The sequence below is a fragment of the Quercus lobata genome, chromosome 9 (genome assembly GCF_001633185.2).
Source record: "Quercus lobata isolate SW786 chromosome 9, ValleyOak3.0 Primary Assembly, whole genome shotgun sequence".
NCBI lineage: Eukaryota > Viridiplantae > Streptophyta > Magnoliopsida > Fagales > Fagaceae > Quercus > Quercus lobata.
In genome coordinates this window covers 24,029,175-24,100,377 of record NC_044912.1, presented here as the reverse complement: position 1 = coordinate 24,100,377, position 71,203 = coordinate 24,029,175, and the positions used below count along the sequence as shown (strand labels likewise).

At 35.1% G+C, this 71,203-nt stretch overlaps 5 protein-coding genes across 13 annotated transcripts; 3 read left to right on the top strand and 2 right to left on the bottom strand.

The window, feature by feature from the left end:
- Positions 1-28,746: 28,746 nt before the first annotated feature.
- LOC115961441 (uncharacterized mitochondrial protein AtMg00310-like) lies at positions 28,747-29,427 on the top strand. Its single transcript, XM_031080426.1, has one exon. The coding sequence runs from the start codon at positions 28,747-28,749 to the stop codon at positions 29,425-29,427; it is 681 nt and encodes a 226-aa protein (XP_030936286.1).
- A 797-nt stretch (positions 29,428-30,224) lies between these two features.
- On the bottom strand, positions 30,225-36,091 carry LOC115961006 (protein SMG9-like). 5 transcript variants are annotated; one of them, XM_031080058.1, is made up of 8 exons: positions 35,819-36,091; positions 35,605-35,713; positions 35,370-35,485; positions 33,472-33,591; positions 33,166-33,255; positions 31,435-31,583; positions 30,782-31,049; positions 30,225-30,627 (listed from the first exon to the last, which is right to left on the bottom strand). In XM_031080058.1, exons 1-8 carry the CDS (start codon positions 36,032-36,034, stop codon positions 30,475-30,477), a joined length of 1,221 nt encoding a protein of 406 aa, XP_030935918.1. In that variant the 5' UTR covers positions 36,035-36,091; the 3' UTR covers positions 30,225-30,474. The 5 variants fall into 5 exon arrangements, with proteins under 5 accessions (XP_030935918.1, XP_030935917.1, XP_030935920.1 ...); XM_031080057.1 differs by having other exon boundaries at positions 30,234-30,643; positions 30,747-31,049; positions 35,819-36,084; XM_031080060.1 differs by having other exon boundaries at positions 30,234-30,643; positions 30,747-31,049; positions 35,605-35,703; positions 35,819-35,939.
- A 991-nt stretch (positions 36,092-37,082) lies between these two features.
- LOC115960350 (transcription factor-like protein DPB) lies at positions 37,083-48,663 on the bottom strand. 4 transcript variants are annotated; one of them, XM_031079202.1, is made up of 11 exons: positions 48,346-48,662; positions 48,186-48,231; positions 47,846-48,099; positions 47,341-47,420; positions 46,035-46,078; positions 42,962-43,024; positions 42,688-42,834; positions 42,505-42,573; positions 42,220-42,318; positions 38,014-38,084; positions 37,083-37,687 (listed from the first exon to the last, which is right to left on the bottom strand). In XM_031079202.1, the coding sequence occupies exons 3-11, from the start codon at positions 48,070-48,072 to the stop codon at positions 37,450-37,452; spliced, it is 1,038 nt and encodes a 345-aa protein (XP_030935062.1). In that variant the 5' UTR covers positions 48,073-48,099; positions 48,186-48,231; positions 48,346-48,662; the 3' UTR covers positions 37,083-37,449. The 4 variants fall into 4 exon arrangements, with proteins under 4 accessions (XP_030935062.1, XP_030935063.1, XP_030935064.1 ...); XM_031079203.1 differs by having other exon boundaries at positions 37,097-37,687; positions 47,846-48,096; positions 48,346-48,663; XM_031079204.1 differs by lacking the exon at positions 48,186-48,231 and having other exon boundaries at positions 37,097-37,687; positions 48,346-48,663.
- A 10,119-nt stretch (positions 48,664-58,782) lies between these two features.
- LOC115959426 (pentatricopeptide repeat-containing protein At5g27270) lies at positions 58,783-66,563 on the top strand. Of its 2 annotated transcripts, none has more exons than XM_031077806.1 (8): positions 58,783-59,476; positions 60,600-62,004; positions 62,140-62,451; positions 63,075-63,179; positions 63,259-63,346; positions 63,475-63,596; positions 64,015-64,079; positions 64,339-66,563. In XM_031077806.1, the coding sequence occupies exons 1-8, from the start codon at positions 58,907-58,909 to the stop codon at positions 64,894-64,896; spliced, it is 3,225 nt and encodes a 1,074-aa protein (XP_030933666.1). In that variant the 5' UTR covers positions 58,783-58,906; the 3' UTR covers positions 64,897-66,563. The 2 variants fall into 2 exon arrangements, with proteins under 2 accessions (XP_030933666.1, XP_030933667.1); XM_031077807.1 differs by having other exon boundaries at positions 59,210-59,476; positions 60,584-62,004.
- An 853-nt stretch (positions 66,564-67,416) lies between these two features.
- On the top strand, positions 67,417-69,438 carry LOC115959251 (NADH dehydrogenase [ubiquinone] iron-sulfur protein 6, mitochondrial). The gene is made up of 3 exons (XM_031077590.1): positions 67,417-67,602; positions 68,902-68,986; positions 69,132-69,438. The coding sequence occupies exons 1-3, from the start codon at positions 67,489-67,491 to the stop codon at positions 69,239-69,241; spliced, it is 309 nt and encodes a 102-aa protein (XP_030933450.1). The 5' UTR covers positions 67,417-67,488; the 3' UTR covers positions 69,242-69,438.
- Positions 69,439-71,203: the final 1,765 nt, after the last annotated feature.

Sequence of the window (71,203 nt, the reverse complement as noted above, 5' to 3'; positions counted from 1 at the left end):
AAACAAGGTTTCAAGTTCAAGTGTTAAAACCATGCAAGTCTGTTCAAGAATCAAGTGAGAAAGTGCAAGATTTTAAAACTCGACAGCTAGCATTTATCGAGATTTAAAAGCTGCTAAAACCCATGGTTCGATAGCTAGCTCGATAGATGGCTATCTATCGAGGTTTATGAAGTTCATTTTTTCAAGCTAATTTCTATCCAATCCGTGAATGTTTGTTTAGGATTTCTTTCTCAAAACCCTAAACATATATAAGGTTTATTTTAAGGGCCGTAAAAGGTTACCGAAGTTGCATAAGAGCACAATTCCTTAGTGTGAAGAAGAGTATGACCAGAAACCTAGTTTTGCCCTAGTTCTTCTTTCTCTTGAAGAAGCTGCTGTGTTTTGTACACCGTAGGATTTTGTGACCAAGCAACTTCATGATCTTCATCATGTGATGAACTAAAGAACTTTGCAATCAACATCCTTCTCAAGTTGGTGATCAAGTTGCGTACTAGGATCCGTGCAATTGGTTAGTGACTTATTGGGAGCCGTACATTGAAAAAGAAAGATTGTTACTACTGAACAAATCCAATTGGGTATTGGAGTAAGGGTTCAACTGTAGGTTGGTATAAGGTACTAGGATTCCTTTACTTATAACCGCTTGTTATGATAATAGTGGATTCTCAAGAGAGGTGACCTTAAAATCACCCGGTGGGTTTTTTGCCATGTAAGTTTTCCCCATTCATAAACAAATCACCGTGTAAATTTTATTTTCCGCTACATACTTTAGTTTATTAGTGATTTGTTTGTGCTACCATGAATAATTGCATGTTAATTTGATTAATTAATAAACTTGGCTAATTAATCAATTAATTCATTGCAAGGGGTCAATACATTTTTGGCCTATCAAGTGGTATCAGAGCAGACACACTCTGATTAGGGTTAATCTTTGCTGTGTGATCCATTGACTCTTGTTTGTCATGGATAGAGGACAGTCTCTTATTATACTTCCTTCATTTGATGACACTAACTATGCATACTAGAAAGTACGCACGAGAGCTTTCTTGCAGTCTTTAGATGAAAAAGTATGGCAAGTTGTGGAGATAGGCTGGACCAAGCCTATAGAAGCGCCGGCCGACTGGGACGATGCTAAGGTCAAGGTGACAAACTTCAACAGCAAGACATTGAATGCTCTATTTAGTGCCGTCACGAATGAGGAGTTCAAGAAGATATCCTCCACTGAAACTACAAAGGAAGCATGGACCATCCTCCAAACAACCTATAAGGGAACCAAGGCTGTCAAGAATTCAAAGTTTCAGAGGCTCACTACAAGCTTTGAAGAGATCAAGATGGAGGAGGATGAGTCGTTTGATGAATTCTATGCCAAGCTCAAGGACATAGTGAACTTAGCTTTTAATCTTAGGGAAATCATTCCTGAACCCAAGATTATGAGAAAGGTGCTCAAATCTCTACCCGAGAGATTCCATGCCAAGATCACTGACATTGAGAAATCAAAGGACATTGACAAAATTCCTTTGACTGAGCTGGTTGGAAATCTGCAAACCTATAAGTTGGGTTTGATGAGGATAGGGAAATCAAGCAAGAGCAAGAGCATGGCTTTGAAAGCCAAAAGCAGTGATACTGATGAGTCTTCTGATGATGAAGATTCTAAGATGAAGTCCTACATCACCAGGCAATTCAAGAAGTTTATGAAGAATGCCAATGCAAAGGGCTCCGACAAGGACCGTAGACAGTCGAGTTCTTTTCAGTCTAAGAATCAAGACAAAGGGAAGAAGGATGCTAGGGATGGCGGTCAGTACACTATTGCTACCTTGAGCGACACTAGGCCTGAGGATGACTTCGATAATGAGGATGACGGAATCCTAAATGCCTTCACTACCACCGTAAATCCTACTGAAGGGATTGTTGAAGATGTGGATGAAGAGGAAGAATTGGTGAAGTCTAAGTTTGAGAAGATGGATGAACAAGATGATATCTACACAGCCTATGCAAAGTTATACAAGGTATCAAAAAAGCATGAGAAGTTGTATAGGTTAGCCACCAAGAAGCTTAGTAATGTGGAGCTTGAGCGAGAAGAAATCTCTACAAAGTTTGATGAAGCCAATCAGACTATTGGAGCACTGAGATTTGAGAATAATTTCTTGGCTACGAAGACCAAGAAGCTTGAGACAAAACTGTTCCAAGTCAAAGCTCAGTTGGAAAGGACTTCAAGTGCTAAGCTCAATGAGATACTCAGTCTTCAAAAATCAGCTTTCGATCAAACCGGTTTAGGGTATGATTTCTCTTCTCCTAGTATAGCTTCTACTAGTACCACTATTTTTGTTCCTCCTACTAATAATATTGAAACTGAGAATAATGAAGTTAAAAATGAATTAGCTAGTGAGAACATAGACAAGGGTAAATCTATCTTAGGAGCACCCCCTAAGCTTAATAAGAAAGAGATTAAAAACCCTAGGGCTAAGAAGGGAAACTCTCAAAAGCCTAAATAGAAAAAGCAGCATTTCTGTCATCACTGTGGCGTAGCTAGACATACTCGACCTAATTCCTACAAGTGGTTAGCCACTCAAAAGAACAACAACATGATCGCGTCGGGAGACCAAAGTCAATTTCCATCCTCTTTTGCTCCTCTTGGAGATCTTCTCAAAGCCCTCATGTTCCTTTCAAACTTGAACAGTTTTAACTCTTCCCCCTCACCACCAGATCAAAGGTTCGCTAAACGGAAAGGTTTTTCCAAGGTGTGGAAGGAAAAGGGCTCCAAGTGATTCCATCACTTATTCTCTCTCCCCTTCGTACTTTTGTTTTGCACTACTTGTGTGTTTTGCTTTATTTTTTTAAGTCAATCTAGTTTTATGCATTGCTTTGTTTTGTTTGTTTCCTTTCTAGTTTTGGTTTATTTTGTTTTTCATATAAAAATTTTTTTTATGAAAAATCAGAAAAATACAAAAATAGTATGTATTTGTGTACTTTGGTACTTGTATACCTTGGATGGCCATTGAAACAAAATTTTCTAAACCTTGTATCTTTTGTAATTTAAATGAACATCTCTACACACAACTAAGCAAGTGAGCTTTGTGGCTCGTGTTTGTGATAAGTTTAAGTGATCTCTTATACTTAACCATTTCACCACTGTTGCCTGCCAATCATGAAATGACATTTGTATGCTTTAGCCTAGCAAAAGTGGAATGTCAAATGCTTAACATAATTGGGTATTCCTTTTCTCTCTCTTATATGCCAGTGCATGGTTTGCTTAAAAAGAAAAATAAAAGCAAAAAGATCAAAATGCTTTATATATGATTGCAAGCGTGTATTCTAAGAGATGTGGGAGTTATAAGATGTACCTCGAAGGTGATAGTCCCCATCAAGCAATTATGATTGTGTATGAGTTAAAGTGATTTTCTCATATCTCAAATCGTCATAACATGTAGACACTTATGCAATCTTGCGATGTTTTTCACACACAACACGCAATATTATTTGCTACTCTTGATACATGTGCAGATACAATGTGATTTGGTCATCACAAGAGGAATACTTAGTTAAACTTGTTTAGTGTGTGTGTGTGTATTTTGGATCTAAAATGCCCATCATTTTTATTGTTGAGAGATGATTTTGAGAGCTTAAAAATGTTGTTTGGATTTTTGTTTAAGTAGCATGCTTGATTGCATTCATATCTATGTTTTTCTCTTCTTTGAAAAACTATTTTTAAGCAATCTCGATAGCTCTCGACAGATAAGCTATCTATTAAGACCTTTTAGCTTCTTTTTATCGCATTCTCGATAGCTAGTTCGATCAATTACGAAACTTTCTGTCTCCTCAATAGCTACCTCGATCCATCAAGCCTCTTTGTATTGAAACCCTCCTTTTTGATCCTTGATAGATCCTTGATAGCATGTTCGACAGGTGGAACACGCGTTTTAAACTTCGATAGCTTCTCGACGGCTCTCGATCGATCGAGATTTATGAGATTTCTATATAAGGAGCCATCGCGATTTCAGATCTCACACCCTTGATCTCTCTTGACAGTTTTCAAGCTTTTTACCTTCCAAACTCACTTTTCTCTCTCTAAACCTTCACTCCATGTGATTTTCAGCCTGTTCTTGCTTCCAATCACTTGGTATGACCTTTCTACCTCTCATTTTTCATGCATTACATGCATTTAGATCTAGGTTTTGGGTCGTTTGAAAATTTTTGGGGTTTTTCAAAATTGATGAAGGTTTTGTGAAATTTTTGAGATGGATGTTACTTAAATGAGTTTAAAACCTCATGCATTACATCATACTTGCATTGTGACAATGTTTCATGCATTTAGATGTGTGTTTACTTTGCTGCTATGCTTTGTGCTAGTAGGTTTGGATTGGGCTGAGCCCATGATGCATTTAAATTTGCATGTCACATATTCATGCATTTTCATGCATACGTACCTTCCTGTTTTTATAATTTGATATTACAACTGCTTGGTACTCTTCTGATTGTTTCCTTCTCTTTCTTTCTTTCTCTCCCTCTTATGTTAGTTGCGTCATGGCACCTAAGCATAAGTCTATTTCGTCTCGGAACCCTCTTTGTTCCAAGGCATCTTCTTCTTCTTCTCCTTCTGACCCTACTCCCTCTCACATCTATTTCCGTGATGAGAAGGCCAAATCGAACTTCTTTGAGAACTTTTTACGATGCGGCATTCATTTGGAACACCAAGTCGTTCTGTCAAACTTCTCTAACACTGACCTACCCACTGTCATCTACAATAGGGGTTGGAAGTCCTTATGTGGCGCCTCGATCACGTGCCCTTCTGTGATCATACAAGAGTTCTACTCCAATATGCATGAATTTGATTACTCTATACCCCAGTTTTCTACTCGTGTTCGGGGTATACACATGGTAGTTACTCTGGAGAATGTCTCCGAGGTACTACATGTGCATAAGGTATTGCATCCTGACAACCCTGTCTGTCAACATCTGAGGACAGTGTCCAAGGACGAATTCTCATCTCTATTTTCTGAGACACCTTCTTCATGGGGTGACCGTTAAAACACCTCATGCTCGGCCTTTGCTAAAGGTTCGAGATTCCTAAACATATATTAGGAACATATGTCACTATTTTATGTAATTGGCTAATCTTTTGACAAAACGCACTTTACTTGTAATTGGGTAGATCTAGGATGTGTTTAATGCTTCAAGAAACAAGGTTTCAAATTCAAGTGTTAAACCCATGCAAGTCTGTCCAAGAATCAAGTGAGGAGGTGCAGGATTTCATAAACCTCGATAGATAGCCATCTATCGAGATTTAAAAGTTGCTGAAGCTCGTGGCTCAACAGCTAGCTCGATAGATGGCTATCTATCGAGGTTTATGAAATTCAGTTTTTCAAGTTGATTTTCATCCAATCCATGAATGTATGTTTGGGTTTTCTTTCTCACAACCCTAAACATATATAAGGATTATTTTAAGGGTCGTAAAAGGTTACCGAAGTTGCACAAGAGCACAATTCCATAGTGTGAAGAAGAGTGTGACCAGAAACCTAATTTTGTCTTAGTTCTTCTTTCTCCTAAAGAAGCTGCTGTGTTTTGTACACCGTAGGATTTTGTGACCAAGCAACTTCATGATCTTCATCATGTGATGAACTGAAGAACTTTACAGCCAACATCCTTCTCAAGTTGGTGATCAAGTCATGTACTGGGATCCTGCAATTGGTTAGTGACGTATTGGGAGCCGTGCATTGAAAAAGAGAGATTGTCACTACAAAACAAGTCCAATTGAGTATTGGGGTAAGGGTTCAACTGTAGGTTGGTATAAGGTACTGGGATTCCTTTACTTGTAACCGCTTGTTATGATAATAGTGGATTCTCGGTAGTGGTTACCTTAAAATCACCCGATAGAGTTTTTGCCGTGTAGGTTTTCTCCATTCTTAAACAAATCACCATGTCAATTATTTTCCACTGCATAATTTAGTTTATTGGTGATTTGTTTGTGCTACCACATACAATTGCATGTTAATTTGATTAATTAATAAACTTGACTAATTAATCAATTAATTCATCATAAGGGGTCAATATGTTTTTGGCCTATCACATAGAGAGAGCATGAAGAAAGCTAAGAGAATCAACTGAGATTCCTACGACTACCCATAGTTTCAGGCCGAAGATTATGGTTGATTTTGAGAGTTTTGTGCCCACAAATGCCGTGTTGTATATTGACATTTTCTTTGTTTCTGTTTGTGTCTTTATGCATGCATGAATGAATCTGAGAGAAAAGAAGCAAATAATGGTATGGTATGGAAGTGATATTAGTGAACAAATTAAAGCCTAGTGAGCAAATACGATGATCCATTTAAGCTGATACAAAGATTTAAGATTTTTTATCCCAAATAGACACTTTCAAGTCACCAAATCTATTGGGATGCCTTCTAAATTCTAATATATTATCTAGATCGCAATAGCTAAAAGTTACTCACTTTCGCTTACTTCTTATTGTTGTTGTTGTTTTTTTTTTTTTTTTTTTAATTTAAGATTATACTAAAATTTTATTCTGCAGTTGATGTGGCAATAATTTAAAAAAAAATTATTTAGCTTTTTTTATCAAAAAAATAATGGCATGAACTAAATTGACACGTTATTGAAAAGTTAAAGACCAAATTAGCACAATTAAAATGTTAGGAACTAAATTAGAATATGGTGCAAAGGATATGGACCAAATATATAGTTTACCTATTTATTTTTTTTCATTTTATGGCTGTTGATGCTCATTTTGGAAGCCCAATAGTAGGAAGAAGCTCAACAATATGAGCAGAGAAGAGTTAGTGGATTGATAGAAGAACCATTAAGCCCGAATGACATGAACAATGGGTCATAGGCCCATAAAGTAAATAAATGGGCCTTGAGGAAAGCAAATGGACCTAAAGGAGCCCAGAGAGAGAAGTGGTAAACTCATGGGCATTATGTGATGTAGAAAAGTAAGAATGGGCTGTAGTAAGCCCGAAGTAATGAAGTAAGAAAGTAAGGAGTTGATGGAAAGCCCGTGAGACCCAAGGATGAAGAATAAGGTACTTGGGCCGGGGAAGCCCAAAAGAGTTAGTAAAAGCCTATAGGAATGTAGAATTAGAAAATGGGCCAAGGATGCCCAAGGAAAGCAAATGGGTCAAGGATGCCCAAAGAGGGAAGAAATGAGACAAAGGAGCCCACAAGCAATGTAATGGGTCAAGAAAGCCCAAAGTAGCATGAGTATAAATCCAATGACCATACTGGGTCATTATAGCCAATTAAGAAAGAAATACGCAACAGGCCTGAAAGAGGCCCAACGAGCTGGGGTCTAATAACACCATAGTAGGAATAGCAAAGCAGCATGACAGGAATGGTAACAAGACTACGGAAGGAGCAAAAGAGTAAGCTGAAGAAAGAAAAGCCCACAATCAAACGAGGCCCAGCCCTTAAGAGAAGCAAGTCGTAAGGAGTGAGAAATCAAAAAGCAGTCCACGCCATCAAGGATGAGCGACAGAATGCATAGACGAGCCTCCAGACCACGGCAAACGCATGAGCAGTGGACAAGCTTTGGATGTACGTAGAACTAGAGCAAGCGCAGGGCCCAGACGCCACCAGCCTTTACCCAGCCAATACAGGAATGGAAGGTCATGGGTCCGAGGTAAAAGAGGGTATGGTCTGGCAGTGGGGAGAAGGGAAAGCCTATTCTGGGGTTCCTGTTCAGATTCTTTTGGGAGTAATGTCCTACTGGAATGACTTACCACCCAAAAGAAGTAAGGATGAGTTGGAACCACTAGGTGCATACTATGAGGGATAGAAAGAGAACACCCATGCTATGGTAGATAAGAATGTCACGGTAAGCAAGCAAACAAAATAATCTTCTTTGTCTAGTGATGGGGAGTGACGCAACCAGCATAAATAAGTGGTGGTAGCTGGACAGCTGACAAACCAATAGTGGTCGACAAGGACACCCAGACTAAACAAAAGTAGTTAAAGGCTAAAATGGTAAAAGCCAGTCATGGCAGGCAGTATATAAAAGACCATTGCCGTGCACAGTAAAGGGAGGACAGCAATAGTAATCACTAGAAAAGAATCACATCATCACTACATAGGTAAACACTGAGAAAGAAAGAAAAAAAAAAGAAAGAATCAAAAATAACAAAAATTGAGAAGGAAGAAGGAATTAGGAAGAAAAAACAAAGAGGGTAGAATAGTAGGCATGCACCAATAGGCTAATCCCTTCTCTCCCTCTAAAAGTCTACCATCTGTTAAGGATAAAGGATTTATTTAGGGCACAAGTCATTCAAGTCCGTTCCCTCAAAGTGGATAATTTCTGCAATAGACGAGGTTATCCACGTTGAGGGAGTGATCCCTTCCTTGACCTTAGTCCTGTAACACAATTGAACATGGCAGACTAACCTTTTCCTTTTGATTTCTCCGTTTATCAAGATTATTTCCTTTCTCGCCTTTGTAATCTCATTTATATCGTGTCTCTTATACTGTTCTTTTTCCTACTTTGCTTAAGGATTCCTCATTTATTCTGTTTAACGGGAAGCATATTGCCTTTATTGTCATATTGTACGTGTTTGTCGTAACCCTCTTGTAACAGCTTCGCCTGCCATGGGTATGTGACCAAAGTTTCGGCAAACGGGGCATAACTTGTGCACATGTCAGACCAAGGTAAATAGTAATTGGATCGGTCCCAAGTCTCTTATCTAGAACACTTGGGCCTCAATACAGCAGGAGACAGTCTAGCCCAAAATCACAAAAGGCCCACCACAATGGCTAACATCAATTGGTTGATAGTATTTTTTTTTTTTCTCTTTTTTTTTAAAAAAAATTAATTTTTATGGTTAAAATCAGTCACTTTACAGTATTAGTTTAATATGTTATCATCCCCGAAGTATAGGGTTTAAAGTGGAAAATTCTCTTTAATTTTAAATCCGCAAGGTAATATAATTGACCAAATTCTCTCTTTTGTTAAACTTTTATCAATTGTGAGTGAAGGGTCGACCTTGTTTTTGGGTTGTTTGGATTGCCATCACCTTAGACCAATTATGGTCAGTGTAGGGGAAGCCTTAGAGCATTCATATTGGAAATGACATATGCCATATGTAGAGAAAATTTAGCATAAAAGCCCAAAACCCTCCACATATCCGGACTTGTAAAAACCAACTATTGCAAAAAAAAATTTGCAATAGTGCTACAGTGCAATTCTAAAGGTAGAATTGCACTGTAGCTCAATTCTTAAATTTCAAAAAATAATAATAATAATTATAATATTTTATTCACTTACTTTATCAATTCCTCTCTCTCTCTCGCCGGTTTTTGGGTTTTTGTTTTTATTTGGGTTTTGGGATATATTATTTTATTGTGTAGAAATATTATTTTAATGTGTTGTATTATAAAGTAAAAGTTGGGATGCTGAGAGTATTGTAAAATGGTATAGTATAATTGATAAAGTAGCTTTTTGAGATGGTAAAATAGGATATAATAGAATTTTAGGATGTGAATGCTTTTATACTCATAATTTTTTCGCAAACAAATTATTTTGTTTTAGCTTAATTCAATAGTCAAGTCTAAATTTGGACTTGTTTGCTAAGTAAACGAGCATAAACTTTTTGTCTAGTTGAACATGAGAAGTAAAGTTATTCAGAAACTGATTGATTTATTTACAAGTCTACGATTAGAGATGTTCATATTATTTCTTACAACTTAATTATTGGTTAGTTTCATGTTATCTTGCTTTTGCCCAACTATAGGTTGATATTTTCATATTGTCGGGCTCATGAAAACCTTTTTTTTTTTTTTTTTTTCTCTAGCTTTGTTTACAAAAAGTAGTTTATTGTTTAACTTTTAAAATTTTAAAAAAGAAAGGGGAAAAAATCATACGACTCTAATATTTGAGCCTTATTTGATAATAGTATGATGTGGGACAATAAACTCTACGAAGGGGGACTTGTGTTTCGGAAATAAAAAGATAAAGAAAGCAAAATGGATCGTATCTAAAGGAGTTGTTTGGAATCAAAATTAACTGGTGAAATTAGAATCTAGAATCAGCATATAGAATTATAGATTGCTTGGACTCAGCAACAAGCATGAGATGGTAATAACAACCTAAGAATCAATACCACAAATCTTAAATAATTTACGTTATTTGTTAAATTCACATTTTGTCTGACACCAATCTTAGAAAGCTAGCCAAATATCTTAAAATCCATTTTATCCAGAATCAGCATATAGGTTACTTGGACTCCAACTTGACCGTGCTGGGACTCCATTTAGCACTTTTTAATTATTCTTCTTTTCATATGTGTTCTTAATATAAATAAAATCTCATATTGATTTTTTTTTAATAAAAACTTTAATTGGGTACAAATATTGTTTTTAACAACCATTAAGTAGGAATTTTGGATGAGAATTATTAATCTTGGGAATTTGTGGAAGTTTGATCTTTCACTTGACCAAATCTTTTTGATTTTTAATTCTATTGATGACAAAGGGCCCAACAGCAGAAGAAGCCCAACAATAAAGGAGATGAGAAGAAAACAAGGGGCAAAACGGTAAAGAAAAAAAAAGCCCAATGGGTTGAAGTGGCAAGATTGACAACCAGCAAGTCCATAAAAATAACAAGAGGTACAAAAGAAATAAATGGGACAAGGATGCCCAATGAATGAAGTAGGAAGGCCATGAGAATAATAAAAGGTAATAAAATGGGTCTGGTTTTAGCCGCGTTTTCTTGAGCTGCGGACCTTAGGCCGCGTTTATAAACGCGGCCATAGGAAACGCGGCTAAAAACCTATAGCCGTGTTTTTGGGGTCTAAAGTTGCGTTTGAAAAACGCAGCTTTAGACCCATTTTTTTGTAGTGTAAAGAAGAAGTAAGTAGATCAAAGAAGCCCAGGAAATAAATTAGTAAACTCAATGGGCTGACATGGCAGGAATGATGGCCAATAAGCTCATAAGAGTAATAAGAGGTAAAGATGTAGCCGAGGAAGCCCAAGGAATTTAGCAATAAGCCACCATAGGAGTAAAAAGAGGTAAAGAAGAAGTAAATGGGCCAAGAAAGCCCAAGGAATAAAGTGATAAAATAGGCTAACATGGTAGGAACGATGGCCAATAAGCCTATAAGAGGTAAAGATATGGTAAGTGGGCCAAGGAAGCCCTAAGCAAGGGATTAATGGATCAATGAGCTAGTACGGCAGGAACATCAACTTGCAAGTCCATGGGGTAATAAGAAGTAAAAGGAAAGACAAAACTGTAGCAGACACAATGAAGTAGCAATATGGCAGGATTAATCGCCAAAAGGCCCACGACCCTAAAGAATAAAGCATGGGCTTAGCAAGCTATAAAGATGAAGGGATGAAAGGAAGAAAATATGAGCCCAAAAGCTCACGCATCCTTCACACCACAAAGGATAAAGATCAACTAGTACAGCAAAACCATACAATGCAAGGGCAGTAGAAATGGTGTGAAGGCTAGAAAGAAACAAATTCAAACGGAGTGGAGCATGCGCAAAGGGCCAGGGCACCACCTACTTGTACCTAGCCAATACACGAGAGGTGGGCTACAGGTCAAGGTATTCAAAGGGTGTGGTTTAGTGGTGCGGAGAAAAGGGGGGGTCTATTTTGGGGTTCTTGCTCAAACTTCTTTGGAGGAAATGTCTTGTTGGGATGACATTTCATCCAAAAAAGGTAAATATGGGCTGGGACCACTTGATGCATGCCATAAAGGTAGGTGATGAAGTAACTTAATCCTTATCCGTATGTAAAACAAGAATAAAGAAAGGTAAGAAACAAAACAAGTAATTTTGTCTTAAAATGGAGAGTGGTGCAACCAACACACTTAGGGAAGAGGTAATGGTTGGACCGTCGGCAGACTAGTGGGTAGTCCTAAAGGGATGCCCATAAGGAGCCAAAAATAGTTAAGGGACAAAAGTGGTAAATCCCACAATGGTAGACGGTATAAAAGGGGTAGCCATGAATAGTAAAAAGAAGGAGGGAGGAAGAACGCAAGAGAAAGAAAAAAAAAGAATACACGGAGAGATAAAAGAAAAGAAATAAATATTAGAAAGAAAACAAGAGAGAAAGCAATAGTAGGAATAAAGACATGCATCAATAGACCACATTTTCTCTCTCTCTTGACAGACCCACTCTCTAAAGATTGAGAGTCGAAATTCAAACCATTTAGGCCCTTTCTCCAAAGCATGTAATTCTATGGCAGGAGCCTTTTCTTAAGGTTACCTACGTTGGAGATTGGCTCCCTTCTTAGGTTCGCTTCTGCTGAAAAACTCAGCCTATCATCTCGTAGACAAATTGTTTCATTGGTCATGTTTGTTAGATAATATTCCTACTGTTTGGCTAGAAGTTATTAAGTTATTTTCTTTTTTCTGTTGTAGTGTTATTTCTACTTGCTGTATTATTCTACCATAACTTTGTTAACTTTCTTCATGGTGTTAGTCTTATTTATTACGTTTATTATCATAGTTATACTACTGTACTGTATACTTGCTACAACACTTGTAATAATTATTCTTGTTGTGACCACATCGTTCGTTTAGCCCACAGTACTCATATCAGGACGTGTTTATATTAAGTTAGCTTGACTTGTGCACAAGTTGGCCTGAATCACAATGGCCCCCACAAATTCTAATGAGGATTTTAATTTTTGTGAAATGCGAAAATTTCACTCATATTTTAAATTAAAAGGTTGATTCTCCAGTTCTCACGTGTATTGCTTTACTAAAAGCTGCTAGTATAACATTTAAATTCAGCTTTTGAAAAAAACTACATGAAGATAATATTATAATGCGAAAATTTCACTCATATTTTAAATTAAAAGGTTGATTCTTGGTTTTCACATGTATTGCTTTAATAAAAGCTGCTAGTATAACATTTACATTCAGCTTTAAAAAAAAAAGAGCTACATGAAGATAATATTAAAGATAATGTTTTTATTTTATTTTATATATATAATTTAATTTCAACTTATAAAGCTCTATTATGATGGTTCATTATCATCTAGCGCAAGACATCAATTGGTCTTTAGTGTAAGTTGAGATAGGGGAAGATCCCCTAACTTGAACCCTGTACCCCCTAAACCCCAAGAACTTTGTGCATGAAAAATGCTAATTCAACTACAAGGTCCTTGACAAATACAAATTCTAAGTATATCAAAATAATAATAATGTTTTCTCACAAGGATTATATTCTATGAATTTAAAATTTCAAGAATTAGTAGCTCTTTGAGTTAGACCTCTTTAGTTTTAGATTTCTCTTTAACCGCAGTGAAATTTGGAGTGCGGTTATTAGTTAGAATTTAAGATAAGATTTCAAAACTTGCTAGGAAAGGAGAAAGAAAGAAAGGAGAAATTGATTGAAAGATTACTCTATGAGTGCCTCACAAGGAAGGAGAAATTGATCGAAAACTTATTCTAAGAGTGCCCCACAAGGAAAGGAGAAATGGAATGAAACATTATTCCATGCATGCCCCACAATATCAGGTAATGAAAATATCGTTACCAAAAAATATATATATTTTATAAGTTTAGGTGAGGGGAGGCTACCCCATACCAAGGCTAGGGCAAGTTGCAGACCTCAAAGAGGACTTACTAGCAGTGGGACTCGAACCTGGGCCTTTTGGGTGAAGCATTCGAAACTTATCAACTGAACCAACCCCCGTTAGCACAAAACATGAGAATCGAAGCATTGGATTTCCTTTTTCCCATCTCAGGGAAAGTGCTCTTGAACTAGGACATAGATTCTAGAAATTAAAAAGATATTTATATTGCCTCATGAAATGAGATTCATTTTAGGATGTTATGGTAATGACATTTTTTATGATGCTCTATGTTTATTTCAAATCCTACCTCCCTTTTCCTATCATCTATCTGTCTAAAAAAAAATTCTTCTTTAAATAAAATAAAACTGAATTTCTTTCAAAATTCCTAACTATGTTTTATATATATATATATATATATATATATATTAATTATCAAAATTGTTAAGATTGTGTTTAAACCATTGTGTAAAAAAAAAAAGTGATTGAAACAAATGTAATAATAATAATAATAATAATAATTTTCAAGATTGCATTTACACTAGAAATGTAAGCTAAAACCTATATACCTAAGCAAATAAACTAAAAGACTAAACGGAAAAGGGGAAAAAAAAAAATTTATCCCATTGTAGTCTAGTAACAAAAACAAATGTAAAAACAAATAAATAAATAAAATTATATTGTCCCAATCATGAGCTATATTTTAAATAACAATATACATTGGTGTTTGGATTGATTATGAACATTAATTAGTGATCTTTGCTCTGTTTGGATTGAGGAAAAGTAGAGGGGAAGGAGGGAGAATGATTTAATTTACCTTACTTGGATGTTTTTTAAGGGAGAAGGGAGAGAGATTTGGAGGGGCTTAGAGGGATTCTAAGAACTTCTAACCCCTTATTTTTAATTCCTCCAAATTGAATAGATTTGGAGGGGGAGCTAAGAAAAGTGATTGTAGAGCTAATTAACATTTTGAATTACCTATTTTACCCTTCACCATTTATAGCAATTACAAAAGGAATGGCTAATTATTTTATTCCCCTTCCCCCCTACTTAATTTTAAAAACATCCAAACAAGATAAAGGGTAATCATTCTCCTCTACTCCTCTATACTCTCCTCTCCTTCCAAACCTCCAAATATAGCATTAAGGAGACAATGCACACACCTATGTTTGTATTTTGCACTTGTTTCAAGACTTGTAAGAGATTTTTTTTTTTTTTTTTTTTTGAGGGGTGGGGTGGGTTGGGGGGGTGTGGAGTGGATGTTTAGTATTACTATGGAAGAGATTCAAATTATATTAGGATAGTCATTATATTCTGCATCCAGATGGTGTAGTCCTATACTAAGCAATGACTTTATATTTCTGATACTATTGAATACAAAATATACTAAGACGTTGCCTAAGTAAGAGCATCTCCAATAGACTAGTGAAAGTCATTTTTTGGAGAGCAAACCCAAAAAATCAAGTCCAAAGTCATTCTTCAAGAGAGCTACTGTAGCATCTCTAAACTTTTCCAAAAAAAATTTTAGAGTTGCTACTATAGCTCTCTTGAAGAAGAGAGCACTGTAGCAACTCCAAAACAATTTTCTCACTTAAAATAACCCACACTTGAATAGATCTGAATAAAAAATTTAGCATAGTAAATTAAAACTTCAGCATTTATCTCAACCTCAATGGCTACAAAGACACCAAAACCAACAACAAAAAAAATACAAAACACAATCAAAACAAAATACAAAATGCAATCTAATCACTGAACATAGTCTTTCTCATAAAAGTAATGAAATTAGAACAAATTTAAAAATAAAAAATAAAAAATCTGACCCACAATATATGGAGATAAAGGACAGAGGACGGCGCGAACACTATTTCTCTCTCCCTTGGTGGAGCACAGTGGTGATTTTCCCTCTATGTGATGAGAGATGAATGACATGTTTTAGTGTTTTAGTCCAAATGAAAGAGAGAGACATCTGGTAATAGAGGTAGACCAAGAGGTAGAAAATGAAAAGCAATAAATAAGGATAAAGAGGAGAAGTGGAGATAGAGGTAAAAAATGAAAAGCAAAAATGAAAATAAAGAGGGGAAGTGGGGATACGTGTGTGGAGGAGAAAAAAGAAAAGAAGAAATGTATCGATGGAAAAAAAAAATGAAGAGAGAAGGAAAAATAAGATAAAGAAATAAGAAATTAAAATTGAGAAATGCTACCACAATGTTTTCATAATTCTTTCACAAATAAATCTTAAGTAGTGAGTTGTTATTGGCTATTATTGTTAAGAAAAAAATAATTTTAGTAGTGGGTTCAAATTAGAACCAATAACAACTTATCACAGAGGATTTGTTATGATAATGTTATAAACCCAACACTTCTCATTAAAATTAGATTTCCTAAAAACAATATCACCAAAAAATTTAAATATTAAAGAAAGAATGAATAAATAATATTTAAATAGAATAGAGAAAATATAGAGAGTCGGTTGGAAAATGTATTTGAAAAAGTAGATAGATAAAAGATAAATGTAACTGTTCACTCTCCAAATAGTACAAAAATTTGGAGAGGTTGCTGAAGATAGTCTAAGTGGAAATTGGTGACTTGATTGAATAAAGTGGGGAACATAATCAACCGTGCTTGAGTTTGGTCATGGGTGAAGGGTGTTGAGAAATTTCTTAGAATTTATGTTGGAGGTTGATATTGTTACCAATCTGTTTTGATTTTCTGCTTACTTGAATTTATATTGTTCGAATCATGATCTATGTTTTAATTTAAATTTTGCATTGGTGTTTGGATTGCCCATGGATGTTAATCAGATCTTTAGTGTTGTGCATAGCATAGGGCAGGCAAACTAGTAATCCAAGGCAGAAGTGTCACTGTATTGATCACATGTATTTTATGAGGCTGCTGAGTTTGTTTAAGAAAATTTATGAGACCCAACTTTGGTGGATGAACCAGCAAGTGATCGAACTAGGTTTAACTACTTGGTTTAAGTACTTGTTAGTATTTGAGATGCATTTTGATTTTTCATTGAAGTTTTATCAAGTACATGGTTATAAATTTCTATTTTTTCTTTCATTTCCTCAGTTGCTTTGGTGACCACAGACCAACTCCCCATATGTTTAGAATAACTGCTTGGGAAATACAGGAAACTTGCGTTCTACATCTATGTGCATCTTAGTGAACGTTTGGATAGCAATGAATCTCACGTCTGTGTTTTGTGTTGCGTTTTCTTTTTCTTTTTTTGTCAACTGCAGCAAGGGACAACGGCTACTGTTTATGAACAGTAGCTGCACTTTTCCTACTTTTTGGTCACTTTTATTATAAACAGTAGCCGCACTTTTCCTACTTTTTTGTCACTTTTATCAATCCTGTGGGTCCCATGAACAGTATACGGGATCCACAAATATCACTTTTTAGCAACGTTTTCATTAAAAATAAGTCCAACAGCACTATTCATATATTTAAAAATTATTTTGTTACAGTGTTTTCAGTTTTTAGTTTTTAGTTTCAGCAAAATAAGTTCTATCCAAACATACCCTTAGAGCATTGTTGCAATATGTATGTCATTCCTATATACATTGCATTGAATTTTAGATTCAAGTTTTTATGAGATTATTTCTGGAAGCAGGCACATCTCAAGACACTGACAAAATGCCAACAACATTTCACATGAAGAAGACTCTGAAGCTTAAACAACTAAAGCATAGAGGTAAGATCTTCTGATATAAATGCTGTGTCCTTGCTGCCATGCCTAGTTATTTGACCATTTATTATTTGATATGGACCATTTTTTGGTAAATTCTCAACTCATATCAGATGCATATGTTTCAGGTAAGAACAAAAGAAAATCTTCTATGCCTGCTACTGAAGCTTCTGTGGATGCAATGGTAGAATAAAATGATGAGATAGCACAGCTCAAGTAATTCAATCCTTGTACTATTTTTCAGAGGACACGGTATAGAGATAATTTTTCTTAGATTAAAATGATTCCTTTTCAAACTCAATTTGCTTATAACACGGTAGCGCACTTTTTATTGTCTTCTGTTTATTTGCTCAATAGATTCACAATTTCTGAAGAAAAAGAAAAGTGCAAATTGCAACAGTGTAGCCCACCAAATCTGTTTGCTATGTTGACATAGTTGATTATGAAGCTACGACCTTTTTAATTGCAAGTGCATTGTTATGTAATTTTAGAAGTTGCTTAGCATATTACGAAAAGCATTGTAAACTAGAAGGCTATCTTCGCCATTATTCGGCTTTGTTTAGTGAATGAATAATTTTGACCTTTGGTCAGTGAATGAGTGGTTTGAGACTTGAATCAATTAATAAATTGTCATAGAGGGCAGCAAGGTAAACCCAAATCAATTGATAAACTACCCTCTATGGATATGCATGGTGGCTGCATGTGGTTCTCAAAAACAAAGAAAAGAAGAAAACAAAAATTCATTTTCTTTCACTTTTATGCCATTTTTCACCAACCAAACAAAGACCTCTACCTCTTCTTAAATTATCAAAAGCTCACAATCTAAATTAGAACTATTCTTTTAATCACAAACTAGATTTGAAAGTGATGTCATGGAAACCTAAAGAAACCACACACGATGCTCTCTTTGATGGACAGAAACTAAACTGTTAGTTTCTAGGTAGTAAATCTCGAATCCACGAGAAGTTTCTTAAATCCACAAAAGTGATAAAACTGGAATCCACTGGAGAAGAAAATTGACAAAACGCCTATCTTTTTATTAATAATAATCTATGAAAAACGTTTATAGACTTAGGGGCCTATTTAAGAGTTTTATAAAACTTGACAGAAAAGAAAATATCTTCTAAAATAACTCCTAATTAATACTTAACCATAATAGGAACCAAATTTATTCTAAAAAGCATTAAAAGCACCTAAAAACAAGGAAATAAATAAACCTAAACCTAAAATAACGAATTTTACATAAAAATACCAAAATTAAATAATTACAAAAATTAAAAAGCACATTTTGTCCTACATTAGAAAGAGAGAGTGTGTGAGTGAGTGAGTGAGGAGCATGGATAAGCTCCATGGTTAGCAAGCAAGTCATGGTGCTGGGTTGAAGTCGATGAGCTGTTTTGTTTGGAGTTGTTGATAGGTTGCTTGGTCGATATTAGTGATGGTTTATATGGGATTTGGGTTGGCCTCGTTGGGTTGTTTGGATCAAAATCACCATAGACCAATAAACTTAGCTAAAGCTACTCAAGTTACAATTGAATTACATCTTCTTTTTATATCTTCCATGCTATAAAGCTATTTTTAAACAACACGGTTTATTTATAGTTTTATTATTATAAATTTTCATAGTGTCTCTTCTTGCTTAACTGCTAGTTTATTTCCTTCTCCAAAAAAAAAAAAAAAAAAAAACACCTACTAGTTAATTTCATGTTATCATGCAAGGTTGCTACTATGGTTCAACCAAACATCAACTAATATTTTTCAGGATAAAGTTTAATTAAAAAAATTGGTTGTAATTTTAAACTACAACCTTACTCAATATATTTTTATTGGATATGAATTTTGACAAATTCACCATTAGATTACAACTTCTTTTTATATTCTTCATACTTGCAAAATTTCTAAAAAATTAAAGATTAATAGTTATGTCATCAATAAATTCTTTAAATTTTAAGTTTTATAATCTAAAATTATGCATAAAATATAAGCTTATAATCATATAATAAATAATATTCAATTGATATAAAATTTGATATATATATTAAGAGTGTAAAGACCATGCAAGTCAACGATTAAATTTTCAATGTATGTAGTAATGTTTATTTTATTGAATACGTAGATAAACTGTCCTATTTTTCATATTTTTCATGTTGAAGGGCACATGAAAACCAAATTTATTTTGCTTCTTTTTTTTTTTTTTTTAAGTAAACCATGACAATAGCATATATTAAGAGTACACTAGTGTTACAAAATATAGCCTCTTTATCAGCAGCCAAGACCAAGAGGACAAAAGAAGAAGGAAAAAAAAAATATATATATATATATATATATATATATATCTATATGACTTTATAATACCATAATAGTATGATGTGGGACAATAATAGTTTATCGTCTCGGTATTGCTGAACTGACCCAAAGAGTCAAAAGCTCCCACATTCTGGCAGCCAGTCGAGCATCTCTTTGCAAAAGAATTGAGTATCTTCCATTGGATTTTTAGGGAGACCGTCAAATTATAATCACTACTATCAATAACCACGAGGTTTCACTAACTATATTTGGTTATATCATTGAGCAGATTCGGTACTTAAAAGCGTCTCTAGACTCCATGGCTCTAGTTTTAACCATGTAAGAAGGGAGGGTAACAGACTTGCCCAATCCCTTGTTAGAACAGCGCTATGGCTGATTTGGATGATGTATTTCAAAACGATTTAATTCATTAGTAAAGCTTTCTTTCCATTTCTAAGAAAAAAGAAAGCCTCTACAGAGGGGACTTGTGTTTCGGAAATAAAAAGATGAATAAAGCAAAATGTATCGCATCTAAAGTAGTTTGTGGTAAAAGAAACGGACACAAGGAAGGAAGGAAGGAAGGAATCAAAGCTGACTATGGTGGGAGGGAAGCGAACCCTCCAGTTAGCACTTTACTCCATTCTTCTTTTTAATATATTATATTTAAACAGGATAATTAAACGCACCGCACACCCTTAGCGCTATATATATATATATATATTTAATCACCTTCATATATATGTATATATGCGAGAGAGGAGAGGAGGAAAAGAGAGAGACACGCGGTATATTACGATGGATATGGATGATTTTGAACAGGATGTGTTTCTTCCTATAAGACGCGCTATATTTTCCAGAAGAGCACCAGATTCGTTTGCGTTTCGCCCTATAATGTCTCAGTTTTCGGTAGAGGAGAAGGAAGAGCAAGAGTCTCCATTTCTTCCATTTGATGATTCTATAAAAACATACCCTAAACCTAGAGAGAATGCTGAAAAGTGGAAGTTTAGCTCTATAATGTGTCAGTTTTCGGAAGAGGAGAAGGAAGAGGAGGAGGAGGAAGAGCAAGAGTCTCCATTTCTTCCATTTGATGATTCTATAAAAACATACCCTATACCTAGAGAGAATGCTGAAGAGTGGATTAAATATTTTGATCATCCTCATCACCAGTTATTCGCTGGGTAAGACGAATAATAGCGAGATCGATTGCCCAGCATGCGGAAAAAAGTTGGACTCAAGTAGTCACTACATTTGCAGTGATGGATGTACATACGGCGTGCACAAATCATGTGCGGAGCTTCCGCAAGAGGTGCAGAGCCCCTTTCACCCTCAACACACACTTACCCTGAAGCGACCTCGCTATAGCAGACAGTTCGTCTGCAAGGGTTGTAATTTGCTATCCAATGGCTTCTGCTACCACTGCAATGATTGCGATTTCCAGCTTGATCGTGAATGCGCTTTCGTAACAAAACAAATGCAAAGGCGAAAACATCCTCACCACAAACATCAATTCCAACTCTTTGAGAAGGTGCCCAACAAGCGTTATAACTTATAACTGCGCCGTATGTCTAAAATACTGCTCAGATCCTCTTCCAACCTATGGTTGCTCGCAATGTCTCTTATTTCTCCATGGATCATGTTTTGATGAGAGGAAGTTTCCACCCGAGATCCAACACTACTATCATCCCCATCCTCTCACCTTGTCTATCAAATCACATCGAAAATTGATTCTATCATCTCAAACAGCTACAACATCACATCCAAAATTGCCTTCAAGAACTACAACATCACCTCCAAAATTGACCCTCCCTACAACATCATCACCTTCAAGAACTACAACATCACCTCCAAAATCCACTACACCATCACCTCCAAAATCCACTACACCATCACCTCAAACTTTTACTTGCAAAGCTTGTCACAAATCGGCTGGGGAAATTCATTGGTGTTATAGCTGTAAACAATGCCAAGATTTTGGGATGGATATTGCTCGCACCACTCTATTGGTATTGCCCACAAGTTCCACTATCAAATCTGAAACTGAAAGCCAAATTCAGCATTTCCTCCACGGACATCCTTTGTCACTCCATTACAAGGACATCAACGATCAACAAGTTGCATCGTGCCGAGTATGTATGAAAAGCTGTACAGGTCCTACCTATGTTTGTGGCAGACGTTCTTCTGACTACTGTGAAAACATCCACTTTCACAAATCATGCCTTGAGTTTCAGCAACAGATCTGCCATCCCTTCCATCCATACCATCTTCTCACCCTGCTGGATCAGAGCAATTCTTATAGAAGATGCAATGCCTGTCGCAGTTCTCCTGATCCTAATTCCCAATTCTTCAACTACATTTGTGAGAGTCACAATTGCAATTTTCTCTTGCACGCTGAATGCAGCACTGTGATGACGCCTGCCATAACATACCCAGGGCACGATCACCTTCTAAGATTCCGGGACCGGGACAACAATGTAGAGAATATTAAACTTATGTGCAGCGCTTGCAAATCCAATATTTGTGAATCATATGCCTTCACTTGTCTCTATTGTGATCTCAATCTCCATCTCACCTGTGGTCCCTTACCATATCTCATTAAACACGAAGATCATAATACACATCCCCTCTTCCTTGCAAATTCACCGGTCCAAGAGGAAGTGGAAGATGAGACAGAAGAATTCTATTGTCATGCTTGTGAGGAAGAAAGAGATCCACAATTACCCGTCTATTACTGTGCAAAATGCTATTTTGTTGTTGAAATCAAATGCGTCTTCTCTCAGGTAGCCTGATATACAATCTTTAGACCTTTTTATTCCAGAATTGAAATCACTGTGAGTTATTTCCGAATCATATCACTTATGCTCTTTTTATGACTAGGACAAAAAAGGAAGTCATCTCAGGGAAAGAATTCTAGGTTGCATGTTTTGTAACCATATCAATGATAACGATTGCATAGCATTGACGCTTGTTAATGTCAAAGTACTTTTCAAAACAAATCTTTTAATCATTTTCCAACATGACAACATTAGAGCGGATGTGTAGATGGTTTATTAAATGTAGGTTCAAGCGTAAAAGAGATTTATCTGCAAGCCCTTGCTTTAAAAACTTTATTCAATTATCCAATTACTATAGTAAAAAACTCATTGCTACTAAAGATAATAATAAAAAATAAAAAAGTAAAAACTTCATTGTTATTATTTTACTAGTTGCAAACATGTACGATGCACAAGAATATAAAATTATTTGTAATTTGGTATAACGTGTAATTTGTTTTCTGAAATTTGTTGTATATTATACATTTGGAATTTAGAAGAAGTACACTTAGCCAAATAGTGAACTATGTTCTCTTAGATTTTCTTCCATACAACTAAGCTTTCTTAAGTTTCAAATTTATTATTTTTGGCCATTTCAAATTTCTCATGTCACAAAGATCATCATCTCCATGTTCAAGCTTAATTATATTTAGCAAAAAAAAGTTACGGTCATATTATAATATTATCTTAATAAAAATTAAAATGAAATTAAAGGATAAAAATTTGGTAATAATCAATTAGTCAAACTATTGGTAGAAACATTCAAATACTAAGCCAAGTAGATTGCATTTTGAATCTTTTAAAATAAATTCAAATTCTCACTTCTAAAACAATTAAATATTAAACTAAATCAAAATTAAACCAAAAACTAAACCCGTAAACCCAAAGTAGAGTTTCCAAAAACACAAAAACTCATCAACCCAAAGTAGAGATGCAATAAAAAATAAAAATTAAAAAATCCACCAAAAAAAATGAAGAAAAAAAAAAGAGATAGAGAAAGGGTAATCACATTTTTTGTGTGTATAAAATAAATTGAATGGGAGAGAGGTGCATAAGAGTAAGTAATACCAAATTCATAGAAAATTTGGAGAATATAAGAGTAAAAAAAGAGAGAGGAAGGATTGGAGGAAAAATAATGATAAGGCAGGAATCATTTGATTGGCATGAAATTTTGAATGGGTACACTTGACTGTATAAATCTTTTAAAAAATAAACCTTTCAACAAAGATATATATTGAATTTCTTCGTCTTGTGATTTATATTTTTAAAACGGGCTATGATGTCAATATGTGGGCTGTGATGTTATATTGTTATTTCCATCCAAATTGTTATTGTTGTGAATTGGTTGGTTTGGACTCCTGCTAAATCTTATTAATTGAAAATGAGAATAGAGCAAAAGACAGAGTTGTAGAGAAGAGAGAAGGAAACATGTTGCAAAGATTTTTTTTTCCGTCTTTCTCTCAACATCTAAGAGTGTTGTAGGGGAGACCTGAACTCCTAGGGAGAAAATAGAGAAGGGAAATGTTAAAACCACAAACTATTTTACAAACTATTAATATGGTGAGTGGTTATTGATAAATAAAAAAGTAATGTTAGCAGTGAGCCCAAATGAAAACCAGTAAGAATTTGCCACATTAACAGATTATAAAAATATTGTAAAATAGTTTGAGAGAGAGAGAGAGAGAGAGAGTTTTGGGAATAGAAAAAGGATTTGGCTTTATTTATGACAAATATAAAGTGATTTTACACTATTAGATCTAATAGTAATGGACCGTTGAAAAAAGGTGCAACTCTTACAAAGTTACACAAAGTGTAACTTAAACCCACACACACGCACACACACATTGTGGGTGGATCAAGTTCGGCCCAAGTTGAGCCCAAGCCAAGGCCCAATAATTCATAGTCCAATCCAAAGTTAGGCCCAAGCTGAAGACCATTGTCTCATAGTTCAGCCTAGATGTGATAAGTACTGGGCGAGGACACACATAAGTACCTCACCCTACAACCTGAGGAAGAAAAGTGGTGCCTTGAGAAAGTCCACCAATCGAGCACGAAATTCAGCGTCAGGTTCAAATTACTAGGGGATCATTCCAACAACAAAGCAATGAGTCCCACTCTCTAACACAAGATTGGATGTGATTGAATAGTAGCCTAGACCTAGGAGGCCACCTAGACACCATGAGTGGAAGGGCCCACATATCAATGGAAAATTCCTCCATCATTATAGGTCCACTACCAAGAGGGTATAAAAAGAGGAAAGGGATCAGATTTATGGGTTGGAACATTTCAGGAGGGGAGAGAAAACACAAGAGAAAGAGAGGACTGATCAATCACCATTTGGGAAAGGTGATCCAGCTTGGGACGCCCTGGAGACACCTCAACTGTCTGAGATCATCCTCGGGCAACAATATTTTTAAATAATAAACCGCCTTATAACGAATTATCAACGCCATCCATAATAATAATAATAATAATAATAACAACTTTCTCTTGGGATCTCCCATTGTGAACTATACCCAACACAATATACAAATTAATGGGGGGTCCAGGCCCACTAATCCTTATCTTGTTGTGGGCCACACACACACATAGAGAGAGAAAGGTGTGTGTGCACACGCACAAGTACCGCGTGCATGAATTTTAAAAACTTGAACTCATAACCTTAATTTCATGTTAAATGATTTAACCATAACTTATTTTTTTTCCTTCTCCGATGACTTTGTCATCTCCGCACATCTTTATCTGCCTCTTATCTCTTATCTGATGGGCAGAAGTGTCATAGAAGCTAGTTCTTATCTTAAAACATTAATTGCAAAGTTTAATCCAATTATGAAGTTCTATTAAATGTTTAATATGAACAGAATTTATTATAGAAATCTCATCCCGTGCGTAGCGTAGACTTTACAAAATATATGACATGGTGTAGAAAGTGTCATAAGGCAAAACTTTATAAACATGCCAATTATCCAAGGGGTTAGAGCCTCAATAATTAGATCACCTTATTAATTTTTTTTTTTTTTTTTAAAAGCATCATACAATTTGTTGAAAAATACTGGGCAACCAAAGTTGTTATTGAATATAAACATGGCATTTTTTTAATGGTTTTTTCATTCTTTTCTACTTTTCTTTTTTTTTTTTTTTTTTTTTTTTTTTTTTTTTTGGTGGTGTTTCAATAGTATTGCACCATGATGGCTTCCTTTGTCTTAACATTTTACTTTTGATTCGTACTCTTGACTTACTCTCTGGTTGGTTTCTAGATGATAACATCGCTAAAGGGAGAGTATGGAGACGTAGAATTGAGGAGTACTCTTGGACATTCTGGTAAGTTGATTTGCAAAAATAAGGCAAAGGAGATGGTGCAAAAGAAAGAACAGGTCAAGACAAATTTGACCTTGTATGACAATTTGAAATCTTGGAGTAGAGATGAGATTGAGCAATTGAATAGTGTTTTGAGGGTTGTAGAAACGAAAAAAGTTATTGCTAAAGAGGATGACCATGATGAAGATAGTGAATTCGAAGCTTTCCTTCATTATGATAAGAATTACACACAATTCACGAAGGTTATTGATTGTGTTGTAAAGATTCCTGCACCATTTACGAGTGTAGAGAATGTTGCTGAGATTGACTCAGAGTGGGCTCCTAAAGAAGAGGTAGCTAGGGTTGGGGATTACATAATTATCCGAAGGTTGGCTCCCATCCTTGAGCACTTGCTTTCCAAACACGGGGATATTAGTGCCATGTCCATGTTAAGGCCAAAGGTAAAAATGTATTTATTTAACATGTTATGTGAGAGTATATATAGCATGATAAACACCAAGATTGAGGATGTCACAGAGGATTTGCTTCTCAATTGGTGGACAAGGTTGAGGATATTACAATTAGCAAAATTCAAAATTCAATTTGCTTTTGACCATTTAAAAAGAGTTGTGCAGGCTTACCTTGGTCTTCATGTTGACAAAGAAGAAGACGATGCTCTTGATAAAATCGATAGAGATATCTTGGCACTTCAAGAAAAACGCAAGAGCATTATTGCAGCAAAATCAGCAAGATCCAGCTTAACTAAGGAACGCTTGAGAGAGGCTTCAATATTGAAGAATTGGAAAGCAGGAACCTTATTCTTATATAATAAGTGAGGTTTTGACTTGAAAGGGAGATCCGAAGTAGTAGATTGTGTCATCCTTTGGAGTGAGGGAAAAGTAGATATTGTCATATTGGACGCTACCAAACTTCATTATATAATATTAATAAATGATTGGCATGCTTGTATGTTTTTTCTCTTGTATTAGGCTGCCTAATTTATGTGTTATGATTTTTAGTGGTACTTATTATTGTACTAGTATGTTTGACCATTTGAATTTGTAACGAGCTTTCGAATAAGAAAGTCATTATTATGCATTTGTTACCTCAATCTTATCTACAAATTTCCATGAACAAGACAACTAGTTACACCTCAGTCGTGTTATCTATCCCATGAACATTTCTTGGTAGAGGAAACATTATTGTTATAATATATTAAACCATTGTTAGGGGGTATGATTTTCTTTGGTCAATCTATTCTTAGAATATTGTAGCCATATATCATATATGTTGGCAAAATGGTAGAAGCAAGTTATTCACAAACTTTACATAAATTGTAAACCGTCGCTTTAGTTTATAAATCAGGTCCTCCTCCAAAATAAAAAATAAAAAGTTTATAAATCAGTTTTCAATTTTAACGAAATTATATAGTACTAACTCACCAAAAAAAAGATTATTAAAAAAAAAAAAAAGGAGAAGAAGAAATTTTATAGCTCACATAACATTACTCTTTATTGTATAGCTGTGTTATAGACAAAAAAAGGTTTTCAATTTTCCATGGTCCTAAAGAATAAAACCACAAAATATATATTTTCAGGCATCATAGATTAAAACTATCTCAAAAAAAAAAAAAAAATTAAACATACATCTAATTAATAATTGACTATCTTTTCCTCTAGTAAGATTCAATAAGATTAAGAGACCAAAATCTTCTCAAAATTTAATGAAATCATTCTCACCCAATTAATAACTATAGGGATGCATCAAGATTGACTTCAGGATTTACCATTTTAATCATAGTTTTACAAGTTGCCATTTTATAATTTTCTTTTTCCATTTTGGCCAAAAACTCTCTCAAGGTTCATTTCTCTTTCATGTTTTTCTTTTTGAATTAATGTTCCTTGCAAGAACGCAGGCCATGTTTTACAATATAAGATTTTCTCATAGGGAATTTGGTGAGGTTCATGAATTATAATACATCTTGATTGCTTATGCACACCTTTTGCTTGTGCCTAACGGCTAGTGAGGAAATGCTCTGCGAAAGACCTATTTATCAAATGTGCAGGAGAATACATGCTAGCACAATGAAAACCTCACAACTTGGGCTAGATGTGGGACGTCCTAGTCGGGCCACCCAACACCACCAAGAGAAGGGGGAGGGGTGGAAGAAGAGGAAAAAAGAAATGTATATGCAAATCCATAACATTTGAAAGACCAAATTAAAGAGCAAATGTATATGCAAATCCATAACATTTGCAAATCTTTTTCATCCAATTGGACTGTGTAACGTGTGCTACAAAGTGATATCCAAGATTTTAGTGAATAGACTAAGACCTCTTCTAAATAAAATGGTGGATCCGGCTCAAGTGGCTTTCTTGCCTAATAGATGGATTAATGAAAATGTGGTCTTGGCCCAAGAAATTGTTCACAGCTTCAAATATACAGGGAAGAAGAAGGGTTTCCTTGGAATCAAGCTTGATTTCCAAAAAGTTTACGATAAAATGGAATGGAATTTTTTGATGGTAGTCTTAAAAGCTTTTGGTTTCGGCTACAGCTTTGTTAATCTCATCCACCAGTGCCTCTCCTCAGTTGAGTTCACTTTGCTGTTGAATGGTGGCCTTGGTCCAAGTTTCTCCCCCTCAAGAGGGCTTAGGCAGGGGGACCCACTGTCCCCATACTTATTTATTTTGGGCAATGAGGTTCTCATGAGGTTGATAAATAGGGAAATGTCTCAAAAGAACTTAACTGGGTTTAAAGTTTCTAATACCGCACCACCCATCTCTAAGCTCTGCTATGCGGATAACATTCTTTTGTTTTGCAAAGCTAAGTCCTCTGAACTAGCCATTCTTAGAAGTTGTTTGGAGAAATTCTGTTCTTGGTCGGGTCAATCTATCAGTGTGGAAAAATCTGGCTGCTTCCCTTCCAAAGGTGTGAGCCCTCAGTTTATGAATCAAGTTAAATGTTGTTGGGGTCTCAATATATTGCCTCAAAGTACAACATATCTGGGTGTTCCTCTCTTTCTATCAAAGAGCAAATCTTAGGATTTCGGTTATGTTAAAGAAAGATTGGACAATAAGCTCAAGGGATGGAAAAATAAAAATCTATCTTGGTCTGGTAGGGCAACTCTGATTAGATCGATGGCCCAAGCCATCCCGATGTATTCTATGTCAGCTACTCTTCTTCCTAAAGGTCTTAGTGATCAATTAGATGCATCTATGCGCAAATTTTGGTGGAGCCCTAAATCAAAGGCGGGTTCGTATTGGTCTCCGATGTCTTGGTCTTCTCTTTGTTTGCCACAAAAGGAGGATGGCTTGGGTTTCAGAAAATTCTGGGATTTCAACCAAGCTCTCCTCTCCAAACTTGGCTGGTGGATTCTATCCAGAAAGAATTGTCTTTGTATTAAGGTTTTGAGGGCGAAATACAAGATTCGGGATAATTGGCTGGCTCATCATTCTCCTAGCAATGCGTCCCCCTTTTGGAAAAGCATGATGGGCACAAAACACCTTATTGCAAAGGCAACTTGCCTTTTAGTAGGTAATGGGAATTCCATTAGAACATGGATAGACCCGTGGATTCCTAATCTCCCTAGTTTCATCCCTACCCCAAAAGTTGATGCTAATCTGGATATTGCTTTGGTAGTTTCTCAGCTCCTTATTCCAAACCGAAGTAGTTGGGATATTCCAAAGCTGAGTTTGCTATTTGAGGAGCATGTTGTTGAGCTTATCCAAAAATTTTCCATTCCTAGTTGCCCTATGGATGATAGTTGGTCTTGGACTGCAACAAACTCCGGGTTTTTTTCTGTCAACTCCGCTTATTAGCTGTGTAGGGATGGCTCTCCTCCCTCGAATTCCGACTTTATGAGAGGCCAGATTTGGAGATCCAAAATTCATGAGCACTTTAAGTTGCGTCTATGGAGAATAACTGCAAATGTTTTGCCTACCAAGGAGGTAATAAGCATGTTTAATGAAAATATAGATGGGAGCTTCCCTTCATCTGTTCACAATATGCCCGTTTGCAAAATCCTTATGGTTCCGAAGCCATTGGGCCGTGAGGATTGACTTATTGGCTTTTGGGTCGACATCTGATTTTGTCAACTTCCTCTTGTCCCCCCTTTTTTGGTTAATCAATGTTTGGGCCAGAAGGAAAAAATTTTGTTGTATAGTGCCATCCTTTGTGACATGGTATGGAAACAAAGAAATCAGGTCCTATTTGGAGACGACTCTCTAAATGTTGATGGGTTGTCTACGAAGATCTCATGTCTCTTCTCTGAGCATAATATTCCCAAGGGCTCTACCACTTATCAGCAAGTTCCTTCCTCTATTCTTCAGACTTGGATCCCTCCCCTAGATGTGTCTTTTAAAATTAATGTTGATGCTGTTGTGGGGCCTCGCTGCTCTTCTATAGCCGCAATGATGAGAGACCTGAGAGGGGAGTTGGTATTTGCCAGTACAATGAAAGTGAATACCACCCTCCCTCTCTTGGGGGAAGCGGAGGCTGTGGGCTCTCTCTTTAACTCCTGCCATGGGTAATGATTGCATTATTGTGGAATCGGATTGCCAATACTCTGTGCATCTTCTCAATGACTTGGTCCCATTTCTTCCCATCAATAAATAAATAAATAAAAAGGAAAAAGAAGATTTCATTTGTCATCAGCCCATCATCTTCACAAGCCAAGCATTTGACCCAACAAGGAAACCAAGCACATGCTCGTGTACACATATAAGACATCAAAACAAGCTAAATAGGGAAAATAATCAATAAACCGCCCATTGTATGATCTTGCAAAGACAAATGAAATACATGGGCTGGCTACCTCCTAAACATGGGTACCTTGAAGCGTTTTGCTGTTTTCATTCTTGGGCTGGCTACCTCCTAAACAGGCCAGAACTTTGAAGTGTTTTGCTGTACTCTGCAATTATCGGGGAGCTCTTCACAAGTTCCCAAATCTTTGCCACATTCTTCAACCAATCACGTTCAGAAACAGTCCTTGCAAATGAAGGGCACTTCATGGATAGAACCTGTGAGAGAAAATCACTTTAAGTACATATATTAGTTCATAAATATACAGCCCCCATATCATATCCTAGATTTTCAAGAATTGATGTATACTGGATTACATCAAGATTTTAATGTATACATGTGTGTGTGTGTGCGCGCACATGAGAGAGAGACCTGATCCCGCATTTTCCATAGTGAGGTATTGTAACTTTCATATTGACCTCTCGGAGATTCATCCTTGTTCTTCAGAGGGATTACAAACAAATTTGGCCACACAGAATCAGGATCAATACTCTGAGCACCAGAAGCCACAGAAGAAAATGGTTGATCTTTGGCCATATTTCCAGATTTGTCTCTCATGAAGGAAGACATGCCAAAATATTGTAAAATGGCCTTCCTCAATTGGACAATATTATGTGGAGTGAGATCTTGGTCATGCAGTCTGCAAACAGTGAAAGAACAACAGAGAGATTAGTTGCTTTTGTTGCTCTAACCTTCTGTACAGAACAACATATTGAACAGCAAGGTTGCACAACTTCTTGAAATGATATCTAAGAAATCAAAGAAAAGAACGAACTATACATATTGCAATTTGTGATTTGCAGATGTATACAGAAATGAAACACAGAAGACATCACATAGAAACAAATGAATCTGGACATGAATAGAACATAAGTGATATCACAAAAGGTGGATCAAGGCATATTCAATCCTTTTGCCCTTGTCATGTTTTAATCATTTCTTCTAACTTCTAACCTTTTGTCAAACAAACCATAATTATATCTCCATTTATGATGGTGAAAAACATGTGCGAAAATATCACTCACTTTGTATGGACAAAAACTGGAGCAGCCATATACTCTTCACTTTCATGAACTTTATCTTTGTTTTCCTTTTCAGGCCCCAAATTTGAGCTCAGGGAATGAGCAGGGATTAGTGAAGATGGGTCAGGTATGCCATGTTTCAACAAGTCCACCTGCACAGAGATATCATGCAAGAGATCACATGTAAGAAGTATAGCAAAGAAAACAACATTCCCCCATTAAAATTTAAAGAAGTTAATGCAAATCCAAAATCTACAGAGAAGTTCTCATTCACAAATACAAAGAAGACGTGATTTTAACCAAACTACTTAACAGGAACCTTAAATACTTAATCTTGGGAAGAGAGAGAGAGAGAGTCTGGTGATATGCAATAGTTATAACTTCAGTCCAACTTTAATTTTCCATGTAATGATCAGTCTTGTTAGTTGTTACAAAACCATAAGGTCCATAACACCAATATGTTTAAACTTTCAATGGAGAATAGGCATGTTAAAAATTAAAATGATAAAATGAAATGTGCAGATTACATCAGCTGTGACAATCTGAAATGTGAGAAACACTTGGAAATGGAGTTCTAATTGAGAAAGACCACTTTGACCACCAAATTTTTGTGCACCAAAGCACTGCATGTGTTGCCCATTAAAGGCAATTCATGGTCGCTACTGTCAGAGAATAGGAGCTATATCAACAATTGCAACTACAGAAAGGTTTAACAGAAGCTACAGAAAAATATTAAAGGGGAAAAAACGAATCAACACTCTGATTTTCAATGTCCACTCCACCATCTAAAATTATTGTCAACATTATTAAATTAGTAGGCTGGAGGGTTGATTGGGTTCGCTAATATGTCACAATTATTGAATTAGTGGGTTAGTCAGGTGATAGGGTTCACTATTATGTCAAATTAATGGATTAGTTCCCAGTAATTTACTATATCAATTCCAATCAGCTTACTAATTTGTTATTTTTAACATTAATCTCAAATTGGAGTGTATTGTAGAAATTTGTAGTTTAAGGTGGACATCATAGAGAATGCACAACTACCCTACAATTTTTTTTTAACCGGTATAGCACAAGTAAATGTTTAAAATTTAGTTGCTTTACAACTGCCCTACAATCTAATATCAGATAAGCTTGAGAGCCAAATCTGAATGCCAGAACCACATTCAAACATGTAAGGGAAAGTTAGGAAACACGACCTCATAGTTTTGGGTAGATAGTTACAACTACCTTAAAATCTATCATCATATAAGCCCGAGAACGACAATTGAACGCAAGAAGCACATTCAAACATGTAAGGAAAAGAATTTTGAAACATTAATTTCAATAGAAATCTTAAGCATATAACAAATAAATAAATAGAGGAGATACAACGTGCTTGTACATAAGTTACTCTTAGGTTTTTTTATTGGTAAGTTGCACACACAATAAGCAGGTATTGAACGATGAATCCATTAGTGTAGGAGGAAAAGAATTTTTAAAAATTAATTTCAATAGAAATCTTAAGCATAAAATAAATAAATAAAATTATTAAAAAAAAAAAAGGAGATATGATGTGCTTGTACATAAGTTACTCTTAAGTTTTTTTTATTGGTAAGTTGCACACACAATAAGCAGGTCTTGAATGATGAATCCATTAGTGTAGAAGGAGAAAAAGCAATTTGAGCAAGACTTTATTGGCTAAGTTACTTATATTAAACATATGACAAGCAGTAATCAAGAAGAGAATCTTACAGTCAACATCAAACGCCACATGTTGTTATCATGAACTCCATCTGATACCACAAGCAATACGTGACAAATAGATGCCAGGAGAACACCAAGCTAGAAGGATTCCTTGCAGCATGGCAGAAAAAGACAAGTTCATAAGAACTTCAAACTTCAACAGTTGTAAATATGTGCTCAATTGCACAACACTAAAGATAATTGATAAATCAATGATAAAAGCGAAAATCAGGAAACATGAAATGTATTTAGAAGACTGTCTTTTATCTTAAGAAAACAAATAAATTAATAAACACACTTAGTCTCAAAGTTTACCTGAATACTCATAAGTTCATGAGCCAATTCAGCAGACAGAGACTCACCACTTAGAACTGATATTGTGGATGAGCCATCAGGTCTCATAATCTCAGCTAAAACAGAAGGACTAAATACGGGCTGCAATTCAAGAAGAATATATTATAAATGAATAAAGATACCTCAAGATATAGAGAATGCCTGAAAACATTGAAACCACAAACACAGAAAAAGGGGAGTAACTTTCAAATCCTCATGTAATGTATCAGACATGCTACTGATACTATGAGTGTCGACTTGTTTTCCACTGAGAAAGTGAAAAGCAGAAAGATATTTATGATGATAGCCATGCCTCTTCAAACACATAAAAGAAAGCAAGCTGTAAAAGCTAACTTGTCAAGAAGAAAACACTAACCAGAACTCTTGCCAACCAAACTCCCCACCCTCCACAAAGGATACAGATATAAATAATTAAGTTACCCTTAAGTAAGTATTCACCAGTTTCTTATATTTACTTACAAATGTCTTTCTATAGTATTTATTAAAGACAAATCGCTTGGGAATATTAAATTCATGATTAAAGATTATTTGTATGGCATGACAGATGTTAAATATATAACACAGTCACCATGGACAATAGAAAGGCACATGAAAAATTATGAAGTGAAACATGTACACGCAAAGTGCCTTACTGTCCCATTAGTCATTTAGCCCATCCTTTCTTCTTTGACAAGTAATTAGTCACATAAGATTTCTTTCATTCTTCCCAACTCCCAAGTTTTTGCTTCCCAAACTTGCTTCAACTCTAGAAGATCTCTATGATTCTCAACTCGTGACTTAATGTGTGAAATTCAATAGCACAGAGGAATACATGATACAGACATATTCTTGACGAAATTAATTAACATTTTGACCATTAATTTTGGAGTAGACAAAGAAAACTTATAGAAGAACACGTTAGGGTATGTTTAGTAACTGTTCTTTCTCCTTATTTTCTGTTTACAAAAACAATTTTCTGTTTTTGAGACTAAAAAACTTGTTTGGCAACCCAAAATGGACATAAAACAAAAATGGTTCTCAAAACTCAATTTGTGAAGAAAACTGAAAACATGCAAAAGACTGTTTTCAATTTCTAATTTTCAAAAATCAATAAAAACACACAATTAATTTAATGAATCTGTCTCATTTAATGAGTTAGTATTAGAGTTCAAATCCTAGTAATAACATATTTTGGTATTTTCTTTTTTTTTTTCAATTTATTTTATTTTATTTTAACTATCCAAACATGTTTTTGATTTCAAAAATACAAGAAAGTTTTTTTTTCTTTATATTCCCAAAAATAATTTTTTGAAAATAGAAAACAAAAACTGTTACCAAATATAACCTCTCTCTCTCTCTCTCTCTCTCTCTCTCTCTCTCTCTCTCTCTCTCTCTGGACATATAACAAGAGGCTGTGATGATGGTTTTTTTTTTCTTCTTATATTAAGAGTGTGGAAGTTTCAGCCTTTCAAGTACAGTTAAAAACGTTTCCCAAATAAAAAGTATAGTTAAAAGGGTCCATTTTCTTTGGCGTGACAACCAAGATGGCCTCTTTGTGAATTATCACCCTCTCTCTTTTCTTTTATTTCTTTTATTTCTTTTTTATTTTATTTTATTTTTGATCTTTCCTGCTTGGGTACTGAGAAAATGAGGGAAGAGCTAGTAAGAAAAATAGAATACTTTCACATTGCCTTAAGAAAACGATGGAGCACTTTGACTGAAGTGGAAATTACATTATGTTTGTGTCTATAGCTTCTACATTTTCAATTTTTCTTTACTATTTTTTTTAGTGGTTTTTTGCATTTGAAATTTTTAATTGAAACAAAGAATATGTATTTCAAACAAAAGAGCAACAAAATCATAAATAATAAAACCTTTACCTGGGTATCGAGAAGTATAATGCGTTCGGAAGAAATCCTAGGTTCAATGCCCACACTACAATGTCTTGCCATTGCTCTACTTTCTTCTGTCTCTATCGCAAATGGCGGTAGCATTCCTTGCATTGCAAGTAAACAAAACAAAAAAACCCTATCTTATTCTTATCCGAACAACCACAAATTTCAACTAAAAAAAAAAAAAAAAACGAAAGAATTGGAAGCATTAGTATATACTAACCAGGTGAAGAAGCATCAAAACCATAAAGCTCGTTCATAATGGTGGACTTGCCAACCCCAGGTGGACCAATCACTCCCACCACAGTAAAATCTGTATTCTCTGTTAGAAACTGCATTTTATTAAAACCCTAAACACCATTAGTAGCTAGGTACCTTTACTTTTGGGGATTTGTTTTGTTTGGTTGCAGAGAAAGAGAGAGAGAGAGAGAGAGTACCGGGAGAAAGCGATCGATGTGGAAGTCCCATGAATCGGAGAGGAGGTTGAGCGATCCAATTGGAGGGAGGCGGGACCGATGCGACGCCGTATCGTCATCGCCACGGCCGAATTTACCGGAGACTGGGCCGCCCGTGACGAGTCCCGGCTTTGCTAGCAGGATTTTAGGAGGGAGTGGAGCCGGAGATGGATTGGAGGAACCGGTTGAGGCGGCCATTGATGGAAGGAGTTTGTAACTCTAATTTGTTTTCCTTACCCAAAATCACAAAAGATTATTACTAGACTAGAGGCAAGGATAACAAAGTTTAATATTCCACATAAAAAAAAAAAAAAAAAAAAGTTTAATATCATCCAAAACAAAAAATAATGTTATGTTATCTATCCAACAAAAATTCATAACTTTATTTTTAAAACATCTAAGATGGCGGATTGTGATTAGTACAACATCATTGTAATAACTTTATTTTACAACATTTAAGAAGATTGGATTTGATTAGTACAATATCATTGTAATACAAGAGTGTTATGTAAATTTGTTGTAAAAGTGTTGTGGATATAACATTTTTATTATAATATAGAACCATTACTAACATAGTAAATATCACTTTTTTTATTACAATTAATTGCTAAAAAATATTTATTTTCTTGGCCATATGACTGCTAAGAAACACTTTATATCTTCTTCTTTTTTTATGTAAGAAACATGAGTCTTTTCAAATTGTATAGTTCATTTGGATTGAGAAAAAGTATAGTAGAATAGAATAAATTTGACTCAAGATTAGCTTATTTTCGACAACTATACACTATTTGACCCAAAAGTAGGCTTTTCCATTGCCACTGCAAGAAATGGAACTTCTGAGGTTTCAAAACAAGAAACACTTCACCCTCAAAAAAAAAAAAAAACCACTTATATCAATTTAAGGAACAGGAGCCTTTTCAAATTGTAGGGTTAGGCTTTTCCATTGCCATTGCAAGAAGTAAAACTTCAAAGGTTTTAAAGCAAGAGTTGAAATGATCAGTTTCTAATACTTGCCTTCTCTTTTTAGCTTCCTTGATGAAATTGTGATTTATGGTTGTACATCTTTGTTTTGACCACAAATTGTTCCACAACTTTTATCATGCCTTTGTTGAGATGACAAATTGTAAGTGGTAAACAATAATTTTCGTGAGAACTCATCACTAACATCACTTTTAATTTTACATCATTTACAACCTACCACTTCAGTAAATTACGGAACAAGTTGTATCCCTAGAAACTTTCTCACGGTAGCAGGGCAAATTGGCAACAACATAATTGAACAAGTGGAGACATAAAATGCAATATACAATACAAGTCCAATTGTAGAACTGATTTTATAATTTCCTATGGAGCTGGACAATCCTCTAGAGTCATTTCTACTACATTTGGAGGCCAAAAAGCAGCAAAAGAATATGACAAGTGATTACAATAGTGAATAATGGACATGCAACTTGCCGGAAGCACAACCCCCAGAAGTTTCTAAAGACGGCAATCTAATGAGGTAAGGATGATAATTAGGGGCCTAACCAACGTCTGGCAAATTACTTTACAAAAATATACAGACATGCTGAGAGTATTGTTCATGGAGAGATGTTGAAACTTCTTGTTGTTGATCAATGCTCATGCTTGACACGTGCTTTTAGTATTCCAGGGAGAGGCGGTGAGGTGGGAGGCCTAATTGTTGTGTTTGACATTGGAGGAAGAGGTATCTGCGTTTGATACATATTTGACATGCTAGAACCTTCACCTCCATCTGCAGTAAAATTATGTGCCATATCATCAACCTGTGGTCTTTCACAAAATTTCATTGCCTTCAGAACATAGTTGTCATCATGGAGCTCAAACGGGGTGCTGCAAATAGGACCAAATAAAATGATAGTTAGTGACCCTTAAGTACAATAAGTCAAATATTTGAAAAAAAAATAATAAAAATAAATAAAAAAATCGAAGTCTAGAAGATGCTTGGTTGGTTCCCTCTGCTTTTCTTGTAGCAATTTTAGGAGTCACTAAAGCAGGGGACGACATAGTATTTCTGACTATATCAATACCACGCTAGTGGGGATTGTCTTAGCATTCAACATCCCCTCTACAAAATGGTGTATAGATGTTTGAAGAAGATCAGTCGATTATCGGGAGCTGAAATTTGAGAAATATAGCATGCTCAAAAGCTTGTTTACCTGTTGAAGTCAAAATGCACCAGCTGCATATCTTCTGATATTTCCACCTCAACAGTTGCATGCGGCCGTGTCTACAGTTTCAAATGTGAAAAAAGAGATCAGGCATGTGAAAGCAACTGGAATATCTAAAAACATTTAAAATTTTCACAATGAAAAGGCACTTCACAAAGATAAGCGTGAACAAATTTAGAACATACAAATAACAAAGAGATTAAAAATGGCAAATACAAACCAGTAAACATTTCTGAGTACTTGTATTACTAAAAGATAGCCGGGGTTAAAATAACAGATCAATTTGAACATCTTTGCTCACACTAATCTTTTTTAACTCACTTTTCCACCTTTCATGTCAAATCTATATGGACATAGAAAACTGCCATCACTTTGCTTGTCTAATTCATGGCGTGCATAAGGAATGGAAGGGGGAACAAATCAAATAAAAGAGGTGACAACTTTCCAGTATCTCGCAGCATGTAAATAGATTGGAATTCAAGGGGAAAAAAATCATTTGGCTCAAAAACAATGCAGGTTTGATAGGAGCAATGTACAATGTAGGATGCCTTCAAATCTAGATTGACGTAATGTACAAAAGCTGGATAGGACCTGAGGGGTTGGGGGGGAGTTAAAGAAAGGACTACCATAAGACCAGCTTTCTTGATGATCCACACAGTCCTAATAACATTAGCAACACCCAGCATCTTCAATCTGTATCATCTCAAACTTTCTTATTAATTAACCTTTGGTTATTTTTATAAACAAAGGATTATCTCCACAGACCCTCACTCCCTTCATGCTAGGAAGGCTAACTCTTTACACTGATGAAACATCATTTTCAACCTCTTCAAAAAAGAACTATATTACAAAGGCAAAAGCCGGTCAATATTCTAAGTTAACAGGCTGGAATCCCATATAGACAAAAAAAAATGAAGGTGAGAATCATTAGCAGGTGATCCGTGATCCTACTATCACAATCTCGCTTGATATTGCCAAAGTTGTAACGTAAATATCCAAAATTTTATTTTTTAGGACAGAATATGACTATGCAAACTATTCAAAGTTAGAACTAAATTTATAGTGTGATCATCAATTAGATAATTTCAACTAGACTTGAGCACTACATATCTTAGGGTGAACATTCCATTTATTTCAGATTAGCCATACATACCCAAAACTTGATTAAGCCAAAACTCAAACTCAGTCCTATTAATTTAATGTCATTAGTTCCAAATGAAATCAATTTGAATCAATTGACCAAAATATAATTATGTTACAGAAATTAAATTTATACACATTTTTCCCTTTATACATGTTACGACGAGCCATGTACAGTTGAACTAAAAATAATTTAATAGGATTGAGTGGCCCAAGTACAAGGTTAGGATGTTAAGAAGCAACATATTCATAAAATGAGTAACTGAAATGAGAATGCTAAAATGGATAAGTGGAAATACACGGAAAGCTAGGATTCAAAATGAGGAAATTCGACAAAAGATAGGGGTAGCCCCTATTGATGAAAAGATGAAGGAAAGTTACTTAAGATGGTTTGGTCATATATGCAAAGGAGAGTGACTAATGCACCAGTAAAAATGAGCGAGTTTATCCAAGTTGAGGGACGAAAAAAGATAGAGGAAGAATAAAAACCATATTAGTTAAAAGTAACAAAAAGGGACATGTCAATTAAGGGAGAAACAAAGAACATGACTTTAGATAGGGTAGAAAGGAGGCAAAGAATACATATGGTCAACCCTAACTAACATGTTAAGGATCCATATCCAACCCCAAAACTTTGGGACTAAGGCTTTGTTTGTTGTTTCCATGTTTTATGACATTTTAAGTCTAGTAAAGTTAATAGGAACCAAATATATGATTTAATTGGTCCAATGACATTCATATGCTATATACGTCTGTTGTAATTTTTTTTTTTTTTTAATGACATGGAGCCTCACCAAGGCGGGACCCTTTAGACCCACCCCCAGAGAGTAATCCAGAGATACACGACCTCAATTGCCAAAACCATGTATCAAGTAATTCAGGGGAACTCCTATTGGGGATCAAACCTGTGTATCAAGTAGAGAGAAGGAAAATGTTTAAATAAGTTCTTAGACAGGACTATGAACGAAACTTTTCTTTTATTGGTGTTTTCCCTTATGGGTCTTAAAACCACGACCAAACCCTCCACCTGTCATTTGAGCTAGAGTTGATTGGTGAGGACTATGAAAGGAACTAAGAGATTTGTATGCAAATTACCCCCACCCACCCCTTCCACAAAAAAATAAAAAAATCATGACCCAGCAATAAATTACCCCCAAAAAAATATCAACAAAATTCTGCATCAAATATATGAATAAGGAGACTTCATATTATTGTGATCAAATTATATTAAATTAGCTGTGAATAGACAACAGGTATATTACTCAACAATAATCCTTGGTCATTCCTCACCAATTGCACCACAAGTGAACAGACTAGTTAGACAATCTAAGAACCCATTTTCCAGATTCTCCTCATATGCCATTAAGGACCATTGGAGGTGATGGACAACACAAACTTTCGTGCTTTTTCCATGTTAAAGATAATGATATTTCATAACCAATCCTTAAACATCCCCTATGTGCTTTTTCCATGTTAAATATAATGACGTTTCAAAACCAACCAATCCTTAGACATCCCCTATACATCAAGCAGATGACACATGATAAGCAAACCCTTGGGCATACTAAGGATTTAACTTTTTCTATGATATCACTAGAGTCGGTGTCCACATGCGATTAGTCCAGCCACATGTTTAGCACTAAGGGGGATTGGATTGCAGTTTCTCATGCATGAAAAAACATGTGGCAGGTACAAGTACCACAGAAGGTGGCTAGTTTTGGTCAATGGCAAGTGCCTTCTGCCAAAAGCTATAGGTTGCAAGTTGGAGTCCGGGAATCAACCTCTCTAAAAAAATTGGGAGTAAGGTTGCTTACCATGACCTCTCCTAGACCCTGCAAAAATGGGAACTAGGAACGACCTTTTTTTTTGAGATATTAATGGTTGACAACGCAATCTAGCAAAAGAAGTTTATTAGACTGGTATTCATTAGGTTATGCCAGGTTCAGTGGCGGGGTTGTTATCTTGTTGGCATCGTGGCTTGGGAAACATAATTCAGACATTTGGAATTTGGTTCCAGGGTGCTTAATGTGGACTGTGTGATTGGAACGTAATCGTCGTTCCATTGAGGATAATGAGAAGACGTTGGATGAGCTAAAGGTTTTATGCCAACGTAGTCTTTTGGAGTGGTCTCGTTGTTGGGTTTTACTGATTGCTCTTCTCTCTCTGAGTTTATGCTTTCCCTTAGCTTAGTTTCCTGATTACTCTTTTTGTTGTGCTGTTTGTTCTTTTTTTTCTTGATTGTTCATCATCATGTACAACTTGTACTTTTCCTTATTTTCTCATTAATAATAGTTTTCTGATTACCTATCAAAAAAAAGAAGTTTATTAGACTGGTGTTGCATGTGTAAAGCTAGTGGTGACCATCTCTCCCTCTTTTTTCTCTTTCTCTCTTGCTATTTTTTTGGGGATCCTTAAAGCTAAGGAACTTCGTTCTCTTGTCCTTACTCTTTTTGGAATAATGTGGGCCATGCCCAAAACGGCTGAGGAAATGCTAACTTGTTGGGGAAGGCACTTTGGTAAACATCAGGGCAGTCCCATCTAAAACTCGGGCCCTTTGTCTCGTGCGGTAGATATGAAGAGAACAATATGCAGAAAATTTTTAAGGAATCAAACTATCAGCGGTTGGGTTGAGTAGAGGAAGCTGCTTCCAATATCACTTTTCAATAGGATAAATCCTTGTTTCTAAAAATGACTAGAAGTGGTAATGCAGACAACAATCTTCCTTACAATGTCTTTGTTCTTGCACTTCCACAAGTTACATGTATCTGTACTATATATTTCTAGAGAAAGACAAGATGATTGGTTCAACAACCCTTTAAAAATGTATAAGAGGGAATCTTGCTAATCATTGAGCTTCCCTCATGATAACAACAGCATGTTCTGTCATCAATTTATTTTGCGATTAACAATTTACCACAAAGAAAGAGTGAAAAGTTTATATCATAACCACATAATTTTAAATCTCTTAAAGCACCAATGAGAAAATTATTAAGAAACAAAAAAAAAAATACACAGAGTTGGAACCAGATAGGGAAATAGCGAGAAGAAATCTACCTGAACCAGAATGAAAGGTAAAGCCACACCTCCGCTGGGAGCATTTCCAGAGCTGTACAATTGCTCATTTCGTTGTATCAGGTTCTGGAGACCTACGAACTTGACATAAGGAGATAGGAAGTTAGAGTGAACAGACATGACAGAGTACCTAGAATCAGGTTCTGAGTTTCTTTATTATTCTTCTTATTTTAAGGTAGATCATTGAAAAAAAAATCTCAACCCAAGCATAGCAAAGAACAAATTCAAGCCAAAGTAATCATATAGGTAACAAATAGAAAGCCATACTTGTTCCTCCAGTTCTTGCAAATACGCAGCTTTCTTTTCAATTCTATTTCTGAGTCCAAGGCGCTCTGTCTGCATTCATTAAATTTAAGGAGTTGTTTAAGCTCTAATTAAATCTAGGATTCTGATTACAGAAAAATACATCCAACAACTGCAAGACATAAAAAACAAAAGTTGCATTCCAACCTTTAGTTCTTCAATATCGTTCAGGCTAGTTCGAGGCAGACCTTTCCATTGTATCTCCTTTTTATCCTTAGATATAATATCCATCGCCATGAGAACATTCAGGGCATCATACACCCTCCGCCGGATGTTTTTCTCATCATATTGTTGCTGTCAAATAGAAGTTCAAGGGAGGGGGGAGGAGTTATATCAGTAAGTTCCACGCTACCCATGAGATTGCAGATATAATTGCACGGATGCATAACATATCTATCTCCGAGGTTAAAAAATAGCAAACCTGATCTGGAGACGTTACACTATTGCTTGGATCAGCAAACTCCGCAACAAGTTCATCCGCTACCTGGATATTACTTTAAATTCTCAGAATTATATGTGGATTACAAGATCATCGGTCAATACATGGAAAATGGAAACAACAGCCATTGCAAAGACCAGGGAGTAATAATGAAAATTGTCTAAATGTTGTCCGGAGAAATGGATTTCTAGATGCGGAGCTTCAAAAAATTAGAATAAATGCTCTTAATGAATATTTGAGGAAGATTCCCAATGACTATAAGCTATGATCATTCACAATTTTGCATGGCTGCTGAATACAGCTTGCAGAGAGATAAAATAAACATGCCACAGTACACATTAATATGCTCAATCCCAAGTCAAAGAAATTTGGAGATTAATAACTCATCCAAACAATTGATTTGTAAATTCACATGTTCCCAGTTATAATCAAATTGATGGATCTATATGAACCTAAGTGAAGACTTGCAGAAAACCACTGATTACTCCATTAGAATCCTTCTTAAACCACTGCCACTGTCCTTTTGAAGACCAAATGTAGAAAATGTTTTGTGAAGGAGAGGGAGGGAAGCTAATCCAACTTCATTGAGCAGGGCATTCCAAAATTTGAGTGTCCATAAACTCATTATCTAACTGCAATCCTTCTGGCAGAAAGTTTAAGTGTCAATCATAATCCATTGATGTAACAGAAGGTAGAAAAATCCAACTCCTCAGCTCCTGATTGTGCAGTAGAACTTAAATTTATATACATAAATAATGCATTTCCAATAAATAGTTCAATGTTGTAAGTGTCAAAATTCTGAAATGCATCAAAAGAATTATTTCATAAACTAAAACAAAGTAGAGACATCTTTAAGGCAGAAAAGGATTAGCATGCATGAGATAGAGAACACAACTAACTATATCTTGAATCATAAATTTAACAAAATTTACTTTTAAAAAAAAATAATTTGTTAGTTCTAATGGAGGAGAAGAGATCTAAACCTAGACGTATTCATTGAAAGCACCAAAAAGTGTCAGTTGAGCTACAAGGCTCTTGACTATATATAACAAAATTTACATTGATAAAATGTATAATTATATGCTCTAGCAAAGGTTTGTCAGCTTAATAGAACCACGTTATTCACTCAAAATTGTTATACAGGTACAATCAGAATTTCTATGCATTGTGAAGTTCAATTGATGCAATAGAAGTTAAAATGGAAGAAAATTGAAAGTCAAAATTTGCTACTCCTCAAGGAAAGGAGATGAAGGAAGATACAAATGAAGTAACATTGAAAAGAAAAGAATTCCAACAACAGAAAAGTTCATTACATGCGTGTGTGATTAATGGGAAGACAAAGTCATGATAACCCACTAGAAGAGTAATTATATTGGGCCATAAGTCCATATGCTTTATACTTATAGCTGACAAGAAAATTTTAATAAAGAATTGAATGGTTTGACATTCAACTTTTAAAAGAGCCCATCACTTCAATGGGAACAATGAGAATGTTTCAATCACTCAAACATGCAAATATATGATCTATTACAAGTAGTCATGTCCATCAAATCATGGTGAATTCTGTTGACCCAAAATAAACATTCACTAATTTTTCTACCATAATTCAATAAAAACAAAGCCTTAGTCCCAAAATTTCAGGATTGGCATTAGCTATAGATCCTCAATAGACTAATCAAGGTTGGCCATAAGTATTCTTTTCTAATATTGTATACTCTATTATTTCCCTTTTTTTTTTATAGGTAATAGATATTTTCATTAAAAAAGGTACAACATGTTCACGATGATGAACAAAGTACTAGGAACAAATACAAACAAATCAAACAAAAACAAAAACAGATTGCACGAAATCAAAAAAAGAAATACATTGTGTAAAACCCCAAATATGAGACTAACCCAAACAAAGTCCCAACTAGCAAAGACTTCAAAAAATCAACAGATTTCTCAACATCCTCAAAAATGCGGGTATTACATTCCTTCCAAATCAACCAAATCAAACAGGCTAGCACCATATTCCAGACCAAAGAATAGTGTAACCCCAGAAAATTCTCCCATGCAAAAAGAAGAGAAACAACCGTCCTTGGCATGTCCCTTTTTACCATTTATATCAATGTGATATTTGGTCTTCCTCTACCTTTTTTCATTCCCTCCACTTGATTTCAACTCACTCTTTCTCATTAGTACATTTATAGCTCTGCTTTAAACATGACCAAACCATCTCAAGTGACTCTCCCTCATCTTTTTATCAATAACGGTCACCCGAATTTCCTCGTTTCAATCGTATCTTTCCTTTTATTCCCACCTACCCATCCTACACTCTCATTTGAGCTACATTCATTTTATAAATATCTTGCTTCTTAACAACCAAAAATTTTAGCCCAACATTCAGAACCATAGAACAGGGTTGGTCTTATAATATAATTTTTGGTCTTCCTCTACCATTTTTTTATTCCCTCAACTTGAATTAACACTCTTTCTTATCATTGGTGCATTAATTGCTCTCTACTAAACATAACCAAACCATCTCAAGTGACTCTCCCTCATCTTTTCATCAATAGGCGTCACTCATATCTTTAAGCAAATTTTCTCATTTCTAATCCTATTTTTCATTTTTTTTCAGCTTATCCATCTTAACATTCTCATTTCAACTACACTCATTTTATCAATATGTTACTTCTTAAAAACTTCTCAATAGCCCAACATTCAGTACCATACAGCACTGTTGGTCTTATAGCAATCTTATAAAATGAGATTGTGCTTCTATACTTCATCCACCTTGCTCTCATCCTATGATTTACTTCCACTTCAATCTTTCCATCTATGTCGTACTTTAACAAGAAGGATATTGGCAACGCCCAAATAACTCCATCCTTAGTACATAGATATCAATAAACACACTCAAATAATAGAACCATAAATAAAAGCACTAACATAACATCTTGATCAAAAATGAAGGTCATTTAATAATAGGGACAAGCACTCAAAAAATTGAACATTATAATTTCACCAAATGCAACAAACAAAATTAACGAATGACTTCAACAAATCACCTAACCTCATTGTAAGTAGTTCTCCCCTTGCTTTCCACTTTCTCGCACACTAAAAAATTCCAACAAAATTTATACATAAGATCAGTCAAAATTTTGTCTTCATCAACTCTATTTTTTTCATCAAGAAGGAAACAAATAAAAAAAAAAAAAAATCCATTAACTCAGCTGCAAAAATGGCCATGCTGAGAAGAGCAAGCAATACAAGGATACTTTCTACTTGATAGACTTCACAGCTTGTTAAATTGGAAGTTTTGGAGGGAAAGGATCAATCATGTCCTCTCTCTCTGGAAGAAATGAGTGTGCGTTTGGATTAACTTTTTTGTTGAAAGCATATTTGTTTTCTTATTTGCTAAAAGTTGGCAAAAATATAGTTGTACACTTGTACTTGGAAAAAATGAAGTTTGAAAAAGTTGTACACAACCAAATAAGCTAATAGAGAAAAGCTAAACCAAGCACACATTGAAAATCTCCTACTTGAGGTTTTGTATAAATGCAACAAATAAGTACATGTCCTCTCACACTGTTACTTCTCTAAGGGAGGGAGTGTCAGTCATCTACAAACCTCAAGAGGTGAGTGCCATTGTGTCCATAGTTTGGTATGAAAAAAATTTTAAGATGAAATATTCTGTTAGGAAAGCCACAAAGTGAAAATGCATGAACTTATTTGTAACATTTATACAAACCTCTTGGGAGAATGTCATTTTGTGAAGCCTCAATGGAGGATAACAAAAGCTAACCCATTTTTTATCCGTAAATTATAAATACACCTAGTGGGTTTTCAACCTTGACCTCATCCTCCATCTATTCTTATAAGAGAAGGAAGTGCTATTTGATATGTTATTCAAAAAGGGAAACTGTATTTCACCTTAGGAACCCGTTTAACTATATTGCTCTTTGCACAGAATCAGGCAAATTTATTAAAAAAGGAAAAATTGTCAGCATTATTTTTCCAGAATCGCTAAAATACCCACAGCACAATAATAGGAAATTTAAAAGAAAGGGTGCAATTTTAAAAGAAAAGTAGACAGTTTACTTCATTTTTCATTGTCTAAAAACAAAACATAAAAACAAACAGACAAGAGGAGGAGGAGTACTCCGTATCTTTTCCTCCACCTAAGAAAATATCCTACCCACTCCACTTTTTCCCTCTAAGATCCCAAACATCTGATGGAATTCAGCCTCTCAACATTTGGTACATGCAAAGCAATCTTTGCTTAACTATAATTCACAACTTGCAAGGATTTTACCAATTAATCAGGGAAGAAAAAAGCAATGAAAAAGTACATAGAGAGATGAAGATGAATCTAACACCTTTCATGCTGAATTGACGGAGTCCTCTTCCACTCTTATCACCTCCAACAGCCCGTTGCCCTCTCTTTTTCTTCTTGCTACTGTTCAGAAACGGATACATAGTAAGAAAGTATTCAAAGAAATTAAAGCTAAAGTTTCTTTATCCTTTTTCATAAGTAATATTAGTTTTCACTGAACAACAAGCAGCTAATCATCTATTAGAACTATAGCATGAAATAGTTCACATCCAACATTGTGCATTCACATGAGAATTATAAACACCAATATAGGAATTACTGTAAGAATTTCAAAAGTCAGACATAAGTCTATCTTTCTACAACATAGATCTACAATAACTGTAATTACCTTTATAACAATTTCGTGGACCCTCTGAATAACAATGTTAAACAAGTGAAATATTCAAACAACAACCTAAATTTCAATCCCAAACAACATTTCACATTAAAACCTTTAACCCTCACCCAACACACAAGCTCAAAATAACTAATAATAACAATGGACTCACGCAACAGCGCCTTGCGATCCGGCATCGTCCCCTTGGATGTCAAGATGGTTTAGTCTAAGAAAAGTGCTGTCACTGGCGGGTGTTGCCATGGTCTGCTCGCTCCGGCTCGATGGCGACCCTACACTCCGGCTTGTCGACACTGATTGGCCCGAAATTGTGGTGGCACCTCGACCTGGTGGATCCTCTTCCTCCTCCTCTCGACTCAATTGCTGACTCCTTGTCCCCATGGCTGTTCCCTCCAGTTACAGTTCCTACTATACCCACCAAAAAAAAAGACTATAATTAAGCAATAAATTTTCAAAATTTATTGGTTTGGAGGAAAACCCAGATGAGAACTGACCTTAAAAAGATGTGGGTGTTTGTTACTTTGTAGTATAACTATACCCCTATATTGAGGCAAAAATAATAAATTAAAAAAATAAAAGAAATCAAAAAATCAAAATATGGTGAAATTGTGAAGTGTGAGTGGGTTTTGGAGAGAGACCCAGAAGAGAACTGACCTTGAAATGAAGTGGGTATTGATTATTGAACAAGTATGAGCGATGAGCAGAAGTGAAAGAAAGAGACGTTGTGTGTGTTTTTTTTTTTGGGTGTGGGCAAAAAAGGTGGGGTTTGTGAAGTGGGTTTTGGGTCTTAGAGGATTTAGCGAAAAAAAGTGTGGTAGGTATATGGGGTTGTTAAAATGGCGATCTATAAAGAATGGAGGTCAAAGGAAGAAGCTAACTGTGGGAAGAAGAGGTTAAGAACAATACCAGGGTTCAAGCGCACGGGAAAGAGGGAAAATATCAGGGTTTGGTTTTTAATTTGATGATACAAATACTTTGCAGTACAATTTAAGATAAGTCAGTTTATTATTTCTTCAATTGTGTGTGTGAGCTTTTTTCTATAACAAATAAAAAATTACTAATTTTTTTTTAAAAAAAAATAATCCCTCAAAAAACGGTCAAAGGACTCAAAACCATCGAGCGTATTAATTGAAAAAATTATTAATTTAAGTGATAATCTAAAAATAATAACATTTTTTCGTGCTACTACATAATTTTGGTTCAAACCTCATTTTCTCTCAAATTTAGTAAAGTGAGCTTGTAACAAAGTAAGGCATAAATATAATTGAAAAGAATGGTGAAATTTACAACTTGTTGAAATTGGCTTGGTTGTATTACAACTTGGGATTGTATGGTCTCCAAGTCTAAAGTCAACTTTAGGTTAATAGGTGCCGCCAAATTGTTTGAATACGTTCTCTCAAAAAAGATTTTATTAGAAAAAAAAGTTCTACGTCACTATACTTTGATACTACTAAATAATCACTTGCATTAACTCATCCTAAAATAAAAATATTGTATTAATATGAATTTGATGTCCATGTGGTTTGTAAATTAATTTTAATTACAGAAAATTAATTATTTTTTGTGGAATAATATTAAAATATTATTATTTTTTAATTGATTTAATTTCTTAAGTAATATGGTATGTTTTTTTTTTTTTTATAACTTAATAATTACAATGGGAGAAGGGGAAAATGTAGTGATGTTGTTTTTGTAATAGTAGTATCATTTTTTAAAGATCTTCTCCCAACATGAGGAAATTCCAATAACTTTTGTTCAAAAGAGGTAAATTGTCAACACAGCTCATGAGAGTCTGAATCTAATACCTCAAACAAAGTAAATTCATTGAATAGATTGTCGAGCTTTGCAATCAAAGTGCTTACAAAAATGGATAATGGTTTCCAAAAAGTCTAGAAATTTTAAGAAAAGGAAAAGGAATATTAGATGAAGGCATATAAGATTATAAGAATACATTTGATGCTTTTTTTTTTTTTAAATTGTAGGTTTTACGCCTAAATCTCAACTTTCACAGTAAAGCATAGCTAGGTTAGTGAAAGTAGAAGAAACTATGCTTGGGTTCTTAACCTCTCTCTCTCTCTCCATCTTTCTCTTAAGCCTAATGTCACCAAACACTAAATTAATGAGAATTTTGATTCGATTTCTATTAAGGGTCCATTTGATAATGTTGTTCTAATAACATTATTTAAATGTTGTGAAAATACGTGTAAGTAAACAAGTGTTGTAGAAATATGTGTTATGTTGTTTAAGCAACACTAACAAACAAGCCCTAAAACACTAATTCATCACTATTAAACTGTGAAATTTTCACTTCTCTTTCTTTTTAGCCAACTATATATATATATATATATATATATTATTTATGAAAAATTCTTATCTTATCATGTTTTTGCACGAGTTCATGACATTGTGTAATGCACCAAGACCGAATAGAATACAATATCCAGCCCAATCTGGCTAAGTTAAACACGTGTGAAGACATCAAAGACTCAAAGCATATGAATGCATAGTTAAGAATAAGAACAAGGAGCAAGACAAGCCCAAGTATGGTTTGTTTAGATTGTACAAGTTGTACTACAATTAGTAAGTTGGTTAAAAGAAACTTGAGATTTCATTGATAGTTACTTTTTAAAATCAGTAGTATAAATACAAGAGCTATGTAGCAATTCTCATTAGTGGAACATTGATGCTAATTTTAGTACTTTCTCTCTTAATAGGCTCTCTTCCCAATCCCACTTTCTTCTTATTTTGGAAGATGATTATTGATTGCCTTGCTCTCTAACTAAATCAAATCCTTTATTTTCAATACACTTTCCTATCCCAGTCAATAATTTCATATTCCAAACATCTAAACCACAATTAGGTTCATTACGCATTATGGTTGAACTTAAAAGGAATTAAGGATCTACACTCTCTGGCACATATTGTTGCTAAATGTTCTTGTGATGTTAGTGGTTTTATTAGTTGTAATAATTCTTCTTTCTCTATTTATATTTGGGATGCTTGGAAGAGTGTGACCTTGTTTTTTGTTGTCATTGTTGTTTGAACCAAACTATATATATAAAATTGCATTTGCAAGTATCATATCTTAATGCATAAAGCTAAGCCCTACCAAACATCTTTAAGAGTCAAAAGTGGTTTGTAAATCTATTGCATTTTTTTTTTCCTCCCTTGAAATTACACCGAATGAACAATTTTGACAGAGGAGAAATACAGATGTGACTCTACCAGTCTCACTTTTTGCCAAAATGTATGAAAACCAGTGGCCAGGTTCACAAATGAGTGTCATCATCAGCCCAAAGAGAGAGAGAGGACAAAAATAAAAAGCTTTCATGAGTTGAAACTTGAAATTAATAGTAAATTAGATAATATTAAAAAATAGAGAAGGAGATAAGCAGTAAGAACTCTTTCCTCTTTTTCTTACCTTTCTGATAGAGTTAGATGCCCATATACCTGCTTTTTTTTACTTTTTCTTTTTGAAAGCTTTTCCCAGATAGTAATTATAAAGATAAAATGGTTTTTCAGGACAACAATAAATTACATATTATATTTACCTTTATGTTTGGTCTGACCATCTCTGACTACGTGTTTTCATCTTAAAATTCTGGTTTTATTTTGCCTGTCAGGTTAAAATTTCCAAAACATACAAGTTATGTATCTGATTTTAAAACATTTTTATTGTGTGACCCCTTTTAGAGTTCAAGGGCCCGTTTGGTACATGTGTTTAAAAACTGAAAATTGTTGTTTGAAAATATTTGTGAAAATACGTGTGGGTGAAAAAGTGCATAGAAATGCGTGAAATGCTGTTTAAAAACTAAAAATGGTTGTTTGGAAACACAAACCAAACACCCCCCAAGTCTTTGAACAAAATTATGAGATGCTATTTTTCTTTTTAAGTTTCTAGTGGAACTCGAGCTTTTCATATTGGAACTCAATTTTAAGAGGTTCAAGCTTCAAAAGCAATTACATAACATAAATGTTTCAAAATCAGCCACGTCATTAATATGTTTGGAAAATTAGCCTAACCGGTAAAAAAAGCCTAAGATTCTTTCTTTTTTTGTTATTCAAAAGAAAAGCACAAAAACCCAACCTAAAAACATGAGAGAGAAGCACAAAAGGCCTGGCTAATGGACTATTCATTATGTAATTTGTTACAATGCCCATTTTGCAGTTGAGGTACATCTATATTTGGTCCAAATGCATGAAAGATAGTAAAATTCAGATGAGGAAGAGACCCCCTTTAATTTCAAGGAAGCTTCGGCATCACGTAAAGATCAGAGAAAAAAAGAAAGGACTATGATTCCAAAAGCTTGGTACTTGAGTCACTTGACCATATATTGAAAGTGAGACATGACTATGACAGTGTTTTTACCTTTCAATTATTTTGCATAGGACATCAAGAACTTCACCACCTTTTAGCACATGTATAAAAGAGGTGGGGTCCATGATCTTTCACCGACTAACAATTACTACTAATAAGTGAACAGACCAAATTTGCATGAAGGTGCTAAAAATAATATGACATGATGATTCCTATGCAAATGTTGTCTTGTAAACTGGAATTTCAATTATTAGATCTTTATTTTTGTGAAAGACCATTGAATTCTGAAGAAATTGACATAATGATAATGGTCCCAGCTTCCAACGGGTACTGAATACTTTAACCTAAAAACTTCAAACTCGATGGGATTTTCATAAAGAAAAAAGCACTGGCAATCGGCAACCAGGAAAACCACGATCCATAATGACTACATTGAATGTTGACTCAATGTTCTTTACCGACTCTTTCCGAGGTCAGTGAATGGTAATACTCTATAAGATGGGCTTGAATTTCTTGGGCCAAAACTCGCATAGGATTGTACTTCAAACATATTATGGGCCTCTCATTTTTTGTCCAAGCCATTTATGTGCCTAAACTTTTTGAGAAATGATATGTTTATAATATTTTTACAATAAATTTTAGAAGAAATTGCACTTTACCCATTTGTGGTTTGGCCCGATTTAACATTGTCTACCCGTGGTTTAAAAGTTGTCACTTAATCCACTTGAGGTAGCCTCCATTAGACCCCAGTTACCCGCCTCTGCCTTTTCACCGTTAAAAATAGGGGTAAATGTGTCTTTTTAATTATATTTTATGTCTCTCTCCTCTTTTCTCTCATTCTTCTTCTTCTTCACAATCAAAACCTAGAAATCCATGTGAACATACACCCACAGATTGCTGGATTTTATCTTAACCCTAGGCTTTCTCTCTCTAAAACTCTAACCCCTTCTCTTTTGCTTGGTTCTCTAAAAAAAAAAAACCCAGATTTGCAAGTAAAAAAAAAAAAAAAAAAAAAAGATCTGCAAAAAAAAACCCCAGCAAGGCAACGGACGGTGGAGATCTATTCCTTTCACACATCCTTCAACTTTCGAAACCATCTCCATGGAAGAAGATCTCAAAAACAAGGTAAAGTCCGACTTATAATTTGAATGTAATTTCTGAATGAAAAATTAAAGAAATTCACTGAAACTAGTAAATTAATCGCATTCAAAATTCACTCTTTCAATTACATCAATTTTTTTCTTTTCCTTTTCTTCAGTTTCTCAGCAAACAAACAGAGAATGAAGAAACAAAATTTCAATAATCTCTTCGAAATCAACTGAAGCAAGTAAACTAATCACATTTAAATTTCACTGACACAATAACCTTTTAAACTTTGAAGAATGCAACCGAAACTAGCAAACTAATCAAACTTAAATTCTCACTGACACACACTAACTTTCTATTTTTCTTTCCTTCAGTTTCTCAGCAACCAATCAGAGAATAAAGACACCAAATTTCTGCAATCTCTCTAAAAGCTTCTGTTTTTTTTTTTTTCCTTTTTTTTTTTTCAGTAAATTGTTTCCAATTCCATTAACACAAAAGAAAATTATATTTTCCTTTTGGGTTTCTCGATAACCAAACAGAGGATTAAAAAATGAGAGGTAATTTCTATGGTTTTAGGAAGTTTCATTTTTTTGTTTTTTGTTTTTTGGGTGTTTATTCAGCGTTACCTGTAAAGTGACTCTGGTGAAGTTGCGGGATTAGATGAAATCGGCAGTGGGGGCAATTTCATAATTAGATTCCAAGTCCATGGCTGAAGATCAAGTTGATATGGAGGAAATGGGTTTGGGGTTCTAAGGTAGAGAGAGCGAGAGAGCTAGTTCCTTTTTTTTTTTTTTAGGGTTCTATTAAGGTTCTAATTTTGGATTATATAGTAAAGAAGATTTTCTAACGGAAAGGGCAGAGGTGGGTAACGGGGGTCTAACGGAAGCCACCTCAGGTGGGTTAAGTAACAACTTTTAAACCACGGGTAGGCATTGTTAAAATGAGCTAAACCACAAGTGGGTAAAGTGCAATTTCCCCTAAATTTTATATGGCAAAAGTTGTTACAGGTTGTTATTGATAAAGTAGAAAAGTAATTTCAATAGTAGATTCAAATTAAAACTAATAACAACTAATCACTTATAATTTGTTGTGAAAATATTGTGAACATAACATTTCTCAAAAAAATTTAACTCCTTTCATTTATTAGTTAAATATTTTAGGGTAACTTATATTTTTCCTATGATTTGACAGTGGTCTCAAATTGAATTTTAAAATTTAAAATTTTTTAATTAAAACTGAATTTGTGATTTAATTTGAAACCATCCCAAATTATGTATAAGATTATGTAAATTACCCAAAAATTTTAAAATATATATATTAATTAGTCAACATAAAAATATGTCCATTATTATCAAGGATTTACCTTAAAATTTATTAATTTAAAATTTTATATAATTATTATGTTTTGATGAACAAAAATGATTTTACGTGATATGTTTTCATCACATAACTAAAATCCATTTTTGTTTTAAATTTTTTTTTATAAGTAAATAATGGGGGAAAGAGAGTTGGGGTGTTCAAAGTTTGAACCACATATATGGGACAATGCAAAGGATATCAATACCACTAGTCCTCCACACTATCACTTAAACTCATCTCTCTCTCTCTCTCTCTCTCTCTCTCTCTCTCTATATATATATATATATTATTGTCTAATGTCTATTCTAATTATATTATTGAAATATATTCTTTGATTTATGTATGTTTATCATTGAAAGCTCAATTAATGTGAAAATACTAATGTTTGTTTAGACCCCCAATTTTAAATTACGGCTTGTATTGGGCCTTTTTGTATTCTGGGCTGGGCTGTTCCTGCAGTACTGTGGCCCAATAGTTTTGGGTTAGGTGAGTTGGGACTAGCTCAATTGAAACCCACCTTAAGCTAGCTTGTGTACAAGCTAAGACCCCTTTACTGAGATCTTGATCACGTGTCCACTGCGGGGGATGCTATCATAGAAAAGTTATAGCAGGAAAGACATAATATAGCATGATAATAAAAAGAGGCATTCTAACTAAAGTGCTTACTGCCAACCAAAGATAATATTTAAACAACTTTGCAACAGGAAAATGCGATAATATGAGTATGGCAGAAATAAGTTAGCAACAATGAAAAGAATAATGTTAAAGCTTAAACAATCATGATAAAAGAGGGGAAGGAGATTAGTTTGCTGAACTTGGCTTCTTAACAAATTCAAGTCCAAGAAGGGAACCAATCTCCAATGTAGGCAATCTCATAAGGAAATCCTATCATAGAAATTGCCTACTTTGAAAGAATGGACCTAAGTGGTTTAATCTCAAATCCTTTAACTTGCTAGAGAGTAGGCTATTAAGAGGAAGAGAAGGGAGTAGCCAATCGGTGCATGCCCTATCACACTTTCTTTTGTTTTTCTCTCTTCACTTCCTACTCTTTTCTTTCTTTTTGCTTATCCTCTTTGTTTTTCTCTACTTTCTATTTCTCTCTTATTCCTATGTTTCCTGTTGTTTTTTCCTAATTCTCCTCCTTGTTGTTTACTGTGCACAACTAAGGCATTTTTATACTGTCTGCCGTGATAAGATTTACCGTTTTGCCCCTCAACTACTTTTGACCTGGTGTGGGTGTCCTTACAAGGCCACCCACTGATCTGTTGGTCGCTCAGCCATTACCACTACCCTATGCTGGCTACGCCACGTTCCATTTCTAGACAAAAGAGTTTTGTTTTATTTTATTGCTCTCCATGACATTCCCCTCTGGATAAGGGTTGGGTGTTCTCTCTTACTAACTCCTATAGCATGTACCAAGTGATTCCAGTTCATCTTTCCCTTTTTTGGGTGGTATGTCATTCTAGCAGGACATTTCCCCCAAAAAAACTTGAGCGGGAATTCCAGAATAGACTTCGCTCTTCTCCCCACCGCCAGACCATACCATCTCTTACCTCTAACCCATGGCCCACTGTGCATGTATTGGCTAGGTACAAGTGAGTGGTGCTTGAGCTTTGTGTTGCTCCACTCTTATGTAAGTCCATGGCTTGTCTGTAGTTCATGCGTTTACGGTTGCTTGTGAATTTGTCTGGTCTTGCTGTGCATTTTGCTGCTTATTTTTAACCCTTTGTGGCGTGGATGACCAACTGGGTCTTCATTCTTTGCATCTCTTTTCTTCCCCTGGGTTGGGTTTTGCTTGGGTATGGGCTTTTCCTTCTTCAATACAACCCCTGTCTCCTTTCACTTCTAGTTCGTGGGTCGATTGATACTTCTGCCGCGCCATTGTATTGTTTCTGCCATGTATTGCTTAACCGTGCTTACAAGGCCTCCTTTGGTTCTGCCATGTATTGCTTAACCCAATATTTCTGCTAGGTTAATTCTCATGTCATCTTGGGTCTCCCTAGCCCATTTTATTCCTTTGGACATCCTTGGCCCATTCCATTCTTACATTCCCATGGGCTTTTGCTAAATCTTTCGGGTTTCTCCGGCCCAATTACCATATCCCTTACTTTTGAGGTCTGTTGACTTTTGCACCAACCCCATTTACTAATTCCTTTCTTTGGGCTCCTCTAGCCCATCTTTGCTTGCGTTCTACTTCTTATGATTCTTATGGGCTTACTACTTCCTTCTCTAGGCTCCCTTGGGCCCATTTGCTTTCTTTGGGGTATTTTTTTACTATTTTATAGGCCTGTGGACTATTATTCCTACAATTCATGCTTAATGGTTTTTTCTTACTTTGTTAATTCTTCTTCCCTCACTCCTTCTATATTATTGGACTTCTTCTTGTTATTGGGCCTTTTTGCCAAAGTAGGCATCAACACGGCTTAATTGCTTTTACTTTAACTTATTTAAGTGTGGAACAAGAGTAAATGAAGCATAATAAACCGGAACTACTCTAGTGAATAAACATGAATATTAAATAATAAATGTAAAGTATAAGGAGTAAGGGAAGAGAGATGCAAATATAAGATAACATCAAGACGTGTTATCAAAGATGAAACCGAAGAACTTGGTGAAAAACTTCTCTACGACATTCTAAGTCGAAATTAATCCACTAGTAAATAAGTTGGAGTACAAGAATATCAAAAAAACCCTTAAAGTCTAATCTACCCAATATACTTGAGTCCTCCAAGCTCTTGCTACCAAATGACTTCTTAGAGTCTTGTCTTTACTAGTTATCCAAATTCCGCAATATCGCCTAATTGCATCCGTCAAGTCTCACTGGCTTCTTTTGACAAGTCCCTAAAATTTCCTAAGTTCCAAAACACTCTTTACACTTTGAATATGTGTGAGTTGTGTTTGTGTACAAATCTCCTTTCAAGGTATAACAATGGGAGAGAGAAAGAAAAAGAGGCTACTAAGCAATTCTCACTCAAGGACGAGTAGCTCTCTCTAACAAGGGTAGGTGTGTTGTAGAAACCTTTCTAGGGTTTTCTTCTGCATAACCTCCTTTTCACTTTTGTGGGTAATGATGGTATATATAGTATGGGTGAAAGGTAAAAAAGTCACACTTAAAATTCTCTAGGTAGAGAGTTTCGCGGGTACCTTGCGAGATGGCATTTCTTGCGAAGTACTCGCGAATGCAGCCGGATACTTGATTCTTCAGCTTTCAGCATGTGCTTCTTGCGTGACCTTTTCGCGAGTACCTTTACTCGCGAGCTTCTCACGAGCTAATCTCGAAACTGCACTGATCTTCATTGCATGCTTGATTTTTCACAAACTTAATAGTAAATACAATGAAATAATTTATTATAATTACAATACTTTTTATCATAGAATAAAGCCAACATAAAATATAGTTGTAAATCACAACTTTACAATCATTAACACAAGCATCATGTGGACATAATATTTACGGTCACATAAAGGCTTAAACTTGAGAAATTTGAACTAGTTATCAAATAAAGACTCTTGAAAATGTAATAACATTTTTTATTTTAAGGGTGTGTTTGGATACCGCTTATTTTACTGAAACTGAAAACTTATTGCTGAAAGTACCGTAGATAAAGATAAAAGTTAGTTAAAATAGTACAGTGGGACCCATGAATAATACCTAAAAGTGTAGTGGGGCCCATGAATAGTAGCAAAAATAAATTGAATAGTAAAATATTTTAATTTTCCATCCCAATCCAAACGCACACTAAGTAGCCATGCTTGTCTTTAAAAAAGAAAAGAGTAAAGGTGCTAGGCACAGGAGAAAACACTAATTATCATTAGCAAAGATCTTATAACTCAATTAATTAGCATATTTTAATATTTCCAATTGAAGATATCTATGGTTCAATTCCTCGTTTTTCAATGTAGCTATTAAATTATCAAAAACAAAAGAACAACAAAAAAAAACTATTGAAAAAAATATTAGTTTTTTTTTTTAAAAAAAAGAGTTTAAATTTATTATTATAAAATATAAATTAATATCTTTTGTTTTGGATAATTTTTTTACTATTCATATTTTAGTTCTTTGAATTAAAAAAAGAAGAAAATTTGATTTCAAACAACTATTTTTTCCTTTCTCAATTTTTTTTTTCCAACTCAATTACTTAACAATATATAAAACTATCAATACATATTATTTAAACATATCACATTATTCATAAAAAAAAAAAAAATCAAATTTCCTATATATATAAAAAATAAAACCTGACCACAGTCACAAAAATAAAGTGAAGTTATCTCTGTGTGGATAAATATAAAAAAAGTTTAAAAATCTTGAAGGAAGAAATTTCAAATTGAGACAGGTTGAAGCAGACTCCAGAGCCAGACAAATAGTGTTAACAGTACATTATCCTCGCCATAGGATACATCTTGTTGCTACTCAAAAACACTGAAAAACAGTGTAAACTGTAAAGCAAAATGGACTCCCTAAACCTCAACTTCAAGTCCACCTTCCTCACCAACATCCCACTCCCAATCCCACACTTCCCTTCTCACAAATCACCTTCATCAACAAAACCCAAAACCACAATCCATTCCTCTTCTTCTTCTTCATCAGTGACACCAGACCCATGGTCTCTCAGCGATGGCAACGACCCAACCAAGCCAAAACCCAGGTCCAAAAACTCCAAAAACCCACTCTCCGACGACAACGCAAGGCGCATAATCAAGGCCAAGGCTCAGTACCTTAGTCAGCTGCGCAAGAACCAGGGCTCGCGAGCGCAGACACCCAAGTGGATTAAGAGGACGCCGGAGCAAATGGTGAAGTATCTTCAGGATGATCGGAATGGCCACCTGTACGGTCGGCATGTGGTGGCGGCGATAAGGCAGGTGAGGGCTTTGGCTGTGAGAGGTGAAGGTGGGTATGATATGAGAGAGGTGATGGCTTCGTTTGTGGGGAAGCTGAGTTTTAGAGAGATGTGTGTGGTTTTGAAGGAGCAGAAAGGTTGGAGGCAAGCTAGGGACTTCTTTGCTTGGATGAAACTTCAGGTTTGTTACTTGCTTGGCCTTTTTTGGAATTATCTTTGGGCAAGTTTTTGTTGTGGTTGAATTTGTATTTTTAATCTGGGTTTTTGTGATTTTTTGGATATTGAATCTGGTGAATTTCATTGTACTTAATCTACACATGGATGGTCTCTTTAATTGTCGCATAATGGGTTGGAGAAAGATAGCTCTAAACATGTTTAATGCCAAACTTTTTCCTAGCAACATCTGGGTTTTGTTGTTTTTATTTTTAATTCATTTTCTGGAGGTGGGTTTATCAGGGGTTTATAGTTATGGACAAAATTTAGTTTAGTTTCTTAGGTGTAGTACATTAGTTCCCAATTCAATTCAAATATATAACTGGATTGGGAAAGATAATACTGTTTGTGACTTTGTGCTGTATTGGTCAATGCAGACATGTGTTTGAATTGAATTGGGTAATCTATGTATTGCAAACTGTACCTAAATTTTGTTCTTTTGTAATTGGGTCTTTGAAATTGTAGTTAGTTTTGGTAATTACATTTGGATTCTTCTTCTTCTTTTTCTTTGGAAATTTGAGGTCTATTTATTCATTTTTTTTTTGGGTGGGGTGGGTGGTGGTGGTGGTTTTTGACACAGATTAATTAAATGGATGGTAGTATTTCTTTTATAGTGATTTGGTAATCCTCACATCAGGGTTGTTAAAATTGATATTGAACAGCTATTGGAGTTTTTATTTTTTATTTTTTTTAATTATAATTTTTTATTTTTAGTTTGATGCAGCATCAATCATAGCACATTCTAAATTTACAATTTATCTTTTGATTTTTTTTTTCTTTTATGAACTTTGTGCTCTACCTGGATTTCTTTCTGAATTTTCTAGAATTGAATTTAGTAGGGAGCAAATTTGTTATGGCTTTGTGCTCATCTTCTTTGTATTAAATTCATATCTAGGTTTTATTTGTGCTATTTTGTGGTTTTATTTGCGAATCCTTAAGTTAGATTTGGATTGGTTTTCTAGCAATAGCTGTGATAACCTTAATTAGTGGTTTACTGTCAATGAATGTCTGAAACTTGATGTTTCATAATGCTTTTTACTTCCAAAGCATGAAGATTAATTTAGTGTATTGATAGATTTGCGCTCGCACAGTTAAGCTATCGCCCTAGTGTTATTGTCTACACAATTGTCCTGCGCATATATGGGCAAGTTGGAAAGATTAAGATGTCTGAGGAGACCTTCTTGGAGATGCTTGAAGCAGGATGTGAACCTGATGAAGTTGCTTGTGGTACCATGATCTGTACATATGCCAAATGGGGACGTCATAAGGCTATGTTGTCATTTTTTTCTGCTGTACAAGAAAGGGGAATTATACTCACTGCTGCAGTTTTCAATTTTATGATGTCATCCTTGCAAAAGAAATCACTCCATGGAAAGGTTATAGAAATTTGGAGGCAGATGGTTGATAAAGGGGTTGCACCCAATCATTTCACTTATACAGTTGTCATCAGCTCACTCGTTAAAGAAGGTCTTCTTGAGGAAGCTTTCGGGACTTTTTCTGAGATGAAAAATTTTGGATTTGTTCCGGAGGAGGTTACGTATAGCCTACTTATTAATTTAAGTAACAAAAATGGTAATCGAGAGGAAGCTCTAAGATTGTATGAGGACATGAGATCCCAGAAAATAGTTCCAAGTAACTATACCTGTGCTTCGCTTCTAGCTTTGTATTACAAAAATGAAGATTACTCTAAAGCCCTTTCTCTCTTTTCGGAAATGGAAAGAAAAAAAATTGCAGCCGATGAAGTAATCTATGGTTTGCTCATAAGAATATATGGAAAACTTGGTCTTTATGAGGATGCTCAAAAAACATTTGAAGAGACTGAGCAGCTGGGCCTACTTAGTGACGAGAAAACTTATTTGGCAATGGCACAAGTCCATCTCAATTCAGGGAATGTTGAGAAAGCTGTAAAAATTATTGAGCTAATGAAATCTAGAAACATTTGGTTCTCAAGGTTTGCTTATATTGTCTTATTGCAATGTTATGTTATGAAAGAAGATTTGAACTCTGCTGAAGTCACATTTGAGGCTCTGTCCAAGACTGGACTTCCTGATTCTGGTTCCTGTAATGATTTGCTCAATTTGTATATTAGACTGGGCTTGATGGAAAAGGCCAGGGATTTTATTGCTCAGATAAGGAAAGATAAAGTAGATTTTGATGAGGAGCTTTACAAGACAGTTTTGAGAGTATATTGCAAAGAAGGAATGCTAAGAGACACTGAGCAGCTATTAGAAGAGATGGGTACTGATCAATCGTTCAAGGATAATCGATTCATCTTAACATGTTTTAGGGCTATGCATAACCAGATCGAAGATGACCAACTTGATAAAAAAGTTTTGGCATTTGATCATCCTGACACTATGGCTATTGAGCTCATGCTCAATTTGTATTTGGCAGATGAAAATCTCATGAAAACAGAAGAAATACTAAAATTGCTGCTTCAAACTGCTGGTGGCTTGTCAATTGCGGGTCAGGTCATTAACAAGTTCATTAGAGAAGGTAAAAACTCACTAATGTTTTGTTTTAATGATAATTTGTAATTGTTTTATATGAGTTCCTATGAGTAAAAGTTTTATGCTTTTAATCTATATTTATGGCAAAAGTGAAGCGAGGTTGAGATTGATTTCTTTGCAGGTGATGCACTTAAAGCAGAAACTCTTACTGGTCTGTTGATCAAGCTAGGCTGCAGACTTCAGGGTGCTACGGTTGCTTCTTTGATTAGTTTATTTGCAAAGCAACGCAAGCTGAAAAAAGCCCAGGAAGTCTTTTCAGCAGTTGCAGATTCTTCTACATGTGAAAAGTCAATATATAACTCAATGATTGATGCATATGCCAAGTGTGGCAGACCAGAGGAGGCATACTCACTTTATAAACAAGTAGCTGAGAAAGGGCATGATGTGAATGCTGTTGGCATCAGCATAGTTGTGAATGCTTTGACGAATATTGGTATGAGTGGAAAATGTAGCAGACTAACATAGTTTGTTCCTCTCTCTTTATACTTTGGGTAATCAAATAATAAGAGCCCCCAATAACATGCAAAGCTCTTATAAGTTTAATGAATGATGCACGCTCACAAACTACTTTGTGTGTTATGCATTTCCGTTCAAAATAATAAATAACTTTTATTTTGATATTCTGGAAAGTTTATCTCAAACAAACCTGGTCTTACCAAACAAGTGGTGAGCTGTTATATAGAAACTATGAAGATACAAAAAATAGACTTCCTGCAAAGCTAAGCTTATATCTGGCTCTTTGTAATTGCATTTTGTTGACTTGAAGGGCCAAGTCTTCAGGTAAAAAAACTCCTCAGAACTTTAATTATATCTACAACTCTTCAGGAACAAATGCTCTCCTGGAATTATTGGAAGTGAGTGTCTGAATAGGAAATCATACTTTTCTGTTTTTCAAACAGCCCATTTTATTTGGAATCACATTCCAAGCATCCTGCCAAAAGATGTACACTGACAATAAATAATTTAGGAAGTATGACGGGTAGCATTTGATGCTTGGTTGGTTTGCAGTTATTCTTGTGCCAATTTCAATTAGTAATAACAGTAGACCATCTGCAGGGAAACATCGAGAGGCAGAGAATATTATCTGTGAAAGTCTTGAAGGCAGCTCGGAGCTAGATACTGTGGCATACAATACCTTTATCAAGGCCATGCTAGGAGCAGGTTGATATAAACCATCTCAATTTTTTGAAGCTACATATGCAGAGAAAACATGGAATGACCATTAAACTTCATTTTGCAGGCAAATTGCATTTTGCATCCAGCATCTATGATCGCATGCTTTCCTCAGGGATTTCTCCATCAATTCAGACATACAACACCATGATCAGGTAAGAGTCTAATGTGTGTGTGTGTGTGTGTGTGTAGGGTGGGTTCATTTGGAAGGGTAACTCAAGAAGTTATAAATTAATCTTACTGGTGACATGTTGTGGTTCATACTGGTTAATTATGTCTGCAGTGTGTATGGACGGGGTCGAAAGTTGGATAGGGCTGTGGAGATGTTCAACACAGCTCGCAGCTTGGGTTTGTGTCTGGATGAGAAGGCATACATGAATCTGATAAGCTATTATGGGAAGGCTGGTATGGTTCTACTTCTACCTTCATTTTGTGGAGAAGTATCTAGCTCATTCTTAGTGAAATGTGCCAAAAGACACCATTGATCTTGAATTGCAATAGTTATCTTAGCTTAGTTGACATCAATAGAAAAATGCTTATTTGTCTTTTGTGCTTTTCATAGTTTGTGAGATACACAGATACTCAAAATGTAGATAAATATGATCATTTAAAATTCTGACTGCTGGAAGAAGTGCTGAATATGGCTTGAATTGAAATTTTATACTGATAGTTCATGGATGGCAGATTTACATTTGGTTGTTGTTGTTGTTGTTTTTTATTTTTATTTTTTAATTTTAAATAAAATTTATTTCTTCTCCTTTTTCTATATCCAGTAGAATGAAAGGTTGTGATATTCTCCTCACAAATTTATTCTATTTTGTAGGTAAGAGGCATGAAGCTTCCCAGTTATTCACCAAGATGCTGGAAGAAGGGATAAAACCTGGAATGGTATGCACACGTTATATTGCCCAAACATATGAGATTATGATTAAAAGATATCTAAATAGTATGTCCAAGGTACTTAGAGAAGAAAACAAAGAAGAGACATATTGGTAATAAATAACTTGAGAGGGTGACTTATGTCATAATGTTCCTTAATGCCATGACTTCAACTCACTTTTGTAATAATATGTTTATCTTTTTTACTTATAAAACTAGAACATATAAACTAAAGTACTTATTCATTTTCTTTGCTGGGGAAATGCAGGTCAGCTACAATATCATGATAAATGTATATGCTACTGCAGGACTTTATCATGAAGTAAATGAACTTTTTCAAGCCATGCAGAGGGATGGTTGCTTGCCCGACTCCTTTACCTACCTTTCCCTTGTTCGGGCTTACACCGAGAGTTTGAAATACTCAGAAGCCGATGAAACCATTGATTCTATGCAGAAAAGAGGCATCCCCACTTCTTGTGCACATTTTAACCTCTTACTCTCTGCTTTTGCAAAAGCAGGTCAGATGGGGGATGCTGAAAGGGTTTATAAGAAGCTGCTCACTACTGGTTTATATCCTGACCTTGCATGCAATCGTGCTATGCTGAGAGGTTACATGGACTACGGACATGTAGAAGAAGGTATCAACTTTTTTGAACGAATTTCTGAGTCTGTGGAGTCAGACAGGTTTATTATGAGTGCAGCTGTACTTCTGTACAAGTCTGCAGGAATGGAACTCAAAGCTAAAGGTTTGTTAGATTCCATGAACAGTTTGGGCATCCCATTCCTTAAGGACCTTGAAGTTGGATTGAAGCTCAAAACTTCCTAACAAATGCTAATAAATCATTATTATTAAGGAGATGAACAAAGGGATAGAGAAGGATTCCAAGTGCTTGTTAATGGAATGGGATTTGTTACGAATAAATGTCACAGTTGTACATCAGTGGTGAACAAATTTTGAGGAAGATGCTGTATTATATAATTTAGTGACCATGGTGAACACACATAACACAGTTGCTTGTTAGCGGTTTGTGATGATGGTGTAGGACTGTGTAATGCTAATCCTCAATGGATCATGTGCCATGGAGCTCGTCTGTCATATAAAAACTTGAAATTGGTGGCTTGAAGTCATCTTTGACCATGAAATGTTATGGGCAATTCGTAGAACTTGCGAATCTTGCTGGGTGTCCATCATCACATGAGGATTATCGTGTTGGTATTGATTGCTTATAATGAATAAGAAGTTCAATATCAGATCCTCATTACTTAAATGTTCAGCATGTGAAATGGTGACAAAATGTGGCATGTTTGCATACCAACAGTTAAGTGACAGTGGATTTGGACTTGTCTTGCTAATCCTCCTTCGATTATTAAGTGGCATAGAGATTAGTTGTTGGATGGACCCTAAATTGGTGGCATGAAGCTGAAAGGATATACAAGGAACTATTCTCCACCAGTTTAAGTCCTGATCTTGCATGTTGTTGGATCATTCTGAGAGATCACATGGACTACTTCCATGTGGAAGAAGGCCATCCCCTGGTTCAAAGAAAGTATTGTGTATGCAGAAGCAGAAAGGTTTATCATGAGTACAGCTTTGCAAAAGTTTTCAGGAAAGGACATTGAAGGTGGTGTTTTGAATTCTACACAGTTTGGAATGCCATTCCTGGAAAACCTTGGAGTTGGGTTGAAGCTCAAAATCCCCTAAAATATTTATGAACTAATTCTGTGACAGGTTTATCTACACCATGACCAAATGCCGCATAGAGTGAATTCCTGACACTGGAAAAAGACTACTGCTGAACAAGTTCCGTTTAGTTGTTATAAACAATGCTGAGACGACATTTGGTTCAGACCATCATGTTGCTAAGCTTCCTTTGATCAAATTGCAAAGAGCTCTGGCATTTCTAGACCCAAATTTGAGAGAGATGCCAAATACGTGACAATTTAATATGTTGTTTAAGTGGCATGACCGTTGCTCGAAGACTGTTGTATTGCTAATCTTTTCACGCTGGGGTGGCAAAGAGCTCATCTATTTACAAGGTCTTGAAATTTTGGCTGTATGATGACATATATCTAGATATGATCTTGTTTAATTATCTCGGGGATGTGGCGTGACATCTTATGTTGTATCTTGTGCCAAATGCGTGACAACTGACAAGCAAGAGCGTTCTACGCATTGTTGGCATGGTGAAGATTTTGGCAACATGAGGTATCTTTATTGGGATGCTGAGGGTGCAGTTGCATGAGGGAAAGCAGGTTCACATAGTAGCTGCTGATCTGAAAGCTTGTTGTGATTGAGACATTTTACTTATGATTATAACATGTTCATTAAATTACAGCAGCCGGAACATAAATGGCTGAGGTAAATACATTAGTCAAATGCAGAGTTGGGAAAATATATAATTAGATTTGGTGCTGAAAACTTATATTGTAAATGATTGGACAAAACTCTTACACATTTTCCTGCAATGGATAAGTTTTTCTCCTTTCAGGGATTTTTGTGAAGTAATAGTGTGTTCTAAGATTATTAAACTAAGTTTCTTCGTCCAAAATTTTTAATATTTATTAATCGTTATCGTATTGTGAAACTTTTGGGATTCTTTTAGGAAAATTAATATGATATATTTAACATCATCGTTTTGCAAAAATCCGAATAGCAAAAATTCAAAATGGTGGTGGAGTTTCCCTAACTCATAAGCACTATGTTTTCTTGTCAAGACTTGCAACATTATGGCCCCGTTTGGTAACAGTATTTAAACAATAAAAACTGTTATTTAAACATTACAACACGTATTTCATATATTTTTTTTATCCGTACGTATTTTCACAAAACTTAAATAATGTTAATAGAAATCTCTTATCAAACAGGTCCATGTTTGCTAATACCATTTAAAAAAAAATTGCTATCTCCAAGTAATTTCAAAACTGTACCTCTCAAAATTTTTACTCTATTGTCTCAAATTGGTACTTATATACATATATATATATATATATATATATGTGTGTGTGTGTGTGTGTGTGTGTGTGTGTGTATTTGACAATTTAATGATAACAGTGAGGTGTGGGACACTTGAATCTTGATTTTTTTTATTTATTTAAATAAATGAGAGTAAGTAAGGTAAGACTACTGAATTATAAAATTCTAACATTTAATTTGGTCAATTTTTAAATCTCAGAGTTAATTGAAATTGATAATACAAATCCTCTAAAAAAAAAAATATTGATAACACAAAGGATTAGTTTGAAATTAACCCAAATATCAGGGTGTATATAAAATTTTTTCATTGGGCCTGTTTTTAATATGTAATGGGCCTTGGCGTGAATCCAAGCCCACCCAACTCTCAGCTACATTTTCTTGTTCTGCAGTTTCTCTCTCATCTCTCTCTCTCTCTCTCTCAGTCTCTCTGTGCGTGGAGGAGCAATGGCGTCGAGTCTGTTCAAAACACTAATCCGATCGTCAAATTCACCATCACCGGTCAGGAGCTTCAGCCTAATCAGCAGCCAAATCAGCGAACACACCGCCAAATGGATGCAGGTACTGTATACTTTCCCCATTACCAATACCTAGAAGCTTTTAGAATTTCTGTACCCAAATTATAATTCTCGTGTTACCACTTTTACTTCAGATCTATTTTATTTATCCTTTTATATTCTTTATCACTCAAACTTTTGTGTATTATGTCCATTTTTTAATTTCACGAACTTAATTTTTTAAAGGAATTTTTGTTTTTATAAAATTTTAAAGGAATTTATTTTAGTCAGTAATATTTTCTGGGTTAATTTTTTTTTTTTGTTCCAAGTATTTTTGTGGTTCAAAGAGAGGGGTGATCGTTTTTGATGAAAAAATGAGTCGCTAGAGATGGTTTGTTGACTTTGTTCATGTTCGGTTGACCCTTACTAAATGCGTAGTACGAAAAATTTGGGACTAAGGCTTTGTGGTGGTTGTGCATTTATGATTTATCATTCATATGAGTAATGTGTGTGAATGTGCAGAGATAACTCGTTTTGTGTGTAATTGATCTTTTGTTTTTTACCAAAGAAATTTCAATGTTGGGGTGTAGCTTTCTTTTCTAATTGAGCTGTTCTTGGTGAGGAGTGTGTTTGTACCATTTGGGGTAGTAGATACTTTAATTAGTGACTGTTTTGGTTGTGTATTTCTCAATGATCAATATTTTAGTTTCTAAACACAATGAAACTTTCTTGATTTATTTGATTGTTAAAATTATTATTATTATTTTTTATTTATTTTTGAAAAAAAAAAAAAACTATTTAAATCCCTATGTGATCTACAAAGTGGAAGTAATGGATTTATTAATTGATCACACAATTAATTATTTAATCCACAAGGTAAAATGGTTAAAACATAGATACAATATCTATTACAGTAACAATAAAGCAATAAAGAAAATAACTTTGAGATTTGGTAATGAAGTGAAAAATAGAAAAAGAGTGGCAAAACCATTCCGGGGACCTAGTCCCATAGAAAATTCATGATGGGAAAACTTTTGTATAACTAGATTCTCTATTTTAATATCTGCAAACACCCTGCTTGCCTTCCTACCATGGTAGTCCTAGAATCTCTGGAATCTGCCTAGGCAGATCCTTCACAAACTCCGCATGAACTAGAATCTTGGCACTTTAAGGAACATCCTTGAAGATTTTGCTTCATTGTTACCTCCAGGAACAAGGATTTTGTGGTTTCATTATCTCAAAGTTGTTATTAAATGGGAAATTTGCAGGAAGGTCTTAAAAACATCTCCTGTGTAGGAGTATATGAATATCATTTTTTTTTCACGATAAAAAAAAGTACATCATGTTTTTCTTTTATTTGTAGGATACAAGTAAGAAGTCCCCAATGGAATTGATCAATGAAGTTCCGCCCATCAAGGTTGAAGACAGGATTGTTGCTTGTGAAGGAGGTTATTTTGTACTCTAAATATTTTACTTCTTTATTTTTCATAATCCCCACTAAATATTTGTGGACTCTCCATTCCATGATCAAGTCAGTTCAACACTTCACATTGGATGTGAATTTACTAGGGATTTACTTGTTTCTGATTGCAGACAGCAATCCTGCACTTGGGCATCCAATTGAGTTCATATGCCTTGACCTGAATGAGCCAGCTATCTGCAAGTATTGTGGTCTACGCTATGTTCAGGAGCACCACCACTAGGAGTTTGATGGTGATTATTCTGAACCACTACAATCTGCATTGTTGAAACCCCAGGGTATAATTATGACATGGCAAGGTTCATGTTTGTTTAGCATTTTGTTTTTTCTTGGACTGAATCATGCTGTATTGATAAGATTTTCATGTATTCAATATTTAGCAAAATAAAGATTTGACATGCCGCTTGATTTTCCTCCCAAGTCTATATCTACGTGAATATCTGAAGTTGATTTATCCATGTATAAATTTCTTCCAAACTGATTTGCAGGAATCTCCTCCAACTCCAACACAAAATGTGGCAACTCAGTGACAGACATTGATTTTAATTATATGACTCATTAGGTTATCTAAATATGTCATGTTATTAAAAGCACACAGATTGTCATTTGAATCGCCAAATAATGGGTTGGAGGAATTTTTCTCCAAACGGGGTTGGATTATCACTTTGTCTACTTATTGCTTTATGAAGTGCTGTGATGAGTTTTTATCTCTGTAAAACTGTTAAATTAATTTTAGATGTTGTAACATCAAGTTTTGGTTGATTTGGAAGCATTATTTATCTTATTTATTTGGGGATTGGTTGTGAATCTTGTGATAGACACATCACAAAAGTTGCACCCACAGGTTTATTTGTATACTTATTCTGGGGTTGGTTGTGAATCTTGTGATAGACATGTGTCACAAAAGTTGCATCCACAGGTTTATTTATATAGTTGTTTTGGGGTCAGATGTCTAGTTTGAAAATCCCGGTAGTTTTGCCATCAGAACTGCTAGCTCAATATACATTATTTGCTCTTTGATGATGAAGATGGTCGCCAAGTCCAGTTTTGGCATGACACTTGGTGTGTGGATCATCCCTTGAAGGTGTTGTTTCTACACTTGTATGCATGCTCCATAGCTAGAGACACATCAGTTTATTCTTTGGTGGTTAGACATACAGACGAAGAGATGGAGCCGGAAAGTCAGATTTCATAAATAATTTTTTTTTTTTTTGGTTAAAAGGTCATTCATTTAGAAACTAACTGGCCAACATAGGCAGAGTATTGGCACATCGCCTTAAGTACAAACCATTCACATCATCGTTTACAAAAGCAACCATATCTGGGGTGGGGTACATTAAAGCTTTCAAACTGCATTAACATATTGCATCCCCTTTTCGCGAGCCAGTCTGCACACCTGTTTACTTCTCTAAAAGCATGGCTGGCTTTGACTTGCTGAAACTTGCTTAGGAGGTACCTGCAGTCATTTAGGAGTGGTGAATATGCTGCAAGATTTCATAAATAATTTAATAATTAGGAGTTGGAATCGGTAAACTCCTCTCTAAATCTTCTTTACTCAAATATCCTAAGAACAGAGGGTTGTGATAGAATGAGTTAAACTGAAAGGGAGTGGTGACTTTGGTGTTCCTTTTTATTTTTTATTTTATTTTTTTATTTTATTTTTTTTTATTTTAAAAATGGTACTTGTGCCGTGCGTTTCACTAGGTATATGATGTTTTATCTTATTAAAAAAGAAAAATAAGAAGACAGTATTTGATGTTTTATGGTTCCAGGGAGGCCAGGAGTTTCCTTCATATGTATAATAGCTTGGAGAAAGAGAGATTACACGTGGCAATCTCATCAAGAGAGATTACACATTAGTAGGATGGTGTTCAGGTGCTGTATGTATCGGACTGCACTCTTGCTATGATGGGTGAATTTTTTTTTTTTTTTTGGAATTTTGGGAATTCTATGGGTGTTATTGAAAAAGGTCCTTAATTTTTTTCTTGGTCGGAAGAATTAGGTTGGCAAACATTCGTCATATATTTGGAATTTAGTCTTTTTTATGTTTGATGTGGACATAGTGGGGGGAACAAAACTGTCATACTTTTCCTGATTGGTCTCTTGCATGGGATTTTTCCAACAATTACAATTGTTCCATTGATGAATATAAAGAGTTGCTACTCTTCTTTACATAATACATGTT

Bases quoted from the DNA above. Each gene is read 5' to 3' on its own strand.
- LOC115960350 (XM_031079203.1), bottom strand. From the start codon at position 48,072: ATGGGGACAAGGAGTCAGCAATTGAGTCGAGAGGAGGAGGAAGAGGAT. The intron at 42,835-42,961 runs GTTTGCTATTTT...TCTATTTGACAG, and splicing joins GTGTAACGTCTCCAGATCAG to CAACAATATGATGAGAAAAA. The intron at 42,319-42,504 runs GTATGGCTTTCT...CCTTATGTCAAG, and splicing joins TGCAAGAACTGGAGGAACAA to TTCGTAGGTCTCCAGAACCT.
- LOC115961441 (XM_031080426.1), top strand. From the start codon at position 28,747: ATGGCCCAAGCCATCCCGATGTATTCTATGTCAGCTACTCTTCTTCCT.
- LOC115961006 (XM_031080057.1), bottom strand. From the start codon at position 36,034: ATGGCCGCCTCAACCGGTTCCTCCAATCCATCTCCGGCTCCACTCCCT. The intron at 35,714-35,818 runs GTACTCTCTCTC...AATAAAATGCAG, and splicing joins ACATCGATCGCTTTCTCCCG to TTTCTAACAGAGAATACAGA. The intron at 31,050-31,434 runs GTGAGTGATATT...CACTGTTTGCAG, and splicing joins CCAGTTTTTGTCCATACAAA to ACTGCATGACCAAGATCTCA.
- LOC115959251 (XM_031077590.1), top strand. From the start codon at position 67,489: ATGGCGTCGAGTCTGTTCAAAACACTAATCCGATCGTCAAATTCACCA. The intron at 67,603-68,901 runs GTACTGTATACT...TTTTATTTGTAG, and splicing joins ACACCGCCAAATGGATGCAG to GATACAAGTAAGAAGTCCCC. The intron at 68,987-69,131 runs GTTATTTTGTAC...TTCTGATTGCAG, and splicing joins GATTGTTGCTTGTGAAGGAG to ACAGCAATCCTGCACTTGGG.
- LOC115959426 (XM_031077806.1), top strand. From the start codon at position 58,907: ATGGACTCCCTAAACCTCAACTTCAAGTCCACCTTCCTCACCAACATC. The intron at 62,005-62,139 runs GTAAAAACTCAC...ATTTCTTTGCAG, and splicing joins TAACAAGTTCATTAGAGAAG to GTGATGCACTTAAAGCAGAA. The intron at 64,080-64,338 runs GTATGCACACGT...GGGGAAATGCAG, and splicing joins AAGGGATAAAACCTGGAATG to GTCAGCTACAATATCATGAT.